At 38.8% G+C, this 72089-nt stretch overlaps 1 long non-coding RNA gene across 1 annotated transcript; it reads left to right on the forward strand.

Moving 5' to 3' along the window:
- Positions 1–1843: 1843 nt before the first annotated feature.
- Positions 1844–27963, forward strand: LOC107308042 (uncharacterized). Its single transcript, XR_001552605.3, has 3 exons — positions 1844–2032; positions 26288–26440; positions 27878–27963. It is a non-coding gene; the product is annotated as an uncharacterized LOC107308042 (long non-coding RNA).
- Positions 27964–72089: the final 44126 nt, after the last annotated feature.

Genomic DNA, 72089 nt, shown 5'->3' on the forward strand with positions numbered 1-72089 from the left:
GTTTTTTTTTCTGTGAACTGCCTTAATGAGCATGTGGGGAGGGGCACCGGAAGGGAAGTGAGGAAGGGGACGGTGTTGCTGGACCGGCTCCCTGCGAGGAGACAACGTGGTCAGAGCTTCCTGCCTTCCACAGCTCCATCGGTGAGATTTGGGACTTGGTATTCTCTTTGTTGAAACTCTCTTGTTGTTGTTTAGTGTTATTAGGTTATTAAACTGCCATTCGTTCTCAGATCACCTTTTTCCTCCCTCATTTTTTGTTAGACCTAATCGCAATCTCCCTTCCCTTCCCCGTCTCCCTAAACGCACGTGGCCGGGCCGGGCCACGCCGCACTTTGCCGTACCGTGCCGTGAGAGAAAAAGGGGGGGGGGCTTTTGTTCCTGCTGCCCTGGGTTTGTGCACACTGTCCCGGAGTGAGCTCTAGAGAGAACTCCGTGACAGACCGATAGGTCTGTAGCTACCAGGATCCTCTCAACCATGGTCCTAAAGAAATTAATGCCCTCTGGAAGTCCAAGGTGGCAGTTCTGCTGACAACCCTTACATCATTCAACAAGGATCGAGAAATCTAGATTCTCATGATCATTATGCTGTCTCCAGCCTTTACATCCCACACAAGACCTTCCCTGTTAACAAACAGCAGGTCCAGGGTTTTGCTTCCCCTTGTTGGCTCCCTAACAGCTGTGTCAGAAAGTTATGGAACCTCCAGGACTGTTCCCTATCTGCTGTATTACAAATCCAGCAGATGTCTAGGAAGTTGAAGTCCCCCACAAGAAAAATGGGGAGCAGCCTCGAGACCTCACCCAACTGTCTATAAAGTGCCTTGTCCACCTCTTCATCCAAGTTGGGTGGCCTGTAGCAGACTCCCACAATAACATCAGTCTTATTGGCCTTTGCTTTTATTCTGTCCCCTAAGCTCTACACCCTATCATCATCATTAATTTCCATACACTCACATTTTTTCTTAACATAGAGGGCTATACCACCACCTTTCCTGCCTTGACTGTCTCTTTTGAAGAGCTGGTAGCCATCACTCCACAGGTGCAAGGCATTACACCATGTTTCCATGATGGTGACTATATCATAGCTTTCTGACAACACAATGGTCTCCAGCTCCCCCTGTTTATTACCCATGCTGTGTGCATTAGTGTACAGGCACCTGAGCTGGGCCTCCTTTTGAGTGGCATCAGCCCCAATACCCTCATGGCAAGGAGGCAGGGGTGACATGCTGCATGTGGAGCCTCAGCTGGCTGCCAACATCTCAGGGCCCATAGGGTTGAGCACCACCAATCTCCCTCCCACATTCCCTGATGCTCCTCAGCCTCTCCACATCCTCCTTCAGGTCAACCACAAGGCTGAGTAAGTCATTGAGCTGATTGTATCTTACACAAGTGCTGCCTCCCTCATCTAGCACTGCAAAGGCCAGGCTCTGGCACCCACTACAACCAGAGACCTGCACAGTAGCATCTTGTTTCAGGATCTCAGTCTGGGTCTCCACATTTTTCCTGTCAGCAGCCTTGCACCGAGGTGCAGCCACAGCAAACCAGCAGACTCACAACTATTCAGGTAACTTTAAAGAGTGTGACTGATCAGCTCTGCCCTGCTGCCAATAGTGCCGGCACTGTCCCTGCCCCGTTACCAGGCCCTTAACAAGTGCCCCCGCGCTTAACAAGCGCCCCCGCTTCACAGTGATAGCAACCCTTGTCGCTCTGTAGCCCCATGAATGAGCGGCTTACGGTTTCTCCGCGTTTGAACTGCCCACGCAATCCACGCATCCCCAGCTCCTCCTCTCTGTCCCTGCTGGGCCGCCCTCCCTGCGGCTTTTCTAGGCGGGGATGCAGCGCCCAGGCAACGCCCGCGCCACGTCTGTCACGTTTGTCACGTCAGTCATGTCTGTCACGTCAGCCGCTGCCGGGCTGCTCTGTGATGTCGGGGTTCTGTGGGTAAAGGAACCGACCGAAACGCCCCTGTACCTCGGTGACAGTCGCTGCTGTTCGGTCCGGGACAGTTCTGAAGCAGCGAACCTTGGCAGTCCAGGTCAGTCAGGGCGTTAAGAGTCAGTCAGGAAGTTAATAAAGACAATCAGAAGAATATATATATATATTATATATATATTATATATATATTGGTTTGGTTTGGCTGTTGAGTACATGAAGCTAAGCAGGCCCTTGTGCACTAAGTTCCATTTCTGTTTGGGCCTACTTCTGTTTGTGAATGTCAGCTTAGATCCATAGGAAAGGAAGAGATAGATTGAATAAAGTAACCTGTTTATGATCTGAGAAGTGAATATGATTCACGAAATCTCTCGAATTAGAAACGCTGGTTTCTAATCTAGGGAGTAAAAACTGCCTCTCATGGAGATTGGCTACTGGTAGCTGCTGAACGTACTATTTCTCTTAAAAGAGTGTAAAATATTGAGATGGGTAAGACGAGATGAATTTAAGTCCATTCACAGATTGTAGGCATCAAGAAATTTCTGTGACTATGACTCATGGATACTCTGAACCGAAATTACGTAGATAAATCTGATTTATATGCTGTGAAAATGATGTTATCATTCACATCTGTTGCAATCACTGCTAATTATTCTCCATCATCTAAATCATACTGTAAAATAATCATTCATTGGTTTTATGTATCAAACACGAGGCACATATAAATTTATGAGTTATGAATTAAAAGAAAATAATAAATGCACCTAGAATTCAGACTGATCTGAAATATTTTTCTATATATTTGAGTGTATATTAAAAAATGAAGCAGATTTATGCCATAAACCATCCAGCTGAAAGGACAAATGGGAAATAGGAATTATATCCAAAGGTTTTCAGGGTATGGCCAATGTGAGGACAAACATAAAAATGCCTGCCTTATCCAAAGCTTCAGATTCTATAATTATTGAATTACAAGTTTAAGATTGCTTTATTAGGTATTGCTTTTTGTACACTGTATTTCTGTTAAATGCAAAATAGATTTTTATCTACTGTACACATTTTATTTCTAAGTTGCACGTTCAGCTAAACTCCAAGTTAATAGATCCAATAAACATAATCTTCAAGAGTATGAATCTAAGGAAAATGTTTACTTTTAGGACATCAAAAAGGTCTTTTCCTTATCAAAATGAAGTTACGTTCATACTTTAGGCTATAAAAATTAAAAATATATATCTATCTTCACAAATTAGTAAGACATCATGTTACCAAGCACAAGAGATTAATATAATGTTTGTTTTACAGAAAAGTCCTGGTTCAGATCTCTTTACTGATACATGCTGGCAAAGTTATATTTACTTTTTAGGCATAAGTTATTTCTGGATTTGCACTATGCTTACTATGTTTTGTCGTATCACTTAATATTCAACAGCTAAAGATTTTGTTTGCTTGTCAAAACGGAGTGGTCAAAATGGACTAATCTGGAATTTTGAAATGAAACCAAAAATTCTATAATGATGGGGATAGAATCATGAAAGGTTCACAGGAGAATTCTGGATAGAAGGGACCTTTTCCCAACCTCTTACTCAAAGCAGGGGCAACTCTGAGGTCAGACCATGTTGTTCAGTGCTGTGTCCAGACAGATGTTGAGAACCTGCTAGGACACAGAGAGCATAATCTGCAAAGTGCTCCATCCTCAGCCATCTCTTGTCCCTTCATTGCACCCACCGCAGTTTACTAATAACTTCCCTGTACTGCAGGGCACCAATATGGATGCAAAAGTATGGACACTCATTTGAGCTGTGAGTAGAGAGGGTAATCACTTTCCTCATTGAAGTGCTATTCAAAACCTTAACGTGATAACAAAAAAATGAGATTTACTTCAAATTTGCTAAGTAGCCCTTTATGATATTTCATGTAAAGTCATGGCATTTTTCTCCAAGGCAAGAAAGATTAAAAACTTAATATAAAAACTTAAACAAATATCATTTTAGAAGGCTATTTTTATAGCTTCACTCACAGTTTTCAGTTGTGACAGTGCAGGTTATTGGAATTTCCCTCAGATTTCCCTCTTGGCTTTCAGTCCTCACTATGCATATTGATAGAAGTATGTTAGACTCCTGTAGCCAGCTGAGTAGCCCCTACCCTCTTCTATTTCATCAAATGAGACTTCTAAACCAAGATAAAGCAGCACATCTGTTTTGTGGAAGGTACATCTACTATTTTCCAACATCAAAGAAAAAAAAGAAAAAGAGAATAAACAAACAGATCCTGAAAGCACTTAACTATGTCATTATATCTCTGCATTAAAAAAACAGAAGGGGAGGGAGAGGAAAGCAAACAGATTGAAATAAGATGACAAAATACTAAATAAGCTTACAAGAAAGAATATGACCTCTACTATGTTACTGTGTGTGCTTTTTCAGAGATAAAGAGAGGATTTTTATTTGGATGATAGATTTTATCCCTACTCTTATCTTGTCAAATGATTGTAGAATAGCTAGTAGGAAATATTACTCACAAACATGACTTCTTAATTAATGTACTGTCTTTAAATGTATGCATGCCAGCAACTAGAATTATGCAGGCTGGTTGATTCAGCTTACAGATCTGAGGACCGCAGACTGATAAAAACCTGAGTAACACTGATAAAGAGCGTAAATACCTCATGAGAATTTTTTGCTTACTTTTCCTGTCTCTGCATGGGGCAATTTATTTCCATCTGAAAATCCTTCTGTAATGTCATATTCCCCATTCCTTTGTGAAACCCATTAAATCAGATAAAAAAAAAAAAAAAAAGCAATTGAAGAATTACCTCATGGACCTCATGGTAATGAGCAAAGATTTTGAACCCTTTTAAGTATTATTAAGTAACAAGGGGAAATGGATTTAAGTTGAAAGAGTTGAAAGAGTAGATTTAGGTTGGATGTTAGGGGGAAGTTCTTTACTATGAGAGTGGTCAGGTACTGGAACAGGCTGCCCAGGGAAGTTGTGGACGCCCCGTCCTTGGAGGTGTTCAAGGCCAGGTTGGATGGGGCCCTGGACAACCTGTTATAGTAATTGTGGAAGTTTGGTGGCCCTGCCAGGCAGGGGGGCTGGAACTTCATGATCCTTAAGGTCCCTTCCAACCTGGGTCATTCTGTGATTCTATGATTCTATGAAGTATGTAGATCACTCTGAAAGCAATGCCTCCTATTTATTTCCATGGAGAAACTGCAGGCACAAAGAGCACAATAATGCTGGATATCTGATAGAGAAAATTCTCAGGTGCAAAACAGTCTTTTTCAACACAGTCACCACCATTAGCTCTGCATTTTCACTGGCAAGAAACAAGAGCTTGCATGGCACAGTCATAAAAAGCTGCACCAGTGGAGGTGATCCACTGCTTCATAACTGCTATTGACAGTATTGTTGTTAAGAAAATGTTGCTCACACAGTCCATCTTTCATTGGCCTGAAGAGACAGAAATTAGAAAGTGCTAAATGCAGACTATACAGTGGGTAAGGTAGGACAGCCCAGCCAGGACTGGCAATGTGCTCCACAGTCTTCAGTCTGGTATGGGGCCTGACATTATCGTGTTGCAAGAGAAAGATTATCTTTTTCTCTGGCCTGGCTCTGGAAGCTGGAGCCTTCAGTTTAGTCAACATTGCAATGTAGTAGTGGTCAGAGCTGATGATTTATTTGAGCTCCACAAAACTCAGAAGGATCCCACTTTTCCCATCCCAAAAGACAGTGCATATCCCTTTACCTGCCGAGTGCTGTGTCTTGAACTTTGATGGGGAATTTGCATGCCATCAGTCAGGCTGTTGTTTTGATGCCAGTTCATAGTGGTGACACCGTCTCTTCACTGGTAATGATGCAATCCAGGAAACTGTCACCTTCAGATGAGCTCATAAAGACACTCTTCGTTTAATGGTGTGACAGCTGTGCAAGGCATCTGGAACATGTCTTCTACATCACTGTTGCCACTGCTGAAATGCACTACCTATCACCTCACTGTGCTTACATCCACTGTTTGGTCTCCTTAAACATTCAGCAAGTCAGTGAATGTCAATGGCTGCAATTTTTTCTGTGTAGAGGGATTCTGTGACATACCTTTGCCTTCATACACACCTCCTTGTCACACCTTTTTTGTGAGACTGCCTCTTTGCTGCCATCTGTCACGCAGCAACAAAATGTCTACTGTATTACAAGCAACACCTGCCTTTGATATCATGGACCAACATAATGAAACAGGAGGCATTACTTTCAGAGCAACACTTGCTGATAACTGTGCTGAGAAGGCATATCTCACTATGTAGTTATCTTATTTAGAAATTTGAAATTAAACTCAGAATGGGATTAAAAAAGGGAACAATAAAAAATACAAATACTAAACGCATAAGCCATAACACCAGTATGGGACAGAAGTTTTCTGGGTATTTTTTCAAAGGCTTATTTAGTTTCAGTGTTAAGTTTGGATCATTTTGAACCAAGCATAATTTGAGAAAGACATCAGAAACCAAATCTAAAATGTAAAGAGATCTCAAGGAATTATTCTAATAACCCTTCCTAATTAGGGTTAGGGTTAAGGTTAGGGTTTCCTAAACTCTAGAAAACAAAAGGAATTAACAGAGATTAAGTAGATAAATTTGAACAGCAAATAAGCTTTCTACAGTTTTGGTTTGCATGTCATGAACTCTGATTTAGATCTGAGGTCTTAAAATCACCACAGATTATATAAATGGAGAAGAGAATGAAGAATTTCTCACAAATGAAGCTATTTTGTCAAGGAGAAAAAGTGAGAGGAAGGGCCTGCTACTTGTCTTTGAGGTTTCTAATTCTGGACTTTGGGGAATGAAGTCTACATATGAAAGCTACTAAAAGTTGTTCGACACAGAGCACTGGTATAATGGGTGCCTTATAAACAGTTTAATGAGGCAGCACACTGTTGCGCTCTGCAACAACTTCAGCCCTGAGCAACAACAAGGTATTTCACCATGTCATCCACCTAATGGCAAATTAGCCTTTGGTTTCATGCATACAGCCTGCCATTGTGAAATTCACACTGGAAATGGAAGGCCATCCGTTCCTCATCAGCCAAAGCTGTTTCAGAAAACAGTGGAGGAAAAAAAAGGAATGAGATGACAATGCACAGAAAGATGCACGCTAAAAGTGGGGGGATTTTATTGAGTGTTGTTATTTTCAGGAAAAAGAAGAATTGATAATGCAGTTTAAAATGTAAAAGTTGTTGGAGAAAAATAGATACTTTCATATGTAATTTCAGAATTACAGACTATAATCAAATACAAACCATCAAAGGTTATATTTTAGTGATGCAGCCTTATTTGATCAGACAATGCTCATGCACAGCTTGAGACACTTTTAGTCTTATTTTGGGAAGCTGAAAGGTGATTGAGCAGAGCAAAGGCCAAGACCTTTCTCTCATTAACCAAATTAAGTCACTGTCAGTGCTTCAGCCCAAACACTGGTAATTAAGCATGTTATTCAGAAAACAGGTGAATAGCACATCATTCCTCATTGCTTTCCAGTGTCCTACACACAGTCTCTCTATGGACGCATTGTGGGAAGCCCGTTGTATCAGACAGGCATGAAGAAAGAGAACATGCACAAATCATCACTTCAGTAATCTGCAATATTCTTCATCCATTTAGAAATACTGGGCAGCATATTAGACACAGTCACTACTATTACTGTGATTGTTCACCCTTGTTGCCCTGCCCCTTTTCCAGCTTAGTTTCGGATCGTTCCTAGCATCCAGGAATCCATTTGCTCATGACAAGCCAGCGATGTTCTGTGACAGATATCTGTCACCAAACATTGCCTGTTGTGTTTAGTTGCTGTTCTTGTAGAAAAGCTCATTCCCCAGTAACCAGGATTCACAGGTGCCATCTTCCAGAGACTTGAAAGTTCTTTTCTCTAACTCATTCTCAGCTCCAGACTGTTGGATAATAAAACTTAATGACACAATGTGCATTTCGCCATACTATTTGTGACTTCTAAATTGACAAGAACTTTATTTAAGCTCCCATCAAGGACATCTGACTTGATATTGGAAAGTATCCTTTTTGCCTCAGCTACTCTGTCACAGAGACAAAACAAGATCTTGGCCTAAGAGTGACTAACCAAAAACATAGGTAAATTCTGACCCTTTCTAATACATTGTTAGAAGAGCACAAACATGGAGCCAGAATGTAACCGCTCACCAATGATCATTCCTCCTTTTAGCTACACTTATCACTTTAGTTAATTTAATGACTACAACAAGTCTTCTCCTTCTCCCTGTGCAACCCTGCAACTTAGATAACAAACATCAATAAATTATCCACACTTTCATTGTCAGGCCAGGAACAGAAGTAGATTAACACAACTAAAAGCTCTGCGTTTGTCTTTGCTTCTTCTGAACCATCTAATTATCTTTCCCCATTCTTGTCCTTAGAAATCTGTGAAAATTTTAATGTATTTCTTGATACAGAAGAGTTAATGTAAAATCCAGTGAGGCTGTAAATGAAATTATGACAATTTGTTCCACTACAGATTTATTTATTTATTTTGCCCAAGATACAGATAAACAAGCAAACTCTGTTGCATTTAAGCTAAAGCCCTTTAAATAATAATCAGCATTTTAATTGGATCTCCTTAGGTTCTGTGCTGTGTCATGTAACACAGGAATTAAGCTTCATTTCTGCTAAAAATATTGCCTCTTCTAGAATTTCAGCATTAGTTTATGCAAAAAGATGAGATAGCAAAGAGAATCTTTCACTGAAATGAAGCATGTCCCACTGGTTGTTGAACTGTACAAGTATTTCTGAAAGAACTTTTTTCCAACGAGAATCTGTGGATCAACAAAATATCTAAAACTCTGTGCTTATATAGGGTTATTTAAATTAACACATACTGTCAGTCTAAGGGCTCCCAATAATGGAATCAAATTCCATTAAAACTGTCTTATCTGACAAAAAACTAACTCCAAATAGTAGAAATCTTCTTGACCCTGGGTAAGGGAACAAACATAATTTGATTTCAGAATTGGTCAGTTATGTTACTAACATGTATATATTCATAAACTTATGTCTGTATGTTATGCGGTTGTAAGATGTATAAATTCAGAAATAAATGAGATGGCAGTTGTTTCAGTTTTCCTATTTTGTTTGAAATAGAAAATTTCTTAGTTGGTTGGAATTGTGATTAGAAGAGCCTATTTAAGTTCTTCTGCTGATTTTAGTTATATTTTGATTTTCATGTCCTTAGATTCTCTTTGGGCAGTGAGTAGAAAATGAAAACAAAGCTTGGCTGTGATGATGATCAATTTCTGCTTTCTTGGAGTTCTGAACCAAATTCTTAATGGATTTTACCTAAAACATGCGCTTAGTTAGAAATTTGGCTTGACTTTTTCAACATGTGAAGGGCCAGTTATTAAAGCTGTCCCACGGCTTCTTATAAAAAAAGTAGTATCCACTATGATAGCAGCAGTCTTCACTGATGTATAATTCTTTCCAAGCAGTTGTTTATAAGGTAGATGATCAGTCCTGAAGATGGTTTTAGTCCTGGTCACATACACTTGCACCGTGGCAGAGAAAAGGACTTGGGTACTTTGTAATTCATACATGTTTAAGAAGTGAGAAACGTTGTTTGGAAATACAGTCAGATTCGATTCCACATTTTGAATATAAACAGGAACTTTGATTCTCTTTGAGAAATCGTAGTATGCTAATAAAACAGCCTCTCTTTGTGTCATCATAACAAAGCCAGAGTTTCATAAATATGTACATCTCTTACATGCCAGGAAATTCATCTTCCATTTCCTCTGTTTCCTCCAGCCTTAGTACCTTAAACCACACGCTAACACTGCATAATCTGCCAGTGATTACTTTACCTGTTCCTTTCACAGGTGACTGAATAGTTCTTTCCTCTAAACTTTATCTGTTAAACATCTTCTCTTCAGATTGGGATGATTATTTTCCCTTGCCTCTTGCAATGAGGGACTCCTTGGCTCCAGGCTTCCCATGCCATTAACTCCGATTTTCTCCTCTCTTTTCTTGCTGCCAATCCACAGAAATTACTCATTAAACTAACGACCCTCAGCTTCTGCTCATGAATGAAGCCAAACAATTCGAAGAGTTCACTGATGTTGCTTTGCATACCGATATCTAAGCATCTTTGCTAATTTGGGAAGCTAACCGCTTAACATTAAGAGTTTTATTATCCAAATATATCAGGAAAACAGTGATCCTTGGATCAGACTCCAAGGCAAGAGTATTTTATTTTGCATGGAATCTTCTATGTAACAGATGTTTTACTAACAGAGCAGAAGGAAAGGAATATTAAAAGCTTGTTTCAACAATAGACCTAGAAATAGGAGGATGGAATTTGTGCCCGCTGAAGGGATACTTTAAAAACATTTCTGTCAGGATAGAATTTTTTCATAAAATCATTTTGCACTCCTTATATTTTCAAAAGGAAAATGCCTTTAAAAATGCTAAAACTTTGATGAGGTAAAAATCTTTTAACACTGCTGTTTCAAATCATTTCATAAAGTATATAATTCCACCGGGAATACATCAGTGACTTTGTAATCTGATTGGGGAAGAGTGATGATTTTCTTTTCACTTTTTCATTCAAAGTGTCTGCATTTCTCTGTTTCTGAAATGGAAATTGTTTTTTTTTGTTGTTGTTGTTGTTGCTTTTTTTTTTTTTTTAACCATCAGCTCTGCAGTTATTCTTTTCTAACAGATCTCCCAGGCACGTCTAAAATCCTCTCATTCCAAAGTAATACTGCATTAAACCTGTGTTTAAGTTCCTTGAAGAGGAGACACCAGACTCGAGGAATGCTGACATTTCCCACTACTTTCTCATTATGTCTCTGCTTTCTCAGGACTCTACAGAGTCCCTCTCAGTTCAGTCTTATTTGCCTGTGGCTGCACTATGAACCAAGACAGGGACCCTGGAAGTTTTAGCAGTGTATTTAGGTGAATGCGCACTCAAGGCATCTGAAATATCACTTTCCATTCAGACAGCTCACTGCTAGGCTAGACTCATCCATACAGATCCTGCTGCTTAGTATTTTCTTATATGTATGCTCAGGCAAAAAATAGTAACGCTAAAAACAGCAGAAAGGACAGAAGTAACTCGAGACAACAGAGGAAGGAAGATGATAGATCTGTGAAAGTTAGGAAGGAATTACCCAAACTGCATCAAACAACATAATGCTTTTACCATGTCACCTTCTAACAGATCTACATAAAACATATGCTTATTACGTTATTACTGAAACCACTTAAAACAAATGTTCTCAAACTGCAAGATCTGAAAATCTGTATGGAAGTCTACAAAAATGAATTCTGAGGTTGAAGTCAGAGGCAATCACTGCAGATGATTCCATTTAAGCACTAGTCTGCCATCGATTCATAAGAAGAAATATCATCAGACCTATTAATAGAGTTGTCATTCAGTATTTTGTCAAAGCAGCAGGACACAAACCTAAAAGAGATTCTGCTAGTTATAGTAGAAAATGAGATGAAAAAATTATGCTTCATCTTTTGAATATGCACATAAAAGAAGTTTCCTGCTGTTTTGCAATTGTAAAGCCACAACACAAAACAATTCACAGGAATTTGCAAATCAGAAGAACTTGTAATTGCAATATCAATTACCAGTAAACTTTGAACTAAAGCAGTTTACATAAGGACAGAAGAGTCAGGTCTTTAAAATGGAAATAGAAAAACTGCTTTAAAAATACACCATGATGCTGCTTTAATGAACATGTGTGTCTGAAAGGTAGTTTTAATTTTGTTAAGACTTGAGTGACTTACTCCACAGAGCAAAATACTGTTCATTCCAAACTGTCTAAATGTCCAGGCCTCCATACTCCTAAATTCCATAAATGAGTCTATTGACCTATAATCTGCAGGGTAAGGGAAAAAAAAAAAGAACTTGGAAAAAACAGAGAATATAAATGGAATGAAAATCTTTGTATTGGTTAAGAATAAGAAGCTCAATAGTCACAGAAGTTAAATGAAATCTTCAACATGAAGATTTTAAATGTGAATTACAAAGACTGTATAGTTTTTGCCATAAATAAACAGGTAAGGGATTTTAAATAGTGCACTGTGAAAAAATAATCCCTAAGAAATGTTTCCCCAGAATACTGAAAACTTCAATTCTTTTTTTTTTCTATTATTGACACCATACAAATTATATATTCATGTAAGTTGATTTTAAACAATATGGAAAATAGGTGTGATTGAGAACATCTTGCAAGTGTTGGGGTCACCTTACAGTACAACAAAGGCTTTCTCAGCCCACAACCCCATGAACAATGTACTTTCAAAAAGCTCTGACTTAAGCCCTTTATTCTTATGTGATCAAACGGTGACATAGATTGAAAAACTGAAGTTGCTGAAAAAATACCTGTTTTTATGCAGGAATGTAAGCTTGTTTTTCAGCAGTTCCTCAGTCCAGCTGAACATCTGTGTCCCAGAGCAGGGAGCTGCCTATGCTAATGGAGTGGTGCTGCAGCTGAATGCATAACTGTTGACTCAGATTGAAGAGCAGAGTACAAACTCTTCTGAAGGATGTGTACACACCACCCTCTTTCAGTTGCAGAAATGTCACATGAAAAGGTTAAAGAAGGGTCATCTCATTCTGCTCATCTTACCGAATGCTATCACCTCTTCCATCTGCCATTTGAAGTGTTTGCGTGAGCTCTCACTCATCCATTCGAGGCAAAACACACTAGATTAGTTTACAGCCATTAATGGGCTTATTTTGACTGAAAGGAGGAATTTCTTGCAAAAAGTAGTTGGCAGTTTGGATCTCCAGAAAAAATGGCAGTGAGATGTTCACACAGGGCTGCAGATCTCTTTAGTCAACCTCGCTGCAAGACAAGGAATCCATCCCTAGGTACCTTTATACACATAACTATACCACTAAAGAGAGCACTGTTCAACAAGGCAGCCAGAACTAATACTGGAAAAAGTCAAGTCTTTGCTTTCTTTTCCACCTCTCCCTCTCTGTTCTTGGATATGTACTTTTGCCCTTACCCTTTCTGTGATCCATGAAGAGCTCATGTAACTCCCTAGCCTGTCAAAATGCATCTTCTTCCTCTTTGGCTGAGCCGGTTTCCCACTACTTCACTGAGAGCGGTGAGCTCACAGTGTTACAGGAATTATATTAAACAGTACCAAGAAAACACTCACAGGTTCTGAAACTGAATTGTTCACACTGTCCACAGTAAATTGTTATAATGACCCCGACGTGGTTCTGGCCCAGGTTAACTACTTGTCCTCCAGCAATTCCCAGATGCAGCTGCAAAATCACCAAACCATTCCCCACAGGCAGCTTGCATGTGGCCACCAAATGCCAGAAGGTTCCAGGGAGTGACTAATGGGAAGGGAGTTATGTCTTGGCCAGAATATGGTCTGGGCAAATATAATTTACTAGAAAATATATAGCCCGAAAGTCTGAAGTACCTGGGAGTGCAATAGGAAGAAAGGAGAGCAGATGAGAATAAGAAACATGTTAAAAAGCTGTTGAGGAGGAAACAAGACTGTTCCTCTCACCAGCTGTAAGCTGTTACACAGGCTCAGTTAGTCTCATATAACCGCATCCCTATAGATTTACAATTTTACTCCTTAGCTAATAGTAGTACCAGTTGCTGCTGACCGCAACAGATACTCCAGGCAGCTGCAGAGCTACTATGGAGACGGTTATCTGCATGAAAGGAAAAAGCTGTTTTTCTCTTCTCCATTCCAAGACTGTGACACAGATTGTGTTTACACAAAGCAACCCTCAGGGACACAATAGCCACGCAAACAGTGGTTAAATGTTATGCAAATGATCATGATAACTGCTGAAAGTTTAGAGAAGAAAGAACACAGAAATGCATCTTATATCCACCAATCTCCTCTGAAACAGGGAACTGAGAACTTGGCCGATGTATTTGCCCAGAAGACTAATCCAGATGTTAGCCATTTCAGCATTTTCATTTGCGGTTTCACAAGGAGTTAGACACACTACGTAGATTTAAGAGAAAAACATAAAACCCAGCCTCCCCTTCTTCCCCCCCCCCCCCAAATAAAAAAATAAAAAATAAAAAAAATAAAAAATGAAAAAATTGAGAAAGCAAAGAAATTTGCCACAGTAGCTGCCATTAACAAGGCACTCAGGCTACTGGACTACGTGAGGTTCAAATGGCTTAAGTTTCTAACAGGACAAATTCACAGGTGAATTGAATCCTACCATCCCTCTAAGAGTCCCAAGGCCTTTCCTGCTTCTATTCACTTTGAGAACTAGCGGCAAAGCAGAAGGGAAACTGCTGTCTGTTAAGTGGGTCAGGGCCAAAAAAACACTGATTTTTGGAAAATGACTTCTTCCCATTTTTCTTTTAGCTTCTATTGAGTCACTGACGAAGTACATGGACTCTCTCTCCCCTCAAAAGGATATAATCATCCCAACTGGTGGTGAAAGGGCTTAAACTAGAGGAGTCTTAAGCAAGAGAGTTGTCAGATATATTAACTTATGTTTATCTTTTGGGTGGTAGTTGATACAAGAAAAGATCTGCATCACCATTCTGTTATGATAAATTTATATTCATCATTATTTCCAGAGTGAATCTTGATCCCCTTGGTTATAATAATGCTGCTAAGTAAATAACTCTCAATGACCAGTTCCTTGCTCTGATCCTAAGTGAAGCGGTCTCTGGCAGAACAGATCTGTCTTGGAAATTTGGCAAGATTTGTCTTGTTTCATGTAGAACGAGGTGCAGCCAACAGATGCATAATAGGGTAAAGTTTGTGAACTCTCTTCCTGGCCCTCTTGCATATTGTAGTGCAGACACTATCCAAGAGAAAAATGACACAGCATCTGGAAAGAAAAGATAGGGTCAGAGATGCTTAACAAGGCAAGATCTTTCCATGGCAGTTTCTTAGTTAATTGCTCAGGAAAACATTTTCCAACACTGCATTTTCTTGTCCAGTCTCTCAATGCTGTGATTCTGTTTGACACTTAAAATTAACTCAGAACTTCCTCATGTGGAACTTGCCTCAAAATGACCTTGGCTTGAGCTGCTGATTCTAGAGCAGAAGTTTAAAATAAATACATTTAAATAAGTAGCAAACATTTAAGCTAGGATGTTTGCATCAGTTACTCAATAAAACAACAAAACCATGTTATTTCTAATGAACAGTCCTTTGAATTGGTTCCTTCAAAGTGCTCCACACTGCATTCATACAGCTGATCATTTTGCAGATAAAATCTTGTCTAAAGGCTGCCCTTTACTTGATTGTTTTATAGAGTAACATAGCTTCAATCATGTTTTAATTGTTGCCATTTCCCTTCTCCTTTCTCACTAAAGGTCTGTGTTCACCCAGTGGAAGACTGTTAAAAAATGTAACAAAAGAAAAAATAAGGAACTCAGGCATTACTATGTTATATTCTTACTATTTTTGGTCCCATCAAGAACTGTGACATCGAGTCATGGATCACTGATGTCATCCCAAAAGGTAATTAGGAAAAAGTAAAAGCCAGAAGTTGATCTGCATCAGTGACACAAAGGTGCTCTAAACCTGTCAGAGCAAGCTGCTACAAATAAAGGTCCATCTGCTTTGCATCAGAGAGATGGTGAGAAACAGCTGGAAGATCTCCGTGGATCTGTCCCTAATTATCCATAATGGGGTTGTTTCCTATTTATATTCTTATGCTGTATGAAACTAAGTTGGCACAGTTCCTTCCATCCTGGGTCTTTGAAGTGCTGTATGTATCATTCATTTTCCTATGCAATCATTATCATCATTCTTTTCCCTGTGTTTTCACAGCTATTGTTCTCTGTCTTATTCTCCCAACCCATCTTTTTCCTGGGGTAGTTCTCAATTCTGTCTACTTCTTCTGGTTTTATATTGCTCCCCATATAAGTAACAACCTAATATTAATTCTAGTGGAGAAACCTGTGTTTTCTATGTACTGGATTACATATTTTCAGTTTTGACATTACAAACAATGTATTTTCAGAAAGAGTGGTTAGGCGCTGGAATGGTCTGCCCAGGGAAGTGATTGAGTCATTCTCCCTGGATGCCATTCAGAGTGACCTTGACAGACTTGAAAGGTGGGCCTGCGTGAACCTAATGAGGTTCAACACGGCAAAGTACAAGATTTTGCACTTGGGTGGGAGGAATCCCAGACATCTATACACACTGTAAGGAGTAGTCCTTGAGAGCAGCCCTATAGAGAAGGATCTGGGGGTCCTGATGGATGAGAAACTTAACATGAGCCAGCAGTGCGCTCTCGCAGCTCAGAAAGCAAATGGCATCCAGGGCTCCATCAGGAGAGGGGTGGCCAGCAGAGATAAGGAAGTGATTGTCTCTCTCTACTCTGCTCTTGTGAGATCCCATCTGGAGTACTGTGTCCAGGTGTGGAGCCCTCAGTACAAGAAAGACAGAGAGCTGTTGGAAAGGGTCCAGAGGAGGGCCACAAAGATGATCAGGGGGCTGGAGCACCTCCCCTATGAGGACAGGCAGAGGGAGCAGGGCTTGTTCATCCTGGAGAAAAGAAGGTTGCGGGGTGACCTCATTGCAGCCTTTCAGTACCTGAAGGGAACCTACAATCAGGAGGGGAGTAAACTCTTTGAAAAGGTGGATAGCAGCATGACAAGGAGAAATGGTTTTAAGTTGAAGGAGGGAAGATTTCGGTTGGATGTTAGGGGGTACTTTACTTGGAGAGTGGTTAGGTACTGGAACAGGCTGCCCAGAGATTTTGTGGATGCCCCATCCCTGGAGGTGTTCAAGGCCAGGTTGGATGGGGCCTGAGCAAGCTGGTCTAGTAAACATGGAAGTTCTTGGCCCTGCATGGCAGGAGGTTGGAGATTCATGATCCTTGAGGTCCCTTCCAACCAAGGTCATTCTGTGATTCTGTGATTCTTTCAGATCATACATCAGGAACTCTAAGCCTAAATTTTGCTAGCTCTCATATACCTATGTGATGCAAAAACTATCTCTTGGTGGTAGTGTCAGGTAGCAACAGAAGCAACAGGTCTTTTTGGTGCTCTGGGTGACTCAAAACTTTTCTGGTGGCAACAGAAAAGGAAAGACATTTTACAATATTTTTAAGAGTAGAATCAAGAAGAATGTAGCCTTTTGTGGCCCACTTGCATTTTGCCACTTGATTTCTTCTTGGATAAAGTGAGAATCATAAACACCAGTTCAGGATCCGATAAGTGGCATCAGTAGTAAAGGCAGATGGGCCCTGACTTACAAGAGCTACAGAGCTCCCATGTACCCCTGTCTTCGTAGTTTTTATGTATGTCCTATTTCATGTTTGTGGTATCTTATTATCCATCTTTGTATATTGGGAGGATTGGCTGACATGCCTGAAGGTTGTGCTGCCATTCAGTGAGACCTGGACATGCTGGAGAGCTGTGCAGTAAGAAGCCGGATGAGGTTTAACAAAAGCAAGTGTAGAGTTTTGCACCTAGGGAGGAATAATTGTATGCACCAGTACAGCTTGGAGGATGACCTGCTGGAGAGGAGCTCTGCAGAGAGGGACCTGGGCGTCCTGGTGGACAACAGGTTGGCCATGAGCCAGCAGTATGCCTTTGTGGCCAAAAAGGCCAGTGGCATCCTGGGGTGCATTAAAAAGAGTGTGGCCAGCAGGTCAAAGGAAGCACTACGCTGCCCTGTAGGCCTCATCTGGAATACTGTGTCCAGTTCTGGGCTCCCCAGTACAAAAAAGACAGGGATCTCTTGGAAAGAGTCCAGCGAAGGGCCACAAAGATGGTGAAGGGCCTGGAGCATCTCCCCTATGAAGAAAGGCTGAGTGAACTGGGTCTGTTTAGCCTTGAGAAAAGAAGGCTGAGAGGGGACCTGATCCAGGTCTATAAATATCTAACGTGTGGGGGGCAAAGTGGCAAGGCGAGACTCTTCAGCAGTGTGTGGAGACAGGACAAGGGAAACACCCAGAAACTGGAGCATAGGAAGTTCTGCACGAATGTGCACAAGAACTTCTTTATGGAGCACTGGAACAGGCTGCCCAGGGGGGCTGTGGAGTCTCCTTCTCTGGGTGATATTCAAGACACTCCTGGACACCTACCTGTGCGACCTGGTGTAGGGAACTTGCTTTTGCAGGGAGCTTGGACTCGATGATCTCTAGAGGTCCCTTCCAACCTCTACGATTCTGTGATTCTGTGATAAGGAATCACTGTTTGAATAGGACTTCTGGCCCATGAGCTGCAGATCCTGTTTCTGATTTAATTTAAAGTCTCCAGATCCTTCTATATAATCCCAATAGGGGACTATTGATATGACTTGTTTATAAATAATGTAGTTATTACATTAATATTACAATAAGTGTCCTATCACAAGGAATTTAAATTTCACTAAAAAATATTCATCACTATGCCTGAACCAATCCCAGTAAATGAAGGATTCCCCTTTTTTACAGCAGAATTATTTTCCTCCTTCTCAGCACATGACAACGTGTGATCTTGATCTCCACCAAAAGCATAAAATCATCAAAGTATCACTGTTACTGTTCCCTGATGAAAGCTTTTAGGATCTTAGGTTTCTTGACTCTTTTAAACCATGTGTGCCCAATCCACTAATTATGTTTTTGATACCCTCTGTTTTTTCTCTTTTAATAAAAAATATTGAATAAAAATAAATTATTGTATATAAATAATAAAACTATATTATATATTTTATATGCAGCCTAAGGCAATTCCTCCTTCACTCAGTGCAGCCCAGGCAACCCAAAAGGTTAGACACATGTGCTTTAAAGGACACAGCCAGATCTTTTGCTTGACTTAAGATTATATGCCCTTATTTCATGTTGAGGAAAAAAAATTGTCTCCAAACTTTATGCCAACACACTGTCAATAATCTGAAAAAACTCCTTATTTACATTTCTTTAAGGCCCATTCAGACTGAAATAAGATTAGACTAATTTAGGATTTTATATTCCTGCATATTCAGCTTAATTTATTTTATGTTTAACATCCTTAAGTAATGTTTTAATTATAATTCATTGTCATTTTAATGCCCACATGAAAGACATTTTAGTCTACCTGAAAAGGGAGATGAATTTACACAGAGAGAAGGTGGTGCATAGATAACCAGCACTGTAAGCAACTGTGCAGCTTCTGACAAATGCTTTAATTCCAGGACTAAGCTAATAGATGTATGGACCATCTTCAGATTTTTGTGATATCTGTTCCTGATCCACAGCCATCCTGATCTATTCACTCGAATGTCAGCATTACTGCTTTGGGTCTGATTGTAATGCAGTTGACGCAGAGATCATTAAGGAGATCGTGTTCCTGCTTATTCCTCTCTCAGTTATGCAATTCACACAGCAAAAGCAGGGCCAGTAGTTACACAGGGGACAGGAGCCCATCAGTATCACATTTATCTTGGAGAAGTCAGTATATCGGTATAATGACAACTTCCAGAGCTGTGTCTTCACCAGCTCAATCTCTGCTGCTATATAACAGAACAGATAGTAAACTGCTCTATTTGTTCCTGCAGAAACTACAAAAGATAGATAGAGCGTAATAATGCTGTTTGACAGAGCAAATTCTCAGCTACAAAGCACTATTTTGCAATACATTTGAAAACCATGTGCTGTGTATTTTCACCAGTGATGAACAAAAGCCTTCATGATGCATTTCTCAAAGTCTGCATGGCTGTCCAGAATGTTACTCGTCTTTCAGATTGCTGTTGCCACTACTGAAACACCACCCATCACATCATGTGCTCACACTCACTGTTTTGGCTCCATAAACATTCAGCAAGTGCCAACAAATGTCAGTGCATGACATTTATTCCTCATGGTGGAATTCAATTACATACCTTTGCTTCATATACCCTTCCATGCCAGGCACTATTTTGTCAGATGGCTTCTCTGCTGCTATTTGTTTCATGGACACAAAATATAATGAAATATTGGTGGGAAGGTTCAACCTCTACTGCTACACCCCCAACTTCCACCTCTGATGTTTTGGGCCAACATAATTAGAGACATAACTTTTGGATCAGCCTTTGTGAAATTGAACTAAAAGAATACTAGAATGATAAAAGCTTTACTGCTGCTTTACAGAGAAGGTTCTGCCTTTGTTAGTTATATTGCCAGAAAGAAACCGGAAATTACAGACATCTCCCCCAATTTATCTGTAAACTAATGACTTCACTGTCTTAAGAATGAGTTATGAATTATAGTACAAAAACTGGAGCTATGTTATTCTCAAAATCTTCTTATGACAAGCATCCCATATATAGCTTAAAAAAAAAGGTATTCAAATGAAGTAATGAATAGTCTGGGGGATTATGCAATAAAAATGAAATGAATCATCAAGTGGGCTGAAAATTAATGCATTCAGGGATGAAGAACAAGAACTTTTGCCAATAAGCTGGGATATTGCTTAAGTAGTCTTGACACAGCCAGCAGTAAAATGAACAAATAAAAAGATGTAAATGAAACATCTGTTCCAGAAGAGAAAGGATATTCAAGATGATAATGCTTCATCTGCAGGATTCTATATAATTCTGGTAATCCTCCTTTTAAGAAAAGTGAATTCAGCTTGAGAGATGAAGATCTGCAAAGATGTTAACAATAAGGGAGAGTTTCTTTAAGGAGAACTTTGGCTCTTTTGCATTTGCAAAACAAAGGCTGAAAGGCAATACACTGCTTTCTGTATTACGCAAGACAGTTGAACTTGGTGGGGAGAGTAAGAATTATCCATCCTTAAAATCATTGTTGATACAAGAACAAATCAGAGAAACATAGAATCATAGAATCACAGAATCATAGAATTAATGTTGGAGAGTACCTCTAAGATCATCTAGTCCAGTTGTCCACCTACCACCAATATTGCCCACAAAAACATGCCTCTAAGTGCTACATCCACCCTTTCCTTAAATATATCCAGGGATGATGACTCTACCACTTCCCTGGGCAGCCCTTTCCAATGCTGGACCACTCTTTCTGAGGTGAAATTTTTCCTAACATCCAACATCTGATTCAGACCTTCCCAGATGCAACTTGAGGACCTTCCTTCTTGTCCTATCGCTGTTATCTGGGAAAAGAGGCAGACCCCCACCACAGTACAACCTCCCTTCAGGTAGTTGTAGAGATCAGCAAGGTGTCCCCTAAGCCTCCTCCAGACTAAACAATCCCTGTTCCCTCAGCCACTCCCTGTAAGGCCTGTGCTCCAGACCCCTCACCAGCTTCATTGCCATTCTCTGGACACACTCCAGGCCCTTGATGTCTTTTTTATAGTAAGGGACCCAAAACTGAACACTGAAATGTGTATAACTGGTCTTTGATAAAATTATACAGAAAATGACAATTTTTCAGAACATTAAAGGATTTTGTTCTTGTTGGAGCATCAAAGAAACAATTTTATGGACGTGGTAAAATCATCTTGCTATTAGGCAAAGCTTATTCAACTCATGAAAGAGATTGTACAGCATAACAGCACACAGTAATGAATAATATAACTTTCCAGTACTGCTGTTCCACTGTCCACTAGTGAATTCTAAGCTAAAGACAATCTCTGAGATTGTGTATCATCTTAGTACGTAATTGGAGGATCTCTTCGGATCACACAAGCAAGGTATGTAAACTACAAGGTGATCAGTTACTGTGAGCATAAGTGTTACTGAAACAAATTCTGTGCTTCCAATTTTCCATTAATCTTCATTAAGATCTGAGAAAGGATCTTTCCTTTTGGATGCCTTGTCCTAGTCTTATATCTTTTTCTTCAGCAAATAATGTTAAAACCACATGGCTGGTGCAAATGGCTTAGTAATGTTTTAAAGAACAAGCCAAGCAATCTGGATAGCACCTGAATAAGCTTGCAAAACTGCAGATACAAGTTATCCTGACAATTTGCATTATTCATTATTTTATTTAATTTACAGAGAATGTCTGTGTAGTCTCTGAGGTTAAGTATTATAAATATATTGTTAGAATTTTTTCAATTAGAAGGATTCTGAGATTAGCAGCAAGTTGCCAGATTCAAGGGAAACCTGTTCTGTTCTGGCACATTTATTTCTAAGAGTTGTTATTCCTCCTTTCATGACTGACCAGATATTAAGTGCAGGAAATAACTTTCCATGCCTGACTGTATCCTCTCTCCACAACACAAACAACAGGAGATTTTAAGAAGGACTTGACTACTTTTGCAGGCTTTGTGTCACTGCTAATTACTCTGCTGATCCAACTGGCAACTCAGGCACAACAATGCAAGAGAAAGGAAAGACAGGAAGAGTCTGACAGCTCTCAAAGCAAATAGCATCCAGTTCCTTTCTTTTTTTCAGACTTCCAGGAGTGTCATTCCTATAATATATAAACAAGCGGCTAATACCTTGGTTTCCACTCCTTAGGAGAAGTAATTGATTGACCTTATTTTACTTCATGTGTTGGCAACCAGAGAAACCACACCACCAGTCCTGTGACAGGCACCCATGCTCTGCCCTTTCTGAAGTCATTAGAAGGATTCTTGCAACCAGAAGCAGAGCATGCAAGCAAATTTATAGCACTGATCAGGGAGCTGTCAAGTTGATATGAAATCACACAGTTGCTGGCATAGAAGAGTGACAATATGTGGCCAGTGTTAAGGGATAAAGCAATGTTTTAGTCAGTGTTACAGTGTGAATTTATATTGACCTAGACTGACTGTAAAATGGTATCCTATCTGAGTTAGTTACTGAGTAAAGAAGAGGATGATTACCCCATATGTTGCACAGACTGGTTTCTGTATGAAGCATGATGTAGAATATGAGCAGCTAGCAGATGAGACCTAACTCATCAAGACGGTTGTAGGGTACATATTCAGGGTGTATCCTCTAAGACAAGGATGAACAGTGTGCTCAGCTGCCCTAGCACTCCCAAAATACATATGCTTGAAGAAACTCACAAGACACATCAAGAATAGACATACAGAATGCAAGGTAATTGCTGAGTTGTGGAAATTGGGAATTTTCAGCTTGTAACAGTTATAGGAGCTGAATGTTCTTCTGGATCTAGGTTTTGCCATATAATAAAATTATGTACTAGAGCTTTTGCCTGTTTTTAAGGGCTTAGGGTGTTTTTCTGTGTTTTGTTTGTTTATTTTGCATTCAATTTTGAGTGATTTTCATTTTAGAGGTAGAATTCACCATGCAGATACCCGTCACTCAGCATTTCACCAGAGGATTTCTGCATGCTTCCATCTCACATCTGTTCAGAAACGTCTTTTAGAGGAACGCCAGAGAAACGGATATCTGTTGATTTTTTAACTTTAGTTACTTTTTGGCAAATTTCTTCCTAACTTCCTCAGGAAAGACAATATCCTCACAGATGAATTCCCTGTTCACAAAAAGCGCTTTAATGAACTATGTGGCCTGATGACTTAATGGCTTATTTGGCAGAGTGGACTTAACAAGACCTACAAATTACAAATTTATGTTAAAAAAGCAGTTGGGTCAGGATGCATAGGTAACCAATTACATAGAGCTGGACATTCTGTTAATAGCTTAAGGCTCTTTCGAGTGTTTCGAGCTACGTGGCTCTTCCAGCTGTCACCAGTGGAGGGAGAGTTGTATCTCTAATCCCAGTTCTGCTGTCACTTATATTAATTTTACATAGTACAATTTTTCTGGATACTGTGTTAAAGGCAGAAGAAAATAAGAGGAGGTTGTAAAGATATTTGTTTACTGTCCAGTGTAGCCCTTCACAATTCAGTGGTCATTAACTTTGGAGAAGCAACTAAATACTTGTTACCCCTTAAGCAAAGCTGAAATGAAATTTCAATACACACAATTCAGCACATACAAGTATCCATCCCAAGGAATGTCTATCAAATCATAACATTCCTTATTTTACAAGTGAACTAAAATGTAAAGAGAAAATGCATGGAAATTATGTGTTTCTAATTTAGGAACATAAATAAAAAGAATACATAAGTTGGAAGTCCAGAGCAGTAAAATCTGTTCAAGTCAATCAGCAGAAGCAGAATGCAATTAAGTTAACCTATTTTGAGAAGCGTTAAGAGAAATTAAACCCAATGCTAAGAGTTAAAAATGTAGATACAGTGAGTTCAGAACTAGTGTTCTTTGTTCTTCATTGAGAAAATCAGATTATTTCTCATTCTGTGCCACGTTGTATTCAGGATAGATGCGAAGTGCAATGGAGGTAGGCTAAAAGCATATGTAATCATAGCAAATACAGGTTAACCACCTTATTTTTATACCTTCACTTGCAGGTACAATAAAAAAGCTAAACACTTTTTTCACTCTTCATATTTGGGGGTTTTGGTGATCCTTTATTTCAGTGTTAAACAGTAATCCCCAAAGATTGCCTTTTCAGAAGTATGTTCTCATAAACGTTGTCCCTGCTTTCTAAAGGAGTAAGCAACCATTTTAAAGCAATCTGCCAACATCAAATAAAAGCTACTGCAAATGAATCTAATGAAACTTCCAACAGACTGAAAAATCTTAGTATTCCATATTTTCACAAGACAAAATGTAACTAAAAGTTCTGCAAATGGCACCAAAAAAAACTGTTGAAAGAGTTTTCACAGAAGAATTTTGCCTTCAAAAAGGACAGAAAACTTTATTAAGAAATAAAAATTGGAATATTATTGTCATTTACTCAGCCATTTTTGGCAGCTGAATTATGAGAACAGCACTTCAGACAGATGTTCAGCAGGGATTTCCAGCTGCTAGCAGAAATGATGTCAGAGAGTTGCACAATTCCCAATGTTTGTAAATGACTGGAATAAACAGTCACATCTTTAGGTCAGTTATTAGTATCCAAATTCCTTTTGAAGCTTCTGTGTTATGAACTGAACAGTACTGTATACCTTTTGGCTCATCTCAGTGATCTTATAAACATGTGGATTTGGGACATCTGTTTTATTTAGAACCATTTAACAGTGTGTATTATGGGAGACTGTACAGGTAGAAAATTAACCCATTAATTAGTCTTACCTGTACTTGATGTATCAAAATGATCTTAAGGTGTGACCCTGAAGTTCTTGTGTCAGCTGAAGCCTAGACTTATAGAACTCTAATCAAACTTATAGAACTCCTTCTGAGTGAAGCTTCACAGTTCAGAAGTTTCCTCATGTTTTCCTAAGTGCACAACGGGTGAGCCATTTAATTCTATCACATTCTCCCACAGCCTCTGCCCTCCTCGAAATTTAAATCCAGAAAGTCCATGAGAATCATCCCTTACACTTTTTCCATAATCCCTCCAAGTTTGCTCTATTTCTGTGCAGTCCTAGAAAATACTATTAGAAATGAACACGTGAGAATTAGATTACATCTCACTTTGAATCTCTTACAGACATTCTGCCTTACAATATTATGAAGGAAATATGTAGACTGAAACGACCAGTCCATTATGTGTGTACTGGTTGAGATAATCCCTACTTTTGATACCGTAAAAGTGGTAAAACCTCTCTAAGCAGGTGGTTTTCTCGCCTTGTTGTGAATCTGAGAGTAAGGAATAGGAAGAAAATATTCATCGCCCCAGTCAGAATTTTCATATTGTGGAAGGAACTCACATATTTCAGATTATTTGAAAGTCAATTGGAAGTTGCTGACTCTACAGGCAGAGTACTTAGCTCTCTTAAGAAGTGCAAAGAGGTTTTTGTTTACTGAGCCTCCCCACTCTTAGCACTTGGAAACTTACAGAACAAAAGGGCATTGTAAAGGCAAAGATCAGGAGGCCGTATTCATTCATGCACTTTTTCCTTTTGTAACTGAGACACCAGCCTTCATGTAGATTTTATATATGAGAAAGATTAATTTAATAATGGGTTTTTAGTATATCTGCACTGAACTATAAAACAGAACTCATTACTGATATCATTTGTTCAGGCTGGTAACAAATAGCAAAAACAAAGGAACGGGAAAAAGGGACAATGTGGGAAAAGTCTGTCCAAGCAGATATTCAGAAGTCACAAGTTCATATTTAAAGGATTAATATGTGTATTCGTTTATATATTATAGCATTAAGATTGACCATGTTTTCAATGAAAGAAAAAATACAAAGAGTATGTCTATATTCACTCACTCCACTACATAAATTATATTTTCTTAACAATTAATGTTCACTACTCAAAGCCTAGACCAAAACTCAAAACTCATCTGTTCTGTAAAAGCTCGATTGAATGACACTTTGACAATTTCTTCAAATATGACATAAATTCCTAAGTATGGAGGACTTCCTAGTGTGTAGTTCACAATAATCTCAAGGATTTTTCTGCCTGCCATATCTGAGAGCGGTTTAAAATTGCCTGTTCCTGTTAGATGTTTATCTGTACCATATCCATGAGCTGAATTCACCGCAACAAAAGAAAAAAGATAACCTATCATCATTCTTCCAGGTCACTATACTGGGGCAGAGACCTCCCCTGTGACTTCTGTGCCCAAATCAACTTACTGAATCAATCATTCTTTGAAGACAATGAAGGAGCTTTCTCTGAGGAAGAAGCCACAAACCTCAAACAAGTTACTCGTGGGTGGACCCTGGGAAACAGGTTATGAAGTTATATTTATATCTACCTACATTTCAACTCTAGTTTCTGTTGACAAGTCTAAAATGGTTTACAATACATATTGATAAGTATGGGTCAAATGTTAAAGGCTGCTAAAACTGAAGACTGCTAATATCCTTGATAAGCATTTCAAGCTATTTTAGGAATAGTCGGAAGTTTTGGAAAAGTAGGCAAATGTTGTAAAAGTCTCTGTAATTTATTGCAAACAAGAAGTGGGGAAGATCACCTGATGTAATGCAGAGAAGCCTAGAAAATAAGGTAGGGCTGCTTTTGATTACTAAGGTAAAGAGAAGCTCTGAGATCATGCCTTCTGCAAGACCTGCAACAGGCCTTTTGCTTCAGTTATTATGCTAATCTCTTTTTCCTGATTCTTACGTTATCTATGATAGGCTATAAAATCTTCTTTAATCATTGTTTTCAATGTGCTAAAAATACATACAATTAAGGGATATAAACGGCTCCAAAATCTGTGACGTAAATATTTGGTCTGATATTTCCTGATTTGCCTAAATAACATTAACAAGCGTATTCCTATAAAAGGACTCTGGTTACAAGTATTTATGTTAGAGATGAGCTAATACCCTTCTCAATCCTTGTAGAAAGAAGTTCACCGAATGCCAAATATTTCAGACTTCCTTTGAAATTATATTCCTCCACTATGTTATAGTTAAGCTTTTCACTGCACAAAATATATTGCCTGGAGAACATGTCAATTAGTCCTCTACCTAAGAAATTATTGGTGTGCTTTAAATACTCTGAGACAATAATTTCATTGCAGGAAAAAAAGAAAGAAAATTTTAGACAATATCCACAAGCTTAGATCAGATGGGGTTTCTGCTTCTTCACCACAAATAACACAGATGTGTTATTAGGCTGCCACTTAGGCATGGATTCTTGCTGATGTTCGACATCCAAGAGTTTTGAGTCTCTCTACTGAAAATGAAAAGACATATCCAAGAAAAAGATTAAGTAACAGATTTCATGGCTGAATGCACAGTTACAAGTGCTTGTTTTATCTAGAAACAGGTTAGCATCTTAGGCTCAGATTCACAATAAACTCTGTTAAGAAGTAACCAGTTGAAACCGGGATGTTTGTGTCATCTCTGTCTTCCAGATAGAAAGTCATGCCTCAGTTTGTACAGAGATCAACATGAACCTGAGTTTTACATTCTGAAACACTTTACTGGCCTTAGATTCTGTGTTCTTCCATTTAAGTTGAGAGACTTTACCCACTGAATGAATGGCAAATATTCATATGAAATTACATTGCCTGAGGTATACACCATGAATGTGCATTTCCCCTTTCTATTAGAGAGGAAAAAACTGATGCCCAATTTTATTTTTTCTTTTGAAATGATATGGAGTAAGAGCAAGACTATAGAATTTGATTGGATATTTCTCTTTGTCCTTTACAAATAGAGTGACTGAGAAACCAAGAACACCAGATTCTTGGGTCTATGAGGAGAGCAAGCAAGGTGTATCCTGATATCAGGCATTACCAGAAGTAAGGTTAGTTTTATCTAACTTAAGGCATCCGTGATACAGATACCTACTGCAGAGATTCTCTAAATGCAAAGAGAGAAATTCACAGGTGTGATTTACCTGTCCTGCTTTAGGCAGCATTGTAGATATCTCCATTTGATCTCATCAATCCCACCCATTTCCTAACAAAGATGCAGGAAAGACACCAAAATAAGGTCTCTAAAGATGTGATACTTCACTGCTTTTGAAAGAAGCATACTAATATATTGTGATAGATTTAACTTTAAGCACTTTTACAGGAATTGCTTTATCATTAATGTTTCATTAGTTTTCCATATGCAGCACATATAGAGAGTGAACAGATATTAAATGCAGCCACTGAAAAGATGGTGAAACATAATCAGGTACAAAACCGTGGATGTAGGCATGATAATGTCAGTGTAAGAAACATCTTGTAGGATAAAATGTTAGTAAAAACTTCTAATCATAGTTCACCTCTGATAAATACACCTTTACTGAAAATGATGCTGTTATGGCAATCTTTCCATGTATGAGATTGTGGTAGAAGTTGCAGGTCCAAAAGAATACCTATAAGTAGCATAAATTAGACAGTTTTGTATTTTTCAGGTGGAGCAGAAGAATTCAGATATTTCTGAAACCATGAAATAAATATATATATGTGAGTATATAGTATTGCACACTGGCAAGATCATTTGGATTCTTTCCTTTCTCTGGGTAATGAAACTTGAAGAAATGCTCAGAGAAGAAGAACACTATAAAGAGCTTTCTGTCTATGTCAATATCAGTGTCAAGATTAAAAATGATGTTTTAGTTATATATATAATGATAATTATAAAACATGACACGTTAACTATATGGAACACTCAACAATTTTAGCCATGGAAAATACATTAACTGAAAATTAAAAGTTTCAGATAATTTGATTGACTGAATTATTATCTTTTTTTATAGTAAAACTTTATAGTAACAGCATTATTTCACATGAGTAAAGCTGTAAGAAAGGATTCCCCATAGAAATTACACAATTCAGAATCTTTTCATTCTTCTAGTATCAGTAAAGCTCTAATTCAAAAAGGAAAGCAGAGGAAGAATGAACCTGTTCAAGCAGCTTTTGTAGTTGTGACAGAATCTCCAGGAAACCTCCAAGGGACTTTGCTTTTCTTTTTAACTTTACATTACAGACATTTAGATAATTGAGCTACAGCACAAAACTCCAATGTAGATATTTATGTTAAATAAATTATTATGTTATTTTCTTTTTCTATTGTAAAATTACATCCGTATTTGTTGTTTGCTAATTCTGTATTATTTTTTGCATCTTTTTACCTAGGATAAACTATGACATGTAGAGGCAAGTGTATTTTATAACTAGGAAAAAGAGTAGCTTCCTTTTGGAAAGAACTTGTGTAAACACATGTAAGAAAGCTATTGTCTTGTCTATAATAACAGCCTTCCAAAAAAGTGATGACAGGCTGCTGATGATTTAGTCACTATTTATCTGTGATAATAGCTCAAGTACTTCTGGCTTGCATGTCTATGAATAGTACATTTGAAAAGGAATCCATCTAGTTACAGTTGTTTCTTCATGCTATTGAAGTGACATCTTTGCATGTGCTGTCACTTTCTTTTGATGTGATGTTAAACGTTGGCATACTTGCCCAGTCATGTCTTAACTACACTTCAATAACAAGTTTTGCATCTTAGTTAAGTCTTGACCTTGAAGTGCAGCTGGGTGTTCTACTAACTGGAAATGTGGGAAATCGTGGAGCAATATTGCAGAACAGAAGTGTGGGTGTTTGAGACGTAGCAGGTGTTTCCTTTGGATGTGCCAATTTCCTACATAAGAAACAGAATTCTATCTAACAGCAGAACTCCTCATACAGCTCTTTCACTTCTAACTACGGCACAGCACCAAGTCCAATGCTTAAAAATGAAACATGAATATATATATTATATATATATATATATATATACATGTTCTTTTAAAGAGGAGGTATTATTACATGCCAGTATAATCCAGAGAATGAGCAAACAAAGAATGTCTCCGTTATGGAATTATCTTCTTAGATTCAAGCTTTGCCAGAGGCAGAACGTAGCACCTTTTCTACAACAGCTGAAGAAAACAAATCTCATAGAGCTTCAGATATAGCTTCAGATATAAAATTAGAATGGAACAGTCAGTAATTACTACAAGCAGTGTTTTCAGTACTGTTAAGGGGCAAACAATCTGAAGGAATAGGCTATGTGACAGAACAACAAACTACATTACTTTTTTCCAATCAGAATCTGAATTTTATAGCTAGAATTTGTTTAGCGCTCATGAAAATTACCAAGATGAGTGTCTGGGCAAATTACATCCTCCAAATAGTAAGCAGTAATGGAAGAAGGAGCAGAAGATTTCATACATGATCTTCTATCAGTGTGTTTGTATCCTGAAAAGAGAAATAAATGACATCAGATCTTTGCTAAATCTTCCTCAGGAGATCTTTTTAACAAGTTATTTTGCTAAATCTTCAACTTAGATGGGGTGAACAAATGTGCCACATATTAACAACAGTGACACCAGCTTTTATGGTCAATAATGAACGTGTTCTTAAAAATATATATTTTAAGAAATGTTACTCAGTTTGTAATAATACAGAAAAACCAGCAGACAATGCTCGCTTGGACAGAATGGTGACTTCAATTTAATGATATAGGAACATCTTGAGTATTTAATTCAGAGGAATTTGAACTTGGAAAAGAGAACTGGGAAAATGTTGAAGCTTGTGGGTTACGATGAAGGTATTTTAATAAAGGAGAAAATGAAGGGAAAATAAGAAGAATAAGAATATGCAGAACAAGTGATGTATGACACAACTGCTCACCATCTGGTGACTGATGCCCAGCCAGTGCAGTACCCCCTGGCCAACTCCCTCAGGCTTATAGCTGAGCATGACAGCAAATGCTATGGGATTTCCATTTGGCCTCATTACCCTCACTGCTCTGTGAAACTACCTGTAAGGTTACAGCAAGAATGGTATCAGTCACTTTTATCAGGTGACAAGTGACAGAATGCAGGCAAATGATCTCAAATTATGCCAGGGGAGGATTAGACTGGACATTAGGAAGAATATATTCATGGAGAGGGTGATCAAGCACTGCAATGGAACACCCAGGAAAGTGGTGGAGTCACCATCCCTGGAGGTAGTGAAGAGGTCTGTGGATGTGTTGTGTAAAGGGACACAGTCCAGTGATGGGACTCAGCAGGTCTTTTAAAATAAAAAAATACCGAAAATTGCAATTTTCAGTGCACAAAATTAAATTAGATTCTTTTATCAAATAAAATCATGGCATTTTCTTTACAATTTTATGAGGTATATAGCCTACTCTCAGATTAATCTTGTTTGTCCAAAGATTTATTTTGCCACAACATGACATCTTTCATCTTGAATGTATTCTCATTTCTAAATTATTTCATCAAACAATAGAGTTGAAGGGTAAACTTTAACAGTGACTTACAATGATCTTATAAGACACAGGGCAATTCTGACTGAGGAAATTTCTGGTGAAGGATTAAATACGTCCCCATCTCTAAATGCATGTGTTCAAATACTAGGGTCATAATTTTCTATTAAAATAAATATTTTAAATGTGATATTGGGCAATACTTAGCGTATTTGTGAAGTATCAAACACTGAAAACACCAGGGAACTGGATTTTAGAATGTTCTTCACTGCCTCCTGCTTGCTAAATAAGCAAGAAAATGCTTGACCTCACATTGCTTCAGGGATTAGAGACTCAATGTGTAGCCTGCAACCTGGTCATGCAGAAATACCCACAATCCGAGCAAGATTATTAGAGTACTGCTTGGGGGAAAATTCCCCAGTCAATAATAAGGAGCCTCAACAAAGAAGTTTCTTCTCCTCTTCTGTCTCCAATTGCACAGAGCATGACCATGAATAACAGCTTTATCAATCTCATAATATTTTTCAGACAAAGCTTCTTTACTTTGAGCAATACTGAATCTTAATGGCATGGTAAGCTGATTAGCATACCTGAAACATGAAAACATTTTGTAAAATACTTCTATATTCTTGAAGTATTTCACTAGAATGAGGCACAACTATTCTAATACTGGCAATTTTGTTCAAACCTAAAAACAATAGACAAATGCAACACAGGTTTTGTGTGTGATAAGAATTATGTAATTGACAACTGGCATAAACGGGTGGATAACAAGTAGATCGATAATTTAATCCAGTCACACAAGAATAGAAAATCCTTATAAGGGTACTGCATGAAAACCCTTCCTCAGGAAAGTTCTTCTGAAACCTGTACAGCTCAGTAATGACATTTAAAAAGTAATAAAAATATCTACCTGTCATTTGAAATGCTATAATTCAATGCAAATACATACATAAATAAATAGATGTATAAATTAAATGTTACAACAATCAAAATTATCCCACAGAATCTATTTTTAAGACCACATTCAAAACAGTTATATATAATAAACTCCATAGACCTGAGATTATCTGTGTTATAGAAGGATAAAGACTGACATTTCTTCACATTCAAGGATTCTATTCCAAATGAATCTTTAAACCAGTAAGCTAGTTTTTTTCTGGAAATTTCAACCTCATATATCTAATTGCCTCTTTCTTTAACTTCCTTTGTATATCAGATGTAAAACAGGGCGGGTTTTTTTTGTTTTTTGGGTTTTTTTTTAGAACAGTTTTTAAAAGCAATGAAAATGTTTTTTTTCTTTCTAGTACATCCCAGTCACTTCAGCATATGTAAAAGAATACTAATATGTAGCAAAAAAAAAATGAATATCTACTTCTATGCCTTCTTTTTTCTTCTAGTTGTAGTTATTCGGCACAACCACCTCTAGTATCAACTTCTTTCATCGAGCTAAAAGGAAAGAAGGAAAGACTTAGTTTACAAAGCTGCTGTTGTTGGCACTAATATTTTAACAGTCAAACATGAGTGAACAATATATAGATATATTTGAATATATATATTCGAAATACTTCTGTATATACTTAGTTCTGTATTACTTACTTCTGTATATACTTGTATACAGAGTATATACTTTTGTATATACTCTGTGAGTTGTAGTTGTCAGAATGAATAAGTAAATGGACGCCTCACAAATCAGTTACTCAAAGTTGGACCAAAAAATTCTTTGGATGTAAGACAAAAGCATCACCAGGCAAAGCCTGAGTAGGGGTGAGTTGATATTGTCCTGCACAACAAATTAATAATAATAATTTTTAAAAAATCAGAGAAGGTTGTTTGCCTTATTTTTTTCATTCAGATTGTTAGTAGAAGTTATTGCTTTTTGAATAGAAATGAATCTGGAACTGTGTCTTGAAAAGCATGGTAGATGTCCAATGGCTGAATGGTAAAATGTGATAGGACAAAGTTGTAGAAAAGCTACAGAAAAAGATAATTTCCACATTTGCCACTGATGACTTAATAACATGTTTCCATCTCTAATGAATTCTATGGCTTCTTTATTTACAGAGAATGCCAGACTTGAATCTTTTCACTAGGAATGACTAGACAATTCATAATTACTGACTGCACATTACACTGTACACATTCTTTGCAGCCTGGTCCTTTATTGTTCATTCTCCGTTAGTGCCAAAAAAATGTATGGCATTGTAATTGAATCTATACATATAAATGATCTTTCAGACCCTATTTCACTTATATGCATCTGAAGGAAAGCAGGGTCTTTCAGTGGCTGTTTTTGCATCAATGATGTTTCTTTGATTTCCCTGCACATAGAAACTTTTAAGTATGCATAAATGTCATCTAATACTAGCCTAAGTCTTAAAAAATAAAACAGAACAAAACAAAAAGGAAACCCTTGTATTGTCAAATATAAATAAGAAATTCAGAAATAGCTGCAATATATAACTGGATTTTGTACTTTCTACAGAAAAGTTACATCTGGAGAGGCACAACACCAATGGCTGCAAAGTCTGTCCTGTTCTCAGAGAAGCTTTCAGCAGAATAAATTAGGAAGCAGCAGTAAGCTCTCTGTAGGGTAATGGTTGATCTTTGACCGTGCTGACAGCCAGAGCCCTTACAGTCTTGTTCAACAACAGGTCAGATTGGGCTTTAATTACTGTTCTGTGAACAGTGCACAATTAAACACATACAGCACAGAAACTGGTATGGGGCAGAAGAGAAAAGAGATGTCAAAGAGTCACGAGACAAACTCGTTTCAATATTCAGTTCTAAAGACAGTGAGCTTTATATGTAAAATAAAACTTGAGAAAGTTGCCTAACAGGCACTGCTTTGAAAAATCAATATTTAATATCTGATTTCTTATCCAAAGCTTGGAGTGTACCTAGGACAAAATCTACACTAAAGATGTCTGCATCAAACTGTCAGGATTCGCTTGTTGCCTACATCATCTTCACTGATTTGCTTACTTAAAAGATGGCCACTGAAAAACTTGCAGATAAATTCAAATTAGCTAAAGGCACAACGGACTCCACTCATGTGAACTAAATTCTTTTTGTGGATATTCATATTTAGATGTGAAATGGCCTTGTTTCCTTGTAATTTAATACTCAACTTTATTAAATGTTAGGGTCTGGGGAAGCCTATCATCTCTTGTACAATGTTACTCTAAAATGTAATGCATTCTACTTTCTTCAGGTCTTTCATACTTGCCTAATCTTTAAACTGAGGTTTCTGATAGTTTGGTAACAGTTGTCCAGCAGAGTAGTAAGCAGTTTCTAAGCTAGTAGTGAGAAAAGGGACAGAAGTTGCAATTCTGTTTGCATAAGTAATACCTTACAACCTGTAGGCACAACTACCTAAAGCACATTTGCCTATTCAAAAAGCAGTGACAAATCCAAGCACACTTAGAATCAAAGAACAGAATCATGGAATCAGAGAATCAGAGAATGGCCTGGGTTGAAAAGGATCACAGTGATCATCTAGTTTCAACCCACTACCATAGGCATGGTCACCAACCACTAGACCAGGCTGCCCAGAGCCACTTGATATCTTAAGCTTCTCTAAAGCAAACTATAAAGGCCAGAAAACTGTAAAACCAAAATAGCTCAATGAATTGCCGCCACAGGCTAAGGTAAGTGATGGACTGAAGCTGGTGTTTCTTTTAGTAAGCAGAGACCAAATCATTGTGCCATAACTCCTTTTAAATGCAAGAGGTTTCTTCCCAGAATAAAGAAAAGTACTGTATGACAACCCAAATTCACCAAGTTCTGCTTTGTAGGTGTTAAGGATTAGAATCAGACTTCTTTTAGATTTAAAACAGCATGCAACCATTCACCTCTAGCCAGCTTCAAGGAGTCAAGGACTAAATCATGTCCCTTCCTGCCACATCTAAACATTTCTTAAACACCTCCAGGGACAGTGACTCCACCACTTCCCTGGGTGGCCCGATTCAGTGCCTGACTACTCTTTTAGAGAATAAATTATTTCTGATATCCAACATGAACGTCCCTTGGTGCAACTTGAGGCCATTCCCCCTAGTCCTATTGCTAGTCCTATTGCTTGGAGAAGAGGCTGAATCTGACCTTGCCACAACCTCCCTTCACAGAGCTATAGAGAGCAAAAATTTTCCTATCCTGATGAGCTTCCTCTTCCCCAGATCAGATAATCCCAGTTCCTTCATTAGACTTGTGCTTCGGACCACTCACCAGCTTTGTTGACCTACTCTGGACGCACTCCAGGGCCTCAATGGCTTTCCTGTAGTGAGAAGTTGAAAACTGACCACAGTACTCAGGCATGGCCTCAAAAGAGCTGAGTACAGGGGGACAATCACATCCCTGCTCCTGCTGGCCCCACTATTCCTGATACAAGTCAGGATGCCACTGTTCTTCTTGGCCACATGGGCATACTACTGCTCCACATTCTGCCAAGCATCGACCAACCCAGGTCTATTTCTTTCATGCAGTCTTCCAGCCTGTAGGACTTACCTCTCACGAACCCATGCTGGCTGGGCTTGATCCCTTGGTTGTCCCGCACATGCCATGTGATCTCACTCAGGATCATTTTCTCTATAACCTTTCCGGGTGCCAAAATCAGGCTGTCAGGCCTGTAGTTCCCCAGATCCATTTCCAACTTTTCTTGTAGATACAAATCACATTGGCAAGCCTCCAGTCTTCTGAGACCTTTCCGGCTGTCCAAAAACACTGACGGATGGTAGAAAGCGGCTTTGCAATCACATGTGCCAACTCCCCCAGTACTCTTGGGTGGATCCTATCTGTCCCCATGGACTCTGTGATGTAAAAGTCAAACACTCTTTAGATCCCAGCTTAAACCCTTAGAATTTTATGATCTGTTGCATTCTTTAAGTCTAGATATTTTTTCATTGTTGCCAAATTATTTCAAGAGAATAAGCAATCCTTCCTTAATGCATGTCAGTTTCGTAGATACAAAATAATAGCACAGCAGGAAAAGTTGTTGTTCATGTTAAGCACATAATAAACTCATTTTTCATCCCAAACCAATTCACATTCTGAAAATCATGTTTGTCATAGGATTTTATCAGGGTAACATGAAATATTATATCACCAAGATAAGCTATTTGAGTCTCTTGATTCAGCGAAAGGATTATTCAACTTTATCTCTTCATGAAATCATTATACATTTAATCCAATTTAACATCATGCAGTGTCTTGGCATTGTTCTAGCATGCTGAGAACCACAAATATTCAGGCTGGCAGAAGAATAGGGTGCTAATTCATAGCTTCACAGTTCCCATTCATTTTATTTAAATCATTTAAATCAATTCTCCTGGCTTCAGGCATTTTTTAAGAGACTAAAAGAATAATCTCTTGAAAGAAAGTAGAAATTTGGCATGCTTTTTATATTCATTATCTTTACACACCTGAAGTTCTCTCAAAAGAAGGAAATGGAAGGAAACCAAGAAAGAAAGACAGCCTTTCACCAGTAAAGAACTGAAAGCCAGAAAGTTGATAAACTGCACTACAATACCACCCTGTAGCTTCTGTCTTGACTCTGACTGCCATTTGATAATGTTGTTAAAATAATGTTCAGGAAGCACTTTTAGCCTACTCCCACTAAATGTTATACAGATCTATGTATGTCCCTACAGTAAGGAATTCTGGATAACCGTAAGGCATATAAACATATTTCATTTTGTTTTAATATTCTGCATTATATTCAGCAATAAAATAATGACAGAATTACACAGAATCACAGAATGACCCAGGTTGGAAGGGACCTCAAGAATCATGAAGCTCCAACCCCCCTGCCTGGCAGGGCCACCAAACTTCCACGTTTACTGGATCAGGTTGCCCAGGGCCCCATCCAACCTGACCTTGAACTACTCCAGGGACAGGGCATCCACAAAATCTCTGGGCAGCCTGTTCCAGCACCTCGCCACTCTCATAGTAAAGAACTTCCCCCTGACATCCAACCTAAATCTTCCCTCTTTCAACTTAAAACCGTTTCCCCTTGTCCTGCTATTATCAGCCCTTTCGAAGAGTTTACTCCCCTCCTGGTTATAGGTTCCCTTCAGGTATTGAAAGGCTGCAATGAGGTCACCCCGCAGCCGCCTTTTCTCCTGGATGAACAAGCCCTGCTCCCTCAGCCTGTCTTCATAGGGGAGGTGCTCCAGCCCCCCGATCATCTTTGTGGTGCCCCTCTGGACCCTTCCCAACAGCTCTATCTTTCTTATACCAAGGGCTCCATACCTGGACACAGTACTCCAGATGGGGCCTCACAAGAGCAGAGTAGAGAGAGACAATCACTTCTCTGTCCCTGCTGGCCACCCCTCACCTGATGGAGCCCAGGATACCATTTGTTTTCTGAGCTGCAAGAGCACGCTGCTGGCTAATGTTAAGTTTCTCATCCATCAGGACGCCCCTGTCCTTTTCTGCTGAGCTGTTCTCAAGGACTACTCCTCCCAGTCTGTACAGGTGAATTAACAGCAGGAATCATACATGGCACAGCTAAGGAACAAGGTTAGTGAACCAGACCAGCAGTGATCAGACATAATCAGTGTTATTTAAGAGATCAGAGAATACAGGAAGGAAGGATTAAAAAAAAATAATAATTAAAAAAAAATGATAACAACCTTCTGTTCTTTTTTGCACATCAGCTGAATGAAAAATGAGATTGTCTACACTTTGTCACAGACATCTGTTTTTTGACCTGATTGTAAATGGGAAAATCCTGTCTCATACTCAGGTCAAGATACTTGTTATTAATTTCAGTGGAACCAGGTTCCTGAATGTCTACCTTACACATCATCATGTCTGAAATAGATCTGGATTTTCCATTACATTTACAATGTCTTAATTTGTGTTAAATTTTATATGAACTTTAGGGTCTCGTGATCACCCACATAAACAAGGAGCACGTAAGATTTTCTGTATTTTCTGTGTGTTTTTTATTCTGTTTTGAAAGGTTTTCTTTTAGCAGAGAGAATATATTTTCAGAAATCAGGAGAAGCCACATCTGCCAGAAGTTATACAGAATCACAGAATCTGCAATGCACTTTCAAAGAGGAGATTTGGAGAGCAATTACTTATGAAACCACATAAAACAATATAAAGACAGTAAGACTGAGCGATGTGCCTTCATCAGTATTGCACAAAAAATCTTTATAAGAATTATTAAAACTACAATCAACAGCAAAAGGAAAACAAAACTCCTTCAAGAGTGGATTCTTTTGTGGAGGGAGCTGAAGGATATAGAATCATAGAATGGTCTGGGTTGAAAATGATCTTAAAGATCATCTAGTTTCAACACCCCTGCCATGGGAAGGGTCGCCAGCCACCAGACCAGGCTGCTCAGAGCCACATCCAGCCTGGCCTTGAGTGCCTCCAGGGATGGGGCATCCACCACCTCTCTGGGCAACCTGTTCCAGTGCGTTATCACTCTAGAACCTACAGTAGATTCGGTGGAAGGTGGATGAGGACATTTTTTCCTCTTAGTACTAAGCCACCAAACCACAAGGCATATTTAATGAAGTGACATATTCCAGCTTCAATGACAGGCTCATTTGTACCCTATGCCCTGTTCATCAGGACATTCTCCAGCGCTTTAAAGATAAGGATTCAGCACTCTGCTCAGATTAAAACTAGTCAAAGATTCCCTCTTACTATTCAGATTTCTTATCTATTACCCCTTCTTTCAAAAAAAAAAAAAAAAAAGAAAAAAAAAAGGTTCTAGAAATTTAGAACATTTTTAGAATTCAGGTATCTCTATTCCCAATCTTGGATCACAACCTATTTACTTATTTATTTATTTATCGGAGACTTTAAAGGACAAACCTTAAAAGCTTTTGAACAGCTGTCAGTGACTTCTTTAAAGCAATTCAAGATGTAACTCCAAACTCCACTCTGGCAGGGAGGCATGAATGAAAATGGGAATGTAAAGGGTTGAGTAGACTTTGTAAACTTCTGACTGGTAGTGATGGCTATTAGGGACCAGCATACTCAAGCCATATTTAGGCCTACTAGATACCATCTCGTTGTTACGCATACAGATCTTTTTCCTGTAAAATATCTGACTTCTGAATATCCATACTTTTAAAAGTATGTATAGCGCTTCAGAGCTGTCCCAAACCCAACAGCAGCGACTGTAACCGAGGTACAGAGGAGTTTCGGTCGTTCCTTTACCCACAGAACCCCGACATCACAGAGCAGCCCGGCAGCGGCTGACGTGACAGACATGACTGACGTGACAAACGTGACAGACGTGGCGCGGGCGTTGCCTGGGCGCTGCATCCCCGCCTAGAAAAGCCGCAGGGAGGGCGGCCCAGCAGGGACAGAGAGGAGGAGCTGGGGATGCGTGGATTGTGTGGGCAGTTCAAACGCGGAGAAACCGTAAGCCGCTCATTCATGGGGTTACAGAGCGAGAAGGGTTGCTATCACTGTGAAGCGGGGGCGCTTGTTAAGTGCGGGAGCATCTGTTAAGGGCCTGGTAATGGGGTGAAAGTGGTGCCGGCACTATCGGCAGCAGGGCAGGGCTGATCAGTCACATCCCATTAAGACTGCTCGAATAGTGCTGGTGAGTCTGCGGGTTTGCCATGGTGTGGAGTTGTGGAGACCCAGGCTGAGGTCCCAAAACAAGATGCTACTGTGCAGGTCTCTGGCTGTAGTGAGTGCTAGAGCCTGGCCTTCGCAGTACTAGGTGAGGGAAACAGCACTTGTGCAAGATGCGACCAGCTCAATGACTTACTCAGCCTTGTGGCTGACCTGAAGAAAGAGGTGGAGAGGGCATCAGGGAATGTGAGAGGGAGATTGTTGGTGCCAAACCCTATGGGCCCTGAGATCTTGGCAGCCAGCTGAAGCTCCATGTGGAGCACGTCACCCCTTGCCTCCCTGCAGCCAGGTGGTAGAGGGGAACCAGCAGGCAGGCAGTGTTCCTGCTGCAGTGAGCCTCCTGTCCTCTCTTCCCCCTGGCAACAATGGTGATGAATTGGGGGTGTGGAGCAGTGGCAAAAGGTCCCTTCTTGGCTATGCAGGTGCAACAGATTCCCTTGCCTCCCCAGCTGTCCCTGCAGAAGAGGTACAGTGCTCTGCAGGGACAACTGGACAGTGGTGGTGGCAATGATCCTTCCCACTTTGTGGTGTTACCAACGTCTAATCAGTCCTCATTTAGCATTAAAACCTCACTGGCAAAGAAAAAATTATGGGTCACTGTCTTTGATGATTCTCTGCTGAACGGAGCATAAGGGTCAATATGTAGACCAAACCTTCTACAAAGGGAGATCTGTTGCCTCCCAGAAACCTGGGTTAAAGATGTTAGGAAGAAACTTCCTTCCCTAGTTTGGCCCTCAGATTACTATCCCCTGTTGTTGTTTCAGGTAGGCAGTTATAATATAGGAAGAACTTCCCTAAAGACTATTAAAAAGGACTTCAGAGCCTTGAGGTGACAGGTCAAGGGGTTGGGAGTACAAGTTGTGTTCTACTGTATTCCTCCAATTATAGGGAGTGATGAGGGACTAAATATTACGGGCGTCCAGATTAATACGTGGCTCTGAGCCTGGTGTGCCTGACAGGACTTTGGGTTTTTTTGACCTCTGCTCTGTTTGCATGAGACCAGGCCTGCTGGCAACCAATAGGAATAGCTTCTCCCACCAGTGGAAAGTTTTGGCAGTCCTGGCTAACTGGGGGTGTCCCAGCAGACTGGAGACAGGCAAATGTGATGCCCATCTTCAAGAGGGCTGGAAAGATGATCCTGGTAGCTACAGGCCTACCAGTCTCACCTCAGTGTCCGAGCAGCTTATGGAACAGAAATCTCAGGAACCATTATAGACCAGTTAAAGGTCAACAAGGGGATCAGGCGCTGTCTGCATGGGTTTATGAATGGTAGATCCTGCCTGACAGATCTGATTTTATTCTATGACAAGGTGACCTGCTTAGTGGATGAGCGTAAGGCTTATCAGTGTGGTCTACCTGGACTTCAGTAAGGCCTTTGACACTGCCCCCCACAATATCCTTGTGGAGAAGCTGGCTGCCCATGATTTGGATGGGCGTACATCCCTCTGGGTGAAACACTGTCTGTATGGCTGGGCCCAGAAAGCTGTGATCAATGAAGCTGAATCCAGTTGGTGTCTGGTCATGAACAGTGTCCCCCACAGTTTGGTAGTGGGACTGCTAGACTAAATAGACTGCTTCTATTTAACATCTTTATTAATGACCTTGATGAAGGGTTTGAGTGTACCCTCAGGAAGTCTGCAAATGATGCCATGCTGAGAGGGAGTGTTGATCTGCCAGAAGGAAGAAAGGCACTACAGAGGGACTTGGATAGACTGCACTGATGGGCCAAGGTTAATTGTTTGAGTTTCAACAGGGCCAAGTGTCAGGTCCTGCATTTTGGTCACAACCACCTCATGCAACCATACAGGCTTGGGTAGGAGTGGCCTGAAAGCTGCCTGATGGAAAGGGACCTTGGTGTACTGATGGAAAGCCATCTGAATATGAGTCAGCAGTGTGCCCAGGTGGCCAAGAAGGCCAATGGCATCCTGGCTTGTATCAGGAATGGTGTGATGAGCAGGACTAGGGAAGTCATCCTGCCCATTACTCACTATTGAGTTCTGTGTTCAGTTTTGGGCACCTCCATACAGAAAAGGCATGGAGGTACTGGAGCAGGTTCAGAGAAGGGCAGCAAGGCTTGTGAAGGTCTTGGAAAATATGCCCTATGAGGAGAGACTGAAGGAACCCAGGTGTTAAGTCTAGGGAAAAGGAGGCTGAGGGGAGACCTTATATATCTCTTCTAATATCTGAAAGGTACTTACAGCAAGAGCAGGGTTGGTCTCCTCACTGGTGACAGGATGTGGGGAAATGGCCTCAAGTTGTGCCATGGTAAAGCTTAGGTTGGATATCAAGAAACACTTCTTTACAGAAAAAGTTGTTGAGTACGGGAATAGGCTCCTCAGGGAAGTGGCTGAGTCACCATCCCTGGATGGATTTATAAACCTTTTGGATGTGGTGCTCAGGGACATTATTTAGCAGAGGGTTTTTAGAGTTAGGGTAGTATGGTTAGGTTGTGGTTACACTCAGTCATGTTCCAGGTCTTTTCCAACCTGACTGATTCTATGGGAAAGAAAAAATGATAAACTGGAAAAATACATGACAGCACAGCAGAAATACATGTAATTTAGTCAGAACATCATATACCTGTCAAATCTGTACAAAGCTATCCCACAGTGTCCTGCCAACTATCTTCATCTGTGATTTCTGGATCATCTTAAGTGAAAAATGTATTAAATTTAAATTTTAAAGGTTCTTAAATATTTAAATTTGAGGTAGATGTTTAAATCCTTGTGGCTTCTCAGGATCTGTCATTTCATCTCACAGACTTCTGCTGTGGTACCAGTAATTAGCTTCACACTTATTTAAAGTGATTCCCCTTCCTGTGTTTTGACATCTTACATCCCACTACTAAACCTGCCAGTAATATAGGAAAACATGTCAATTCTCCTGTCACTTTTATTCTGTGCTGATGCTATCATGGCATTTCTTCTTCCATAGCCTCTTGGCCAGTGTTCCTTTGCTCTATGGCCTTTACTTGCACTCCTGACTACTGTACTTTCATTCAAGAGATGGCAGTGGAAGAACAAATAGTTTAATAATTATGACTTTTTTTTTAATCAATGCTGCATTTGTAGCAATTAGTGCAGAAAAAGATAGAAATTGAAACATATATCAGTATGTCTGTAGCTGGCATTTTTAACAGTTCCTTCAGCCAGTAAATCATTATAGTTCTTATCACACAACTTGGCAGAAATACTGTGCTGAAACACTGAAGAAAAGGAAAAAAAAAGATAAAATGTAGTAAAATTTTAGTTCATGTAAAAGAAAAAATCAGTGATATTTCTGGACTGTCTTTATTTTCCTCAACTCTTAGTGAATAAGAGCTATAATCTGAAAATCATTCTGGTCATGCCACGATTTACAAAAATAAGGAAAGAAAAAAAGGAAATAAGTGCTTAAGTTAAAGAATTTCCATACGCTATTCTATGTTCTGTAGAGTTCCACAGTTTTTGTAACATACTTTGCACAAAAATCAACAATCCAGATTCTCTCAGTGTTACTGAAAAGCGTAACAATGGTAATAAAAATTCCTGAAGGAGTGTTTTCCATTGTGTGCACTCTGAATGGGAATTGTCAGGACCCAAAACAGCACCAGCTGCACGAGCCAGAAGATCTTCAGGAGGTAATTAACAGCAGAGCTCACAGCTTTGGCTGGCTCAGGGGCAGTGCCACGTGGTGCTGATTAAACTACTTCCAGGACCTGAGCTGCCAGCCTTCTTTTGAACTGTGCTGCCAAGGAGACCTACCAATAATTACAGAACCAAAGCAGAAATCTCTGCGTGATTGTCATGTGACCTAGATACACTCCAAACTGTCAGCAGCATAGAAGTTTCCATTCTGAATGTTGAACTCCAGGGATGTATTAAGTTTCTCACATATTTCAAAATTATGTAGCACCAACGCTCTCAGAACATTTGTTTGCCAATACCTTCCTCATAAAGTAGGCATGGATTTAATATTTTCTCTTCCCATCAATTACTGATATTCTCACATATTCCATAAAGAGTGCATTATTTTTAATTATAGTAGGCGTATTTCATTGCTTGTCATTAATACCCACATATTTTTTTTGGAGGACTTCTGAATTTTGCTCTAGAGTATTTTTCTTCTGCTAGGACACATTATTTCATATTTATTACAAAATGTGACTTTCATATTTACTATATCTTTTCCCTTTCCTAGTAAGTGACTCATAGATCTTCTAGTGATCTTCCTGCTGCTGCTGAATATTGATCAGTTTGAAAAGCATGTAGCTAAATCTAAGAATACTGGCAGTGGAATACTATGACAAATAGTTTTTTTCACACAGAAATCTTAAACTGTGCTTAGGAACACAAGGTTATTCTGTGCTCAGTGAAGATCCAGAGTTGGTGAAGTCTTGCTCATCTGTACACAAGAGCTTTAACCATCTATCCAAGCCCCCTATTCCTCAGGAATCTTTCACTTACTATATAAAATCTCTGAAATATTTTCTATAAAATGCTGTACTTCATGAAGATATTATCACCACAAGATTATAATACAATTAAATAACAAAAATAAAATAATAATATCACATACTATAAAACTCCATCTATTACTTGTAAATTTAGTTATCATCCTGAAGGTACCGTGGTGGTGGTAACTAATCAATATTCTTTGTCTCGTATGTAAAACTGTAAAAACTTTTTAGGTGGTCTTTAAGGAGAAGGTAATGTGTCTCTTCACAGAATCACAGAATGGCTGAGGTTAAAAGACTTGCAGAAGTATTCTGGTCCACCCCACTGTTCAAATGGATCTATCTAAAGCTGCTTGCCCAGGACAGTATTTCAATATCTCAAAGAATGAAGACTCCACAGCCTCTCTGGGCAGCCCACTCCTTTGCGCAGTCACTCACACATTAAAAATTCTTCCCTTAAGTAAAGAAAAAAAAGGCTCTCTTTACTATGCCTTCATGAGAACTTGTCTAGAATACTGTGTCCAGGTATGGGGCCCTCAAGACAAGAAAGTTGTGGAGCTGTTGAAATAGGTCCAGAGGAAGACTATCAGAGGACTGGTGCACATTACCTAGGAAGAAAGTTAGAGGGAGCTGGGCTCATTCAGCCTGGAGAAAAGAGGGCTTTGGGGAGACCTCACTGCATCCTTCTAGTACTTAAAGGGAGCTTATAAACAGGAAAAAGACTGACTTTTTGCATGTGCAGATAGTAGTAGGACAAAGGGGAATGATTTAAAGCTAAAAATAGGAAGATAATTGGATTATGTTATTAGGAGGAAAATTGTTACTCAGAGGGCGATGGGGCACTGGCACAGTTTGCCCAGAGAAACAGTGGATGCCCATCAAGGCCAGTTTGGATGGGTCAGCCTGATCTGGCAGGGGGTTGGAACTAGGTGACCTCTATGGTCCCTTCCAACTCAAACCATTCTATGATTCTATCACAGAATCACAGAATTGTAGGGGTTGGAAGGGACCTCTAGAGATCATCGAGTCCAACCCCCCTGCCAAAGCAGGCTCCATCCACCATGTCACATAGGTAGTCATCCAGGCGGGTCTTAAATATCTCCAGAGAAGGAGACTCCACCAACTCCCTGGGCAGCCTGTTCCAGTGCTCTGTCACCCTCACTGTGAAGAAGTTCTTCCGCACATTCATGCAGAACTTCCTATGCTGTACTTTCATCCCATTACCCCTAGTCCTATCCCCACGCACTACTGAAAAGAGACCAGACTCACCACTATGGCTCCCACACCTCAGGTATTTATAAACCTGGATCAAGTCCCCTCTCAGTCTTCTTTTTTCAAGGCTAAACAGACCCAGTTCCCTAAGTCTCACCTCATAGGGGAGATGCTCCAGGCCCTTCACCATCTTAGTGGCCCTCCGCTGGCCACTATGATGGCTGGCCCCACTGGCCTCCGCTGGCTATGATATCTCTAAACTCAGCTCTGAAAAGTCCTATGTAATAAAATGTTGCCCTGGAATCTGAACAAATGTGAGCATGCTCTTTTGGAAAAAAAACTTCAGAACTGAACTTTGCACATCACAAATCAAAATGAGAAACTATTTGAAAGCTCAAATGCTAGTCAAGACCAAAAAATTCCACACATCATTATTTTAGCAGGAATGATATGCACCAGAAAGATTCTTCTTTAACAGATCATTTAGACAATGAACTTTAGTTGGAGACTCAATATTTATTTGACGAAGGAAAATGTAAAGACAGATAAAAATCTCAAAAGGAGTTGGCCAGGATTTAAGTTTAGATACTCATAAGTGTAGGAAATTATCTCAATATTTTGAAGTGTGGAATAGAATACAGACAATGTAAAGTAAGTCTACAATAGTTCTAGGAGAAACAGGGACAAATAAATGAACCGTCATTTGCTGAATGCAAAATCCAAATAGACTAGAAAGCTCTCTCTAATTTCTTCTGTTTCTTCTTCTGGAAGGGTAATAACTCAGTCAGTTTGTCCAGACAAATGTTTTCATAGACCCAAAATGGAAAAGAGCGAGAAGTTCAATGCATATTGGAAATACAGGATCTTCCCAATATATATTATTATATATGAAACAACTACTCTTTATAATTGAATGAGTTCACTGTGCTTTAAGCAAAGTCAGTGACTCACAAGGGAAAAGTACCACATTGCAGCTCTTAGATTACTTAATTTTGATACAAAGTAAAAACAGTATTTTAGTAGTTTACTCCTTCAATTGTCTCTGTGCAGCATGCTTATGACGTTCATAAATTGTCTTCACCAAGATTTCATAACAAAGCAGGGTTGTTGTGTCTCCGTTTTTAGTCTGGGAAGGTAAGGGAATTATCTGGCTTCTCCTTTGCATTAATTTGCTTGTATTATTCCATAAGCATTGAAGAATCTAGGGACAACTATTCTAACTCTGGTTTCTCGGACTTATTTAAATGAAAAAGACAAATTGCCCACATCAATTTCAGTCTCTTAATGACCACACAACTAATATGACTTTTATTCTTTCTTTCTTTCTTTTTTTTTTTTTTTTTTTTTGTTAATAACTGCAACATTGGTGTGCATCTGGCCTGTGTCTGCATTAGAGAATTCTAAATAATTCATAATGGAGCTAGTACTAACTCTGCTGCAGCAGTAACTAATCTAATGGGGACAGACTCTGCTAACTTCTACTTTTCCTATTATTGTGTCCTTTAGTACATTATGTCAAAAAAAGCACGGTCAGGCTGAGCACCAAACAACTGCAGTAATGTGTATAAGATCAAAATGGTCTTCTTTGTGTGAAATATTATTGCATGGAAATTGAATGTTTACCAGTTTCTTAACTACGTTGAGAGAACTGTCCCTATTTTATTTTATTTTTTAATTAAATAAATCTTAACTGAATTCTTCTTAGCTTACTTTTGCCAGACATAAGACAAATTTTAGGTATGAAGCAAGCTCTCTCTGTCATCAGTAGAGAATATCCATAGGACAATTTATGCTAGTAATCTTGTGCAAATACTTTGAAAATGCCTAACTTTTCCTCTGACTGTAGAAGAAGTCTAGATGACTACTTTAGATTAAGTGCTTAATTTCAGTACAGCTTAAAGCAGCTGAGGTCAGTCATATCCCATATATAATATAATTTCAGCACATAATGCAGATATTATATAGTTCAGTGCAGAAATAGTTTTCTTCTGTGTTTATATGTATATACGCATGGAAGCAATATGGGTGGATGTGTGTTTGAATATGCAAACTTAAATATAGAATCTGTATGTCTTAGGAGCTTCATAAGCTTAAATTAGCACAGATATAATGGAGCACAGAAAAATATATTCCTGGATCTTTTTACACAATAAATAGTTGAAAGCTTTGAAGGTAGAGATCAACAGTACACCAAATAATATTTCCTTTCTGATCTCTCTTTCAGCAGTTTAAAGTTACTTAAACATAATCAGGGCCTTAATCTTGAGACCTGTCACAGTGTAGCATAAAAATAATGCCATGAAGAGTAAGAGAAAGCATGAGATTTTAATCAAGCAACAATGAGATAGTCTTGTTCATGTCTAGTGCACAGTGAAATCATTTATATGGGTTCTTTTTGTTGTTGTTTTGTTTTGTTTTCCTACACATCACAGAATGGCTTGGGTTGGAAGGGACCTCAAGGATCATGAATCTCCAAACCCCCAACACAGGCAGGGCCACCAACCTCCTTATTTAATACTAGACCAGGCTGCCCATGGCCCCATCCAACATGGCCTTGAACACCTCCAGGGACATGCTCCCTAATTGATTTAATCTGTGTATTCAAAAATCTTCTTGCTTAATCTAAACCCAGAGACTCTGTTTTCTTAACATTCACTTACCATTCTTCAGTATATTTTCTACAACAACAAACATGGTGTAAACTGCATAAGGAGGATGCAAAACAAAAGTAAGATGAGAAGACAAAACTACTGCTATTGCAATTTGCAGATTTATCATTAAAATGAGATGTTGGTTGTCATTTTCTTTTTGCCAGATTTTATGTATAGATACATTTGCATAACTCGCACTGATTTCATTAGAATTTATTCTTATGTGCTAGAGAAGCGGGTTTGGCTTAAGGTTTGTAATCATATCACATTAAAAATACTTGTTCTTCAGGTGCAGCCAGAAGTTCAATGAATTAGCGTCACGCAAACCACAATATGTAAATATTTAGGCTCATTACTGTACAAAACATCTCAGAGTGAGCAATGTATTCTGTTACACTACTTGTCTTATCAGGAACAGTATTTCTCGCCAATGTCAAAACAAACCAAACGGGAGAGCTAAAAGCCTATAATGTGGAATGCAGGAAATAATGCATACTGAGAGAAGTCATTGAGAAGCAAGGAAATGAGACACTAAGGGATTCTAATAATCAATCTCTTGTTCTATTCCACCACATGATATCAGAAAGATGATAGGATGTTTTTAACAATATCATTACTTCTTGCTAGTGACACAAATGCTATATGTAATAGAAGAATTCTTTTTCAAAATCCCTTTGACAGTATCTCTATGAGAGAAGACATTCATAGAAGGCGTAATGAGTGCTGTAGGTTCATCTCTATGGTAGCTGAGTGGAATGGCCCAATACTGTCTTCCAGTACTTGAATTGAGCACATAAACAGGAGGGGAAATGACAGTTTACTTGGGTTGATAGTATTAGGACAAGGGGGAATGGTTTTAAACTAAGACAGGGTAGATTTAGGTTAGATATTAGAAGGAAGTTTTTCACTCAGAGGGTGATGACACACTGGAACAGGTTGCCCAAGGAGGTTGTGGATGCCCCATCCCTGGAGGCATTCAAGGCCAGGCTGGATGTGGCTCTGAGCAGCCTGGTCTGGTGGTTGGTGACCCTGCACATAGCAGGGGGTTTGAAACTAGATGATCTTCAAGGTCCTTTTCAACCCGGGCCATTCTATGATTCTGTGATAATTTTTCCCTCTCATTTGTACTATCTAATATGCTCATTAATCTGCACAACTTAAATCAAGCCAAATGACAAACTGCAAACTAAACAGATCAGTTTAATATTCTGAAGTATGGGTACTGATACATTGGAAGAGCACAGATTTGATCTTACATTTCTATTCCGAAAACAAGACAAATGCTTACATGTCTGAGAGGCAAACAGATGTTTGGTCTATTGAAAATAACTATTCTAGACAATTTTTATACTATTGTATACACATGTAACACAATCTAAAACTTAGAATCTTAACTCTTATCTTCTTTCTAGTAAAAATAAATGACTTAAGATTCATGTCTTTAACCAAGAGAATTTAAATTTGGAATCATTTTTAAGCTGAAATATAGCTGCCACTGTGAGTCATCTTTTTTCTCACTTTCACAAGCTAAACACTAAAAAGTTAAATACCACATAATTAATCATCAGAAGGTCAGGTTTTGCACTCACTTGTGCCAGAATGCCTTCATAAAAGGACTAGTGAAAGCAGTGTATTTACGTTAATGATATATTTATATCACTGAGAGATTAATCACATTCAGTGTATTTAAAAAGAGCAGGACACTGATCTAAGCAACATACATTCCCACAGGCATTACCTTCTAACTGAGGCTGTCAAGATTAGATACCCAGAACTTACATGACAGTCCAAATAAATGGCACCTGATGAAAATTCTCCCAAGGTAAATTCAAGACCTATGTAAGTTTAAATCATTGGAGCTTCATTAAATGCTCCAGACAAATCCAGTGCTCAGCCAAGGACAGTATCAAATATTTTTCTGTCAACCTGGAAAATTATATACATTAGTATGAATATAATGAACAGGGCCACTTGGGGTTTGTGTGCTTCAGTGGCATGGGGTCATAGCTTCTGACTGTAACTCTTGATGTGAAATGAGTGTCTATGAAAAGCAGAAAAAAATATATTGTATGTTACAGAATCCATATTCAGAAGATCCAGGCAATTGGTGTCTTACCTAAATTACAGTCCAGTGTAACGACCATTTGGTAGCAGGGAGCTGAGAGTGTGTGGTATACTTCCTGGAGTGTGAATGTATGAGAGACTTTTAGGCTTGAGTATTGCTAAACTGAGAGATTCCTGGGAAATACAAGAGAAGATGTGGCATGGCTGAAGCCAGCTATAGTGCTTACATGTGGAGAATAAGCATGAAGGTCTACTGTGAAGAAGGAATCAAAATAGAGAGGTTATGAATGTAAAGCAAGATGCATTATAACAAATTCAAATATGCCTTGTGTTCTGTGCCTTTTAACACATCGCAAAAGTGTATACCCTAGCAGCTGAAGGGCCTACCAGCAGAAGTGCTCTGACTCATCAGATGCCCTTTGAGGAATAGCCAGAACAAATGCAGATAACTGATAAATGCACAGTGTATGTCATCTACAGATGTTTAGTCAGAACATGCTAGTTTGGAAGAAAGCTGAAAAATGTAGACAATTTCATAGTCAGCCTGACTTAATCATCTACTTCAGAAAACCCACAAAAGAGAAAAGAGGGCAGATGCTGTTCCTCTTGCCTTCCTAAAGAAGTTTTTTCAAGGGGGAAGGAGGGAAGGAGGGGAAGGGAAGAAAAAAAAAGAAGGTTTACTAAACTTTCTGAGGTGTACTTTTCAGAGAAATATATTTGCAGTAAAATTGTTCTGAAAGAGCAACTCCCGCAGGTATCATTGACCTCTGATTATCACTCATCATTCAGATTTAAGGTAGCACTGAAGTAAACAGAAATTCTGCAGTCATTTTGTATGGTGGCAGTCTGCCCTGGAAGATTCTTTCTTATCAGCTCTGTATCTTTCCTCTGTGCCTTACCACAGGAATCAGGAATCATGAAATGAGAAGCTTGCTGAAATAAGTAAGTATAGCAGTAGTTCTACATACTGTAAAGGAAAGGCAACACAAGGAAGGTTCAACTTTCTGGTAGTCCAACTAAAGCTACTCAGATATAACTTGCTGGCTCTTCTTGCCCTTTTCAATATCTAAACTGCATTACAAGATGATAAGAAATACGCTGAATACTCCCACAGTGGTTGCTTCAGGAATGAAATGTAGTTACACAGATGAGAAGAGAGATGGTCTGTCTGAATTCAAGTGAGGGGAAAGGCAGTTCTCCTAGACAGTCTCTCCCTCTCTCAGAACACTGCCGAGATTCATATTCTGAGACCATGATAAACTGTGGGAAAACAATGAATAATTGGCAGTCTCTTACAGTTGCTTCAGAACTCAGAGCTACCATGCAGCTAAGTGACCTCTGGTTCTGCAGGGTCACAAGGAGGTAAATAATAGGAGAAAGGCAGTAAATGAAGCATTATTGTGCAGACTCTGCCTGTACTGTATCAGTTCTGTAGAAAAATAAAGGTTTCCTGTGTTCTGTTCCTCCATGGTCTCAATTGTGTGATTAAGCACAGCACTGTGTGGTGTGAGTTGCTTTGCCCCAGGCTAAGCACTGGGAGGTTCAGGGAAACAAAAAGATTCCCAGAATGAAGTAGTTTACATAATGAAAGCTTGAGTAAACTGCTTTGTATCTGTGGTCTGGGACATATGGAGTGACCAGGGGCAGTCCCATGCCCTTGCCTTACAGCAGGAGGTGAGACAAGGGGAGAAGTGGTCGTGCAGCCTACTTTTCCAAGATTTGTGTGCCTCCTCTGCTCTTCTCTCCAAATTTATTCAGGTCATAAGAGTATATAATCTGCAACACTATCCCTCCAATGCATGAGCACATTTGCTTCAAATCAGTGACTGCATTTCAATATGAAATACACTTCTGGGAGAAGGGAGAAACAAGGTGCATTATGCTAGACAGAATGCAATAGGTATGTAGTCGTTCCAGGGCCTAATCTTGTCCATTTGGACATGGCATTGCAGAATATCTTGTAGTGATATTCCCTGGGAAGTTCTTATCCCTTCTCTAGCAAAATGAAGAGTTAGAAAACTATAGAATTTTAATTATACTCAAAACTTTGAATAAAGCAGATATATGAAATGTAGAATTACAATAAATATTTTACTCCCGAGATTTCTAGACAGTCTCACAGATCATGATTTACAGTGCTTCAGCATTCAATACCCATCACATCATGTTAAAGTCATTTTTACCTAGCAAAAGGATGGTTGGCTTGTCAATCAAACCACGCAGCATGTTCACAAATATGCGACATTTCTGCTGCCTTGAAACAAGAGCTGGGCTTGCTCCTAGAAGCCTTTACTGTTGTCAGTAATCCTCCTACGCATGAATGATACTAACTAAATAATATTATTCATTTCAGATTAAAAAAAAATATGTCAGACTCCAAATTTGAATTTAAGGCAGTGGCTCTTCCAGGTAAGTGAGTCAGAATTGCACGTTATGTTTGCATTTCCTTTGAACATCAAATCAGCTCCACCAAGTTTTTTGCAAGCAAAGATTAATCACTTTCACACCACATTTTAATCTAAGTCATTCATCTAATGCTATTCCTCTAATGATCCAGACATCAATTTATCTTTTACTTTTCTATTACAAATGAAACATCATATGCTTAATGGGAAAAAGGAAATACATAACTTCTAAGAATCAGAAGCAGATTTGAAGTAGTCATAGCTGTGGGCTGTTTGGTTTGTAGCTCAGTAATATTTAACATAAATGTAAATGATGAAATCTCCCAGTTGTCATCTGAAATCCAGGAAGAAAACTCTAACTCCAGTGTGGTGTCAGAAAGCAGCATTCCTTTATTCCTCACAATATGTACTGGGTGACTTGACAAATCAAGTACGCGCACTCAGAGTTCTTCATTTAAACAGTTAGGACATACCTATGCAATGTGTTGGTCCTTCAACTAATATTCTGATCCCTATTGCTAATTCAGCCTATATGAAAGTAATAGAGGATATTTCTCATCAAAAGCTACATGCTACACTTATGGACAGAACTATACTATGGGCAAGCATCATAAATTTAAGTAGCTATTTTGTATCCGGTAGCCCTCTAGGAATAGTTAGCAAAGCATGTACTTGATGTGATGGCAATTCAGTGAACAAGAAAAATGATGGAAACTCTAGAAAGACGTGTGTGTTTACAAGAAAAAAAAAAGGGAGGAAGCTGATGAAAGAACCCACAATAGAGTGTTTGGAAAACATGCAGAATATCTGTTGAATATCTGAGTCTGAAAATGTTTTTCACAACAAGCTTATCTGACACAAGAGAATTAATAATATATTTCATTACATCTGGCTTTCAACAAAGTATCTGAAATACATCAGTGCTGGCTTGGGTGGCCAGTCTGCTTTGGTGGTCACTTATTTTCCCATCAGAGACATTCAAGTTTATCTCGGATTAAAGTTCTACTATAATTAAATTTTATGATCAGTAACAGCAATCCATTTTCATTTAGATTAATGATATATCACTCTGAACATTCTGACAAGACAGAGAAGGTCTTGGAAAACAGGCCAAAAATGCTGTAGATGTTTATGTACATCATACCATTCAGCTGTTTCACAATGAATTGCCCTGGAGATATTTCTATCTGTGTTTTTATAGGAGATTTGAGGTATTTATTTTTGCCTCCAAGAACTGTTGATTAAATAATTCTTTTCAAATGAACTTTAAGTTTACTCAGTTTTCAAGAAGCAATCCAACAATTAACTTTTTAAATGTTGAATCGCATTTTCTTGTAAAATGCCAGATCTGGAGTCTAATAACTGAGGCCTCATTAAGGACAACTATGCTCAAACTAGAGTCTTTGGGCTTGAAGTTGGTTTGATTTTAGTTACTAGTGGAGATGACCACCAGGACAATACATTTACAATGAATAATCCTGGATTTCATCTGGGAACATCTGTCCATGTAAACATCCCTCAACTCAAACAAGACCAGGGGAAAAAGCTAGGTATGCCATCCAGCCAATAATGAGCTGACCAGTATCAAAAATATACCTCTGTTTCTGACAGCATACAGGCATGGGAGGAGATGAGTGACCCAAGTGAATACAGTTGAGCACACAGTCACACCACCTTCTTCTTGCTTTAACTACAGTTATCATGCAGCTGATATCTTTCTTGCTTGCAAGTGCTAATTGTGCCCACACACTACAACTTCAGTTTGGTCCTTCACAGTATGATTTTGTCCTTGTTTCTGTGGTTCCTCTCCTCTGGGAAGTGTTGCAGCCTAACACACTCTCAGATGGAAGATTCGTTTCATGAAGCTGTCAGAATAGCTCTGTATATCTGCAGAGGGTCCAAGTCTTCATGTTTTCTAGGAGAAACCATACAGGTGTCAGACAAAAGCCATACTTCTGAGTATGAAACTCTTAATACACGAATCTATAACTCAGTCAGCAGTGACATTGTCTTGAGGAAAATACTCCATGTGCTGTGAAGAAAAAACGTAATGGGGGAAATTTGACAGCATGAACACCAAGGCTAGCCAGGAGAAACTCTTGCCTGACAAAACATACAAGCACTTCATTTTCTAAATAATTGGTACTTGGTGAAATATTTGTGCACACTTATCATCATGTCAGAGATGTCAGGGCCAATTGAACGTCTGAGGCATTCTACAACTAAGATGACAAAGGCCCTCCACTGTGAAAGCTGTGCTTCAGTGAAACCTTTTATGTCCCATGTCAGACAGACATACTCAAATGTATCTGCTCTGCATGACATTGGTGACATTCTTTTTTGGTAGCAGTGGACTTTCATTTAGGCTGGATCTGTTAAAGTTATTCGAGCAGGAAGGATGTGAACCCCATACTGAGTGCAGTTTAACATGTGCTATACACAGGGCCTTTGCTTAAAAAAGCTTTCAAATATTTCTCATATCTGTGGGTAGCTATTCTATGTGATTGTCATTTTGAGTCCTTTCTGCACTCTTAACATCAGTGCATAATGTGAAGAGGAACACAATTTAAGCAATAATAGAATATACAACTGAGCTGGAATTTGTTTCATATCACCAGGAATTCTATTGCAAGCAAACACCCTCTCTCTTTATCTCCAGTTCATCATTAAAGAAGAGAACACTCCCTCTGGTATGCTCTAATAGCTCCATGCCATGTCAGATATGCAAAGCAATCATAAATCCACTTTAGCTTGTTAGTTTACTGCTGTTTTCTATCACCAGACAAGCACAAAGCAACTGGAATGTGTCAGTGAATCTGGCCCTAAATCACACTTCCTTTTTTTTCTTTTTCAAGTGGTATTTTCAAGCCATGCCAAGTAATAACATTCCAGGGAAGAGAATTACACCATATTCAGTGGCTTTCTAGCATGCAGATAGCTCAGTTCTAAGGAAGCACTGGTTGCATGGCACTCTTCAGGAAAAAGGCAGTTTAACCCCAGCCCTGCTGATGAATTAAATGGAATTTACTAGAGCAGTATGTACAAGTATATTCTTTGTGAAAGAGGTGCAGCAGCAGTCAACAGCTTAACTCATTTATTTGTTTTATTAAAACATTCATAAACATTAATTACATTCTAATTGTAGTGCAGAAAGTTTCTTCCTATCTCCCTTCTATTTGAACTGCGCTACTACATCTTACTGTTGTTTTATCAAGAGGAAAACCAGAAGTATGAGTGACAGTTAGGAAGATAGAACTGTACTACTGGATCTACATTAAAAGTCAGATCAGTACTAGGTTAAAAGACATGCACAGAAGATGCAAAGACAGTAGCTAGTAAACCAAGAAAGACAAGAAATCTTTCTTTAACAAGACATGGAAGCCTATAAAGGTCTCTTTAACACCACATTCCAAAACGACCGTGCTGGTTCCATAGCCAGACTAAATGAAGTGAAAATACATTTGACAAGGATGTTGCTGAAATTTTCTTTCTTTCACTTGTCACTGACCCAAAGAAAACTATGAAATCAGAAGCTAATGAAACATTAGGATGATCTGAATGTTCCTGTAGTCAAGGAATGATTATATAATTGAGGCGGAGATTCTATAAAGGACCCTGTTTGTTTAAAAAAAAAAAAAGAGAGAGAGAGAGAGAGCGAGAGAGATTGAGAAAATTACAGATTTCTTTAATATATATTCTTCTGCACTTATTCCATGGGTGATCTATTTCATAGGCATTCCACAGGGCTATAACTTAGTGGCACATGGCTTCCTAGGGTAAATTAGCGATGCAGAGGTTGGTATATATTAATGGCCTGATTTCACAAAGCCAAAGAATGTGATCCATCTCCTCTGGCTGAACCATCTCCCATCCCGTGGTCTTTTCAAAGGGCAAGAGCCCTGGTTCCCCTAAACATCCTGGTGGTCCTTCATTGGACCATTCTCAAGATTTGCACGATTACTTCTTTGGCATATACAGCTCTGAACAGAAACGTTCCATTTTAAAGTTATTTAATTCAGTATGTATTTGAAATATATATTTATAATCCAGTATATGCAGTTGTTGTTCTCACCGAAACCTTCCTTTACACAATTGAGCTTTGAAGTGCTTCTCTTTAGACTTTCACATCCCAAATGTCTCATATAAAACTGCATAGTATTCAGTCACTCCCTTAGGTCTTTAACCTCTCTCACACTCTCTCCTTTTTTTTTCTTTTTCATGATCACTTTCTTTCCACATCTAATCTCCCTTTATACAGAAAAGGCATCCAAATATATATTTTAGATACTTTCTGAGAGAGCACTTTTAGACTGACAAGACTGTAAAGTCACAGCATTCTCCAAAAGAAAAGCCACTCAGCTTCAGCTTTGTTTTCTCTGGTGGTATGAGGCTAACTTGGAAGAATAATAATAGCAATAATAACTATAGTGAACTCTGAAGCAAAACCTGGCAATCTGTGAGACAATTTGAAATGAAACAAAAGAGAAGAAAACAAAACAAACAAAAACAAAATAACCCTTTTCTGACAGGTACAAAATGTTTCTGTGACTATTTTGAAATAATTACCTCTGCAGTTAGTTAACATTTTAAAAAGAATACTCACTGTAAGCTGACAGTCTAAACCATTTTCTATCATATACTGTGTTACTATTAGATTTCAGAAGATTTCAAATACCTATTAAAACAAGAAGTATTGTATTTCTTATCAAAGTATTATAGTCTTGATTATTACAAAGAAGACACTATTTGACAGCTTTGGATAGGGAGTTCAAATTTAGCTTTAGGGGAAATAGATTTTGGAATTGGCTGGTCAATTTTGTCCTTTGGTTGTTATTAAAATGACCTCTAGTGTAGTAAACAAGTCAGACAATGAGCGAATTGAGGCACCTTATTCATAGAATCATAGAATCATAAAATCACTCGGGTTGGAAAAGACCTCAAAGGTCATCAAGTCCAATTGCAGCCTGACCATAGTAACCGAACTCTAACGACCCTCTGCTAAATCATATCACTGAGCACCACATACAGCTTTGAAACACATCCAGAGACGGTGACTCAACTACCTCCCTGGGCAGCCTTTTCCAGTGTTTAACCACCCTTTCTGTAAAGAAGTGTTTCCTAATGTCCAGCCTAAACTTACCTTGGTGTACCTTGAGGCCATTTCCCCTCATCCTGTCACCTGTCACTATTGAGAAGAGACTTGGCCCTCTCTCACTATAAGCACCTTTCAGATACTGGAAGAGATATATGAGGTCCCCCCTCAGCCTCATTTTCCCCAAACTAAACAGCCCCAGCTCCCTCAGCCTCTCCTCATAGGGCTGATTTTCTAAGACCTTCACAAGCCTCGTTGCCCTTCTCTGGACCTGCTCCAGTACCTCCATGCCCTTTCTGTATGGAGGTGGCCAAAACTGAACACAGTACTTGAGGTGAGGCCTCACCAGTGCTAAGTACAGGGGCAGGATGACTTCCCTAGTCCTGCTCACCACACCATTCCTGATACAAGCCAGGATGTCATTGGCCTTCTTGGCTATTTTGGCACACGGCTGGTTCATATTCAGATGACTGTCCATCAGTACACTAAGGTCCCTTTCCATCAGGCAGCTTTCCAGCCACACCTCCCCAAGCCTGTAAGGTTGCCTGGGGTTGTTGTGACCAAAATGCAAGACCCGACACTTGGCCCTACTGAAACTCATGCCGTTAATCTTCGCCCATCAGTGCAGTCTATCCAGGTTCCTTTGTAGTGCCCTTCTTCCTTCTGGCAGATCAACACTCCCTCCCAACTTGGTGTAGTCTGCAAACTTACTGAGGGTGCACTCAATCCCCTTGTCAAGATCATCAGTGAATATGTTAAACAGAAGCGGTCCCAGCACTGAGCCCTTGGGGACACTGCTCATGACCGGCTACCAACTGGATTCAACTTTATTGACCACAACTCTTTGGGCCTGACCATCCAGCCAGTGCTTCACCCAGCAGGGTGTTTGCCCATCCAGACCATGGGCAGCCAGCTGAAGTCCAGGTAGACCACATCAACAGCCTTACCCTCATCAACCAATTGGGTCACCTTGTCATAGAATGAAATCAAGTTTGTCAGGCAGGATCTACCATTCATGCCCTTCTCGAACACCAAGGTGAGACTGATAGGCCTGTAGCTACCAGGATCATCTTTCCAGCCCTTTTTGAAGATGGGCGTCACATTCGCCAGCCTCCAGTCCACTGGGACTTATTGTTCCATTAGCTCCCTGTGCATTAAAATACCGCTTTCTCAAATGGAAATCTTTCCTTCCATTCTTTTGACTCCTATGTATAAAAACACTTCCACTCACTACAGCGCAATCTTTAAGCCAGAAAGGGAAAATACCCCTATAAGCATGATGATCCTTAGGAGCTAAATGGCCAGAGCAGTCAGAAGAGGCCAAACTTCTTGTTCCTGTTCCTAGTTAGTCAAAGCCAAGAAAAAATTAAACACAGCAAAAGTCCTCATAGCTGGTGCCAAAACATTCTCAATTGCTGCATAAAATGTATCACTATATAGTCATTGGCTGTCCTTTTTAAAAAAAAAGGAAGTACATCCTTAGCATATGTTACACGTGTCTGGAGTATATTGGTTGTATCAGGTTTATCAGGGCAGATAGGCAAATAAATATTCAGATTCAGGACTCCAGCTCTGTCAGGTCAGATGCTCAGCCCTGTTAAAAGCAGAGTAATGCTGGGTGTAGTTGGAAACATGAAAGTAAAAGAGGGAATTTTCTATTACATTTGAGTACTTAAAGTTCTGTGATACCTGAGTCTAGACTAATTTGTATATCAATAATAATCTTGAGTACAATAAGCATTTGGAACAAAAAACTGCTTAGGATTTGCTATGGGAAGATCAAGGCAAAAGTATGTCTCCTGTATTACTGGAGAGAGAAAAGAAGAGAAGAGAAAATCTCAAGGGACCACAATTTAACACATTTTTATGGGGAAAGAAAAGTTGTATGAAATCCTAGAAGTCTCATGAAGAATCCAAGTCAGTTCTGAAAGATTAACTGAGCATATAGTATAACCAGCATTTTAATATATTTTAGCAAATCAAGTCTAGATGTATTTAGGCATGTATGGATCATTTCTAGCATGTTTTTAACACTAAAAATGAATTTGGCATTACTGCTGGTAATAGAAAATGTTATTATGAGTCTATCAGGTAGGAAGCAGTGTGATCTTAGCAGGCAGAGCAAAGATCTTTCAGATGTTCTAAACTTAGCATTTGTTACCATATGACTTTTGCTCAGACATAAAATTTATTAATGCTGAACAGACCCTGAACTATGCACTGAAAAGTATCCTTTAAAGTCTTATCTGTTTATCAGTGGCACAAATATATTTTACCAGGACCAGTATAATATCCATCTCTTCAATTCTGTCCACACAGCCATATAAATTGAGACTAATTCTCATTCAGGCAGTCTGTTCATACTGATGAATTTAACTGAAATGGACTTTGATTTTCTACCATCTCTGTAGCCTTTTACTGAAATACTAATCTCAGAGCACAGGAAAGCCACACAACTGCCATATAATGATAGGATATGCAGAATTGACACAAAGCTGTACCAAAAGATAGATATTCAGACTAGATATTAAGAAAAATTTGTTTATAGTAAAGGTTATCAAACACTGGAACAGACTTCCTGGTGAAATGGTTTATTCCCCACACCTGTCTGTAATCAAGAAGCATTTGGATAATGCCCTCAATAATATACTTTTAATTTTGGTTTAGCTTTGAAGTGGTCATGTAGATGGACTTGATGATCTTTGTAGGTCCCTTTCAGACAAATTATTCTGCCCTCCCATCCTCAGAGGAGAAATCAAGGCTACTATAATCATCTCTGTTCCATCTCAACATTAGAAACTACTTATTTGTTGCAAAAGTAATTGACCACTTGCACAGGTCACCCTGAGAAATCTCTCAGCCTGTAGCTACCTAAAAGCCATCGAGGCATCATCTTGGGCAAACTTCTCCACATGGCCTTGCTTGAGAAGAGGGGCTGGACCAGACAGCCTCCAGAGATCCCTTCCTATATCAGCCATTCTGTGATTTGTGATCTTTGATGCCAACAAATGAAGACTCATAAATTAAGCCTTTCAAAGGAAGGATGATAAGTAACTGGGTAAGTATAATTAAGAAGCTGGGTCAGAACAGAGAATGTAGGTAAGTTCCAAATATTTAGTATGAAAGAACACCTCAAGCTACATCCTATATAGCTTTTAAACTTATCATATTCACCATATGTTTTTCCACAAGCCCTCTAAACTTCAGTCATTTTCTTTTGCTAGCACTGACTACTGACAATGTGGGAAGAGAGCAGAACACAGATCATTGGAACTCCAACATGATAATCCAAAATTAACCATAACAGACATGAAACACCAACAAATGTTTAAATGATTATTTAAAAGTCTCTTGAACTCAATCGATTAAGTCATGTTTCATGACAATCTCATATTATAAGCTTCTCTCAGAAGATTCCTGTCTTTGCCTGGGCCAAAAATATAAGAAAATCATTGGGAATATACTGACAGACACATAAATGATCCACTAGCAAGTAACACCCTGTAACCAAATCAAGGTAACCCAATTTGATTGGTTTGATTTTGGAAAGGGTTTTAGTTCAATTCATTTCAATGATGGGACAAGCTGTTTTTCCTATAATCTCTCTCTCTCTTTTTTTTTTTAATGACATAAACTATTTTTTAAAAGTATTAGGAATTATATTGAAAAATTATCAATCAGTTATGCTAAAGTAGGGAATTATACTTACAAAAGATTCTGTAGGGACTGCACATCCCCTTTATGTTACACTTACACATGGCAGAAGGAATGGCAGAAGAAAGAAATTAAGTGAAAAGAATAAGAAGAGAAAAAATTGAAAAGGGAAAAAAAAAACCACAGAAAGAAGAAAAAAGGAAATTATGATTCAAATTCAAATGCCTAGAATTGTGTTAGGAATTAGGAGCTGATTCGTTGTATCAACAGACAACTCCAACTGTGGCTTTATTGAAGTCACTAGCGCCTTTGCATCAGTTTTTCCACATTTAACAAGAATACTTATCGGCACAGAAGTAATGGTTAAAGTTAGATTATATTTTGTGAGATGAAAATTAATGCTTGGAATCCTAAGCCTTCAAAAGGATGCCCTATTATTAACTAGCTTACTAGAGCTTTAAAGCATAAAACAACATGACAAGATTGTTTCAGTAGATCATAAGCAGCCAATACAAATGTTTTTTCCTCACGTGTAGAAATAAATCATTTGTATAAAATAGAAAATGCCTGCTGTGCTTTTTATGAAAATAACAGTAGCACTTCAGACAATAAAGCCGAGGGTGGGACTACTAACAGTTATAAATACAACATTAACAACGTCATTGTATTTCCCTTGACTTCCACACTTCTATCTCTGGGGAAATAAAGGCCCTGTTACTTACTAACTTGAATTCCTGTCATTGTGCTTTGAGAATCAGTTGCTTGAGATGAAAATGTACAGCATATGCCTAAGGTTATCATATCTGGGGTCATACACAAGCACTGATATAGAGTCAAAAGAATTTTTTTTTTCTTTTTCTTTTTTTTTCTTTTTTCTTTTTTGTTGAAAGGAACACAGGGAGAGAGAACTTAAGTAAAGCGGAATTAAAACAATTAAAGTGATAGCAGAAATGTAGTGGGAAAGTGAAAGATTTCCCATAGTAGTTTTACTAGAAAATAACCATTCTGTACTGTGATAATGATAATTTTATTATTAAGTTTTTGGTCTGTCCAATGTGATGATGTCTCAAGCTTTGCAAAAACATCAATTCCATAATTTCCAGTATCTTTCCCTCCTTCTTGTCACTATACTGTTAAATTGGATTAATGACATCAAAACACACTGTTCTTGAACTATTTAGTGTTCTAATAGATCTATGATTGAAGAGATACCTAAATTAAGAGCATTATTGCTCTAAGCTTCCTTTGTTGTCATTAGGACGGGGAGGTCCTGCAGATTGCCCAAAATATTACTCATCAGAGAGAGATGATCCCAAATCTCTCTCTGTAGATTTTGATATTTCCTACTGAATCTAGGAGTTCTAGGAAAACAAATTCTAAATTCCAGTGACTTTCACTGTATATTTTTCAAACTACTTGCATGGACTGCATGACAATTTCAGATTCAACAGTCAATACCTATTTTCATTGTTATTAATGAAATCCCAGTAAAGGTAGTTCAGGTCATCAAATCCATTGAACTTACTTTTTGTACAGTAATGATTTCTATATTTTCAGACCTTCTGAAACATTTTCATCATCATGATATTCAATACAATTTATCAGAGCACACTGCCTTTTCAAATAAAACAAAACAAAACAAAAACAAAACAAAACCATAATGTGAAATATTCTGTCTCCTTTACTCATTACATATTTATTAAACCTGGATTTTGTCCAGAAAATATATCACTGCTGCTGATTTATTGCTTTTCTTATCAGTGTTTTTAACTAAGATAATTGAAATAATCAAATATATTTATTATTAATGATTCTATCCTGTCTGTCCAGAAGCCCAGTGGGAGACATGTTACTGATTTTCAGAAGAGTAGGACTACATCAAAATTATCTGACTGAATGCCAATAAAAAGTTTGTTTTGGTCTGAGCTTTTGGCTAGTTTCTACCAACAAAAATAGAGATACTGTAAGGAACAGGCAAAAAGCTGTTTTCTGGAAAAATTAATCCTAATTTACTAGTGGTTACTCAGGTTATACACAGCTAATTAGTGAGTTATGGCACAGATACTGAGCTGAGACTGTAATGACAAAAGAGTCTCTGTCACATAATTTGCTTTTGACCAAATATAAAATTTATGTGATAAAATGTGGAAAGATGAGGAATCTTAAGAAGTTCAGCTAACAGGTGTTGGAAGAAAAGCTTATTCTCTTTGTAAATGTATGCTTCCTACCCTAAACATTATTCCTGAACTAAAGCTCAGATAATGGTGTTCATCTCACCTAGTTTGAAATATCTAGAATCTTGACAATTCTGAGCTAGTCACTGTACTCTCAGTAGACTCAACAGGAAGAGAGTAGTAGATAATCCAGAAGTCAAATCTCCTGAGCAGTTTTATGCCCAAATCTGCAGATGCAATTAATCACCTTCAGAGGCACCTGATTTCAATCAAGCAGAGAAATAGAAGCTACTTCAGGTTCAGAACCCTTCACACAGATGTCTAGCTCTGAAATTATTCTCATGTGTAGTACAGCCTCTAACATACATTTTGTAGAGAAGCAAGGAAATCAGGAAAAACAGAGCTCCATTTAGTCAGAATCTGTCCATAGTTGCATAGTCATTGCTGAAGGCCTCATGTGCAACAGGCTCTTTGAGACACAAAACAGAAATGCACAGATATTCTACAGCCAGCCTGTAGCGACCCATTAACTTATTTAGATGGCTCCGCATCTAGATCTAAAAAAGGATAGACTGTTCCTCTTTCCTATTCTACAGCTGTTAGTCTCCTCAGTTGAGTCTGAAACTCTCCTGTTTTTTTCCCAGATGACCCTTTTCTTTCAGCTGCTCATCTCTATGTTGCCTGTGTTATAAGCTGATCCAGACCTGACTGTGAAAGCTCTACCTGCTTATATTTGAGATGAGTGGCTCCCAACTGGATGACATTCCTCCCTAGACAGAAGACAACTCCAGTTTCAACCGTAACCCTGTCTCTGAGGCTTCCCTGGAACATGCAGTTCATACCTGCATCAATAAATAGAATTATCCTTGGACCTGGCATGAGCCAGCTTACTTACAGGCATCTAATGCTCTTCCTTCACACACAAACCAAGGTGGATGTGTCCAGATTTCTTATCGTAACAGTCTGTATCATGTTTTCTCCATAAAGCACCCAGGCATTATTTAGCACAGCAATAGCTAGCACAGACGTAACAATATTGTGGTGCAGGTGTTTGCTAAACAGTTTTACCCATACATTAGTTTATAAGAAAAACATGGAATTACTCCTTGTTTGCCAGATCTTTCTCTTGCAGTACAGTGTTTAGATATATAACTGTTCATGGTACTTAACAGGCTAATGCGCTCTTGAAGCAAATAACCTGCCAAGGGGGAGGGTTGTAAAGCCCTTGTAGATGTCCTCTGACTAACATTCTCAAGATCGTTTTCATCAATTAGCCATTGATATGTAGGAACCATAGCTGTATATGTCTGCAGCTACCATGAAAAAATTAGGGAAGGAACAAATGTATCTGTTACCTACTTTTTGTTCCTGATCCAAGAAATAAACACACCACTTTTCTCTTTGGTCTACTGAGCTTGTTGGGGTTTAAATGTTAAAAGGGGTAGAAGTGTTCCTTAAAATAGCAGCCTAAAGAAAGAATGATGAGAAAGGCAGCAAACTGTCTCTTTTCTTATCAGTGAGGGAAAGCACAGAGATACACTGGCAGACACATTGCTGGTCTGATGTATATCAGTACTAACTAGCCCTAATGATCAACGAGCAGCAGTAAATCTGCACTGCTATACTTCTCAATTCCTAAAGGAGAAATAAATTTATTAGGAATTAAGCTGGTTACATTGGCACTAACAAGTAACTTTTGGCAAATCTGATGTTGCTACAGAGGAATCATACAACAGAGAAAATTGCAATTGCATTCTTAAATATTATAGTATTTTATCTTCCTTGCCCTAATTCTCATGGCTTTTTGCCCTTTGCATCTGGGCTTCTGGCATAACACAACTATGAAAGAAATGTGCATTTCAGTTAAGTGATTTAAAGGAAGGTTTGCATCAATCATAATACACAGGAATCATGTCTGAGGGATGCAACTTGTATTTATCCAGGAAATTCCCACTAAAATAAAGTGTCTTGTTTGCAAGGGCATTCTGTGTCTAAAATAGAGGAAGCAGTGATCCTCATTCACGTCATCAGAATAAGGAGGCAATACATCTGTAGTGAGGACATGGGCTAAAGGGTTATCATTCTCTTATATTTGACTAAAAATACAACTTCGGCACTTTATTTTTAACATAATAGGAGCAAGTTCTTTCTGCTGACAATGAGCAGAAATAGGGGAAATGGCTCAGATATAAAAAAACCTTCTCTGTCATTTCTCCCAAATTAGAATGACCCTTTGGAATCTGCAATATTTACAATTGCTTTTCTTTATTATCACTTAAGTTTAGTGCCTCTAATTCCTACCAAAAATAAAATTAAAAAATCACAGCAGGGACAAGGAAACAAGTGAAATATAACTATTCCACAATTACTGTTCTGACTAGAAACCAAAATTGTAGAAGTGAATATAGACAGAGTTTTCTATGATTTATAGCTATTTCCAAAAACAACTCAGTTGAATTTGCTCAAACTGAGTGCATACTGCAGGTAATATGATGTGATGTAATGATATGAGTTTCTGTTCAGTTTCAATGTACATTTTATATGGTCTCATTCTAAAAGTTAGTTACATATAAATGTCAGACACACCAGAGAAGAGGCACACAAGGCAAAGAGGTAACTTTATTAACTATTTGGTCTACTGTGCTAATTAGTGAGCAGAGAGAGACAAAGGTGAGCTAGAATTGGCTTTGTAAGCCAATTGGCATAATAGAGAATGAGAAATGAGTGGTGGTCAAAACTTGGAATGTTGGGAATGCTATGAGGCAGAAGAATCATGAAAACCACAACTATTTGTCATTTTAGAAGATGTAGACTATTTAAATGGAGAATTTATTCCTTGAGAACAGTGTATCAAGAGTCACTCATTTGGATTGAAGTTAAGCTTGGAGCTACCTCTCTAAGGCTTTGTCACCTAGGTGTAGAGTCCTCAAATCTAAAGCTGAAATTTCAGTAGAGAATTGGAAGAACTTTATTCTGCCTGCTTTATGGTAGAATTACAACCCTTATTCAGTTATGGTGGAGAAAACAATAGCTATGTCTATAAGAAGACACTGGCTTTGTGAAGGACTCTGAGGAGTTTCAAGCCTCTGAAGATAGAAAACGAGCAAAATCAAGATTCCAAAGGTAAAAACTGATATTGTAGAAGAAAGATCAACAAATTTAATTTATGAAGAACAAGTAGATGTACAACAGTAAAGTTTGAAAAACATTTTTTTTTTCCAGAACCTGGAAATATGTGGATCAAGCTGTTAGCCTGCACATATGTGAACATGGAGGTCTCTCTGGTTCTTGTAATAGATTCATGTCATGCTCGGAAACTCTGAGGAAGGAGAACTGGAGAAGAAACGAGAGGACTGCTCTGAGAAGAAACAGTATTCTGTGTCTTTGACTTCCAGGAAAGTTCAAATTCTTCTATGGAAAAAATTCAGTAGATGAGGTCAAGGCTACATTAAGTACATGAGATATCACAGGAAGAGAAATGCCAGAAGCACAGTCTCAATGAAAAAGACAAAAAAGATCAGGAAAAAGTGAAAATATATATATATATATATTAGCTTCAGAGTATAGTTAACAAAAGAAAAGAGCGCACAACCTTGAATACTGTATTCGTACCCAATGCAAACAATGGAAAAATTAAGTTAGAATGGAGAGAGTGCAATATTAGGAAAGCTTATTTGGAAAGATGAATGCCATCTGTAGAATGTCTCCAGTCCAAAAAAACTGTGAGAGGAGTGGTAAGGGGATCATTCCTAATTGATACTGGGGAGAATATGATTATGCTGGCCTGGAAGCTTGAGAAAAAGAGGTAAAGGGACATTTCTCTAGCGAAGAAGAGAGGGAAGGAAGGGCCATGAAGGGAAGGTCACTAAAAGATTATATGTGAAGGTCAAGGATGGGGAGAAAGCTAAAAATAAGTTGGATGAACTTCTCCTTGGAGAAATCAAAATATACTTTGAGTGGGAAGTAACTTGGAAAGTTACTCCTGAAACAAGAATACCTAACTTCCTGGAGAAAAAAAAAAATAAAATAGATTGCCATTAGGAGTAGAGGTCCATTTCAGAGAACAGTGGCTTGATTTGAGAACTAATACATAACCAAGTGAATCTACAGAGATTTACTGTTAAGATTGCAGAGTCAGAAACAAGCAAGGCAATGTTCTGTTAATGGCTGTAAGTGGAATGGGTATAATGGAGCACAAATCTGCAAGCCAGATGGAGAGTTTTGGGCTCCCCCGTTAAAGAGAGATATGGAGCTACTAGATAGAGATCAATAAGGATGATTAAAGGGTTAGAGAATTTTTCATGCGAGGAGAGGCTGAGAGAGCTGGGACAGTTCAGCTGGGGAAGAGGACACTCAGAGGGTAATCTAGACACGTATAAATATCTGCAGAGATGATGCCAGGCCCTTTTCATGCCAGTGCCGGGTCAAGGCAATGGGAACAAACAGGTTGTTTCCTCTGAACACCATGAAACATTTTATTGTGGGGGTATCTGAGCACTGGCATAGATTGCCCAGAGACATGGAGTCTCCACCTTGGAGATGTTTAAAAGCCACCGGGACATGAGCCTGAGCACCCTACTATGGGTGTCCCAGCTTGAGAGGAGGTTGGAAAAGGTGGAAGCAGGAATCCCTCCCAACCTCAGCAATTCTGTAATACTGTGAAATGTTGTCATGATGGTACCAATGGCTATAAAGCTGGTTCATCTGAAGGGCCAGAGATTCCAGGAGATGTCACACAAAGTGAAAAAAATTTAGAACCCAAAATGGATTCTAGAAAAAAAAATAAAGGGAGAAGGGGGAAAGAGGAAAAGGGAAAGGGGAAAGAGGAAGAAAGAAAAGGAAAAGGAAAGGGTGAGGGAAAAGGGCAAGGGCAAAGGAAAGGGAAAGGGAAAAGGAAAGAACAAAAAGAAAGGAGAAAGTGAAAGTAAAAGTGAAAGTGAAAGAGAAAGAGAAAGAGAAAGAGAAAGAGAAAGAGAAAGATGAGAGAGAGAAGAGAGAGAGAGAGAAAGGCAGTTCCAGTGCACCTGGAACTAAATAAATGTATTTTGGGTAGCAACAGGATGATCTCTTTTTATAGAGGACTTCTTGTGAATCAGTGCCTATAGAGGTTATATTAAAGGATTGTTTTAATAGTGGCAGTGCACCCAAGCAGAAGAATCCACTTTGGTCTTTAAGCTCACAGTGTGCTGAAATAGAGAGAAACGCGTGGTGTGAAATGGAAAATTTTGAAGCTAGAATATTGGTAACATCAATAATAAAGTTAGGGTTTGAGACTTCTTACAGTAGCCATCTTCTATAAAACAAAACAAACAAACAAGAAACAACTAACAGGAAAAACAAACAAACAAAAAACATAAAACCCCACACCAGCAACATCTGAAAATAGAATTCTCATTTTCTGGTACAGCACAGGACCTCCTAGCTCTAACCACAAATGTGCGTAAAACAAACATTCAGTTTGAGTCTTTATTACATAAAGGGCAAAGTAGGTCCTACTTTATGACCACATTTTTTTAATGGTGAAGACTACGTATTGTTGCAAAACAAACAATATAACAAAAAAAATATCTGTGATCAATATTGTAAGGACTGGATTTTATGCATCCCTAAGAAGTAATGCATCTGTAGTAACTGCAGAATGTGTATGTAGAATACAAATCCTTCACCAGTACCTTGAAAAGTATAATTGAAGTACCAATCTCAGCAAATATCTGTGCAGATGTGATAAAAGGTGGTTTCAATTCATAACATGATGATCTAGGTCTCCCAGATAGAAAAAGTGTGAACAGCATGGCAGTATTGAGAGATTCCTAAAAAGTATCATGCAGCTTCAGTCTTCATCACTGGGACAGAAGAGACTGCCCTACCCTTCTCTGCATTAAGAGCTAATGAGCTACCCAGCTTTTCCTATGGAAATTCATTGCCAAAATCCAAGACTGAGAAAATGACTAAACAACATTTTTCATCTACAGTTCAATGCTAGTTGAACAACTAGATCTTTTAGGTCTTTTCCAACCTTGGTGATTCTATGATTCTGTGATAGTTTGAAATAAAAGTGAGGAGCTTCTCCAAATGTCTGAACAGTGGAGACAACAACAACAAAAACTAAGAGAAGAGATTTACATTAGATATAAGGAAGAAGTTTTTTACAAAAAGGGCACTTATAATAAGGATTGCCCAGATTGGTGGTTAATGTGCCATCCCTGGAGACATTCAAGACGAGGCTGGATGGTGCCCTGAGCAACCTGATGTAGGTGTCCCTGTTCACTGCAGAGCAGTTGGACTGGATGGTCTTTAAGAGTTCTTTACATGTCAAATGGTTCTATGATTCTATGAATTTACTGTTGCACAATTGTATCTACACAGCTTAAATTCAGTATGTGCTAGTTGACTCATTCTATTATGATGAATGTTCTGTTTGTATGACATAGCCACCCTTGCAGAAACATATGGATGAGTGGAATCATTGCCCTTCTAGTTGAGCACAGCCATTTTGCCCAGAAATGAATTTAATCCAGACTTGAAATGTTTGCCTGGAGTGCTTTCTGTGCAACACCTTAAACAGTGTATGGTCAGTTGCCACCTTGTTTGTATAAACTCACACATTGCTCAGCAACAGAAAAGAAGATTTTAGGGGTTTTTTTTGTTTGTTTGTTTTAGTTTTTTTTCTTGACTAGATTTTACCTATCTTATCTAAGTTTCCTGGGAGAATCTGTTACAGCCTCCTACCAAAATTGGAATTCACATGTAAACGTGGTCACTTTCCTTCTTGAAATATGATGAAAAATATGTGCAGGGTCACCAGCCACCAGACCAGGCTGCCCAGAGCCACATCCAGCCTGGTCCTGAATGCCTCTAGGGATGGGGCATCCACAACCTCTCTAGGCAATCTGTTCCAGTGCGCCATCGCCCTCTGAGCAAAAACCTTCTTCCAAATATCTATTTGCTATGATTTTATTTCACCACTTTGCCTCTTACTACTTCAAGAAAAATTACGCCATTATTTAAGATGAAAACTCTTAAAATAGGTATTTGCACTCAGATTTCATGTTTCATTTGTGATATCTTCTGATATTGCTTTATTATAACTTTTAACAATAAAATAAATAAAGCTCCACCGTTTCCAGGATTAGATGGAACATCAATACACTGCAGGTGACAGCCAGCAACACAATTTATACAAGTTGTTTCGCTTCTAAAAGAAGAGGCAAAGCACAGATATATATCACTCAAAAAAAAAAAAAAAAAAGTGTTGGGAAGGACCTACAAGACCATCTCATCCAACTGTCCTGCCGTCACCACAAGCCACTAAACCATCTCTTGTAGCTCCTCATCCAGATGCCTCTTGAACACTGCCAGGGATGGCAATTCCACCACCTCCCTGGGCAGGTTGTCCCAGTGCCTGACCACCCTCTGAGAGTTTTTCCTTATGTCTAAACTAAATCTCCTCTGGCGCAACTTGCGACCATTTCCTCAGGTCCTGTTTGTTGGCTGGGAGAAGAGGCCAAGCCCCTCTTCATCACAGCCTCCCTTCAGGAAGTTGTAGAGTGCAATGAGGTCTCCCCCGAGCCTCCTCTTCACCAGACTGAACAATCCGAGCTCCCTCAGTCACTCCTCATAAGACTTGTGCTCCAGACCCCTCACCAGTTTTGTTGCCCTTCTCTGGATACGTTTCAGGGCCTCAATGTCTTTCTTGTAGAGAGGGGCCCAAAACTGAACACAATACTCGAGGTGCGGCCTCCCCAGTACTAAGTACAGGGGGATGATTACCTCTCTGCTCCTGCTGGCCACACTATTTCTAAAGCACGTGTATCCATTGAGCACTGGCTATTCTTTCTGTTCTTCCGGAACTTGCCCAGTTAGCAGGCAAATTTCCACTGGGCTCAATAAAAACAAAAGCAGACCTGATGAGGCAGATTTCCAAAGCTACTTAGTTACTGAACAATATAAACAGAAAATGAATTAGATTTGCAGCAATACCAGCAAGCTCATGCTTTTGTTCAGTGAATACAGCATGCATTAAAATATGCATTCCTGAGGTGTATCTCATCATCTTCATAAATGGAATTTCTGATGCCACAATCTTGACCACTTTGCATGATTTATTCTACACACAGTTGCATTATTCGTAAAACCTTTCTTTTGTTGAAAATCATCCTGCTGGTGACTAAAGTTATCCAGTCTAGCTAGTTTATGAGGTTCCAAAACAAAAGTCAGAGCTTTATACTGTGGGGCACCTGCTTTAGCAGGGGGCTGGACTCGACAATCTCATGAGGTCCCTTCCAACCCCTGCGATTCTGTGATCAGCCATTGATGAACATGATACAACAGACTTATAATTAAGAGAGTCATTAGTTACAGTTCATAAACTGTTAGTAGAAAATGAAGTG

Source organism: Coturnix japonica, chromosome 1 (assembly GCF_054131305.1).
Source record: "Coturnix japonica strain WE chromosome 1, WE-NBRP24, whole genome shotgun sequence".
Classification (NCBI taxonomy): Eukaryota; Metazoa; Chordata; class Aves; order Galliformes; family Phasianidae; genus Coturnix; species Coturnix japonica.